The sequence below is a fragment of the Malania oleifera genome, chromosome 4, assembly GCF_029873635.1.
Source record: "Malania oleifera isolate guangnan ecotype guangnan chromosome 4, ASM2987363v1, whole genome shotgun sequence".
Classification (NCBI taxonomy): Eukaryota; Viridiplantae; Streptophyta; class Magnoliopsida; order Santalales; family Ximeniaceae; genus Malania; species Malania oleifera.
In genome coordinates, this window is record NC_080420.1 from 45,757,033 (window position 1) to 45,829,121 (window position 72,089).

The window sequence follows — 72,089 nt, forward strand, 5'->3', positions numbered from 1 at the left end:
CACGAAAGTCATCAATGGTCTGCTGTGCTTTTACTGAAATTGTCATTCCAAGAAAAAAAAGAAATACTGCCGACAAATCCCAGTATAGCAATAGAACAACCCTTAACCAACACTACCCACATCCAAAATCCTATACCCTGGTATGTACTTACCACTAAGCCTAACCAAGTCTACAAGACCTAACAACCTGGTTAGCTCTGATACCAACTTGTCACGCCCCAAACTCGGAAATGGGACCTAGGGGTGAGAATGTAACCTAACCTGTCCCTCTATCTAATAAAACATCCAAAGATACAGTACAAAGGATGAGGGTCCGACCACGTGGGGTTCCTAAGCACCCTTTACACATCCAAACATAACAGAATATACGCAGCGAAAAAAGGTCATTCTATACACATACAGTACCATACCAGAGTCTATACAATAGTAGAACAAGGCTCTACCATACAACGTACATCCGAGTGCCCAACATATCTCAAAATGGTAACCCAAAAAACACAAGTCCTAGCACTTACCCAAGCGCTACCCACAGTATCGACCACTATGCTCCTGACATAAGGACACTAGTTCTGGTTACTTGAAGGACCTGAAAAATATGTATGTACAGTAGGGGTGAGACATCTCTCAGTAACGAAGAATGTACGTTATATCGGTGTGTGGCATTTGAGTATTATCATGATGCAACATACATGCAGTTAAATGCAATTCTAGTACTAATTTCACAACAGTGCATACACGCACATACACATGATCAGCAATCCCAGTGTCATCACACCCTTCGGTCTGAAGTCGGCTTGGGACACACGGCGTTAGCCCGTAGCCAACCCGCGAAACATGGTGCCATTGGCACATGGCTAGTCCTAGACTCCCATGTCATCGTACCAGCGATAAACTGGTGGATCCACACCCTTCGGTGATCAATCGGTAAGACTCACGCCCTCAGATATAGAGCCTGACACTCTTGCCAAGCATGGCCAGTGATTTCATATGCCCTCAGATATAGAGCTAGACACTCTCAGTACCTGGAACAAATTCAGAACCCCGTTCCTACTCGCATGTCAACCAAACACAACATAAACATGCATGCTCATATAACCAAACAAACCACACCCATTTGGTAGTCTAAAATCATGGTTTTCCAGATATATACAATTTAAAAAAAGTCAAGGCACGGTCATCCCTATAACACAGTATAAATCAACATATACATTTGGTTTTTAACAAAACTAGGGATGCAGCCCATCGCCCCCTTTTCCCAAAATTGTAATCTTGAAAAACCCATAATTTTTCCCTTTAGATCCCCCCAAATGAGTAGTCAAAACACACATAGGACCGTGAACCACAGTTCCACTGAGTCCGATTTAAAAAATAACTGATATAAACATAATTCCCCTTACCTTTACCAAAATGACAAATCTCGAACTCTAAGGCTCCTAAACAGCGAACCGAGTTCCAAAACCTACAATCAAAAGTACAGAAGATACTCACAAGACTGTTTCCTACAAAACTACCGAATCAAAACTGGAGACCGAACCTCACCTTGATTTTACGCCAAAACTCGAAAATGGCCGAACCAAAAATTCGATTTGTAGAACTTGTAGAGAATCCTTCCACGATCCTCGTGGTAACTTCGGATCAACGATTCTCATGATGAACGGTGAAGAAATCTAAAGAGATGGAGAGTAGGGAGAGTTTCTAGAGAGATAGAGAGGATTTTTAGTTTTCTTAGTTGAGAAGAAATGAGAAAAAGATATTTATAGTTCCTTTAACGCCGTCCTCGTCGAAGAATGGTGTCCTTATCGACGAGGCCACATAGTCAGCTCGTTGAAGAGACGATGGATTTGTTTACGAATCCGGATATTACTGGTTTTTCAGAAATCTCTAAGCTTCTGCTCGTCGACGAGCCTCTGAATTTCATTGACGAGACTTACACGGACTTCATCGACGAACTTTGGCTTCGTCGACAAAACTTGCTAAATTCCTAATTTGGAATAAACCTACCTATCACGGTTCAGGTTCTTTCACTATACATCCTGGGTAAATTTCTATATTATTAGTTATATAAGACATTTCATGATCAATATGAATTATTAGAAATTATGAAAGTATATGATTATTCAGTATGTTATGATGAATGTTTTCCGGCATATGAATGTACTATATATGTATGATAGCACCAAATATTCGTGTTTCCACACAGCTATATCTAGTTTATTTTCCTTTACTGAGTGGTGTCTCACCCCCAACATTAAATAATTTTCAAGAAACCCAGAAAGATCGGTGGATCGAGGCCGCCGTTGAGATAGTATATTACTACCCCTCTAGGAGGGTAAGTTTTGGTTCTAGGGACAGAAGATTTATATTATGGGTTCCTAGATATGTATATATTTTATATTTTTGGGAGATTGTATATAAACACAATATTTTGGGATTTAGTTGACTCTAGTGTTATGTATTCTATGGTTATGAGAATGTGATTTATATTTACTGTTGCTTAGGTTTCCGCTGTGAATGTCAGGTGTGTCCTTGTTACCCACGGGTTCGGGTTGACTTTATTATTGATTATGTTTTAATATATGATAAGATAAGCAGGTCGCTACATAGATGGTGCACAAACACTTAGCACTTAGCACTTTGTAGGCTTGCATCGTTGCAAGATCGTGATCGTTGATCATGATCAGATGACTTAAAATTAATCTTATATTTTTTTATAAGATTAAGTGGTGTGATCTGAACCGTATAAATAATATAACGGTCATATTTTTAAATTTGAACATATATAACTATTAGGGTTAAGCATAATTCTATCTATTTAAAGAAAGAATTAACTCTAAGAATCCTACAAAAATATTCAATCATTCTCTAATTCTCTTTCCCTCATAAGGCTTTCACAAATTATATCTTCTTCAATTATGAAATCTATTTTCTGTAGAAATAGAATTCCAAAAATTTGTTTAGATTATTCTAAGGGTGTTTGTGATCAGTTTTTTATTTGTTTATAACGCAAACAAATATCATATTATATTCTGGGCTTCATTGTATCCAGGAAACATATTTGTTGACTCAATACACACGGATTTGGTGGGGGCAAATAATGTTTTAAGGAAAACGACATTGTAACATGCCTTGAAGTGTTTTCTATTTTGTAGTATTTTCTTTATTTCATTTTACATTCTTAAAAACGTTATTTACAAAATGGCTGGTTCTTCAACCTGGAGGAAGTTCGCTGTGGATTTTGTCAAACAAGTTGAGGAAGTGTTCAGGTAGAACCAGAAAGGTGCAGAAGAGCATACTTCCAAAGTGCATATGATGGAAGAAGAAGGCATTTCTAAACAGCCCCAACATCCCAAAAAAGGGAATCTGAAAAAGAAGTTCAATTTTGTCAAGAATCAAAATCAGAAAAATAAAGGTTCAAGCTTCCATTGTGGAAAACCTGGACACTACAAAAATGAGTGTTGTCTTCTCAAGAAAAGCAAGATGGAATAAACTCTAGTAAGTTTGTGGCTATGATTTCTGAAATCAATGTTGTTGAAGATGAATGTGCATGGTGGATTGACTCAAGTGCAACAAGGCATGTTTGCAAAGACAAGAGTTCATTCTCAAAGTATGAACCGATGGAAGATGGCAATGTTCTCTACATGGGAAATTCGTCCACTGTTGTAGTCAAAGGCAAAGGAGATGTCACTTTTGAATTTACTTCTAGAAAAAGTTTAGCTCTCACTGATGTATACCATGTATTAGAAATTAGGAAACTTAGTTTTTGGAAGCCCACTTAATAAGTTTAGCTTTAAGTTAGTGTTTGAATCTGACAAATTTGTACTCTCCAAGGGTGAAGTCTTTGTCGAAAAGGGCTATATGTATGAGGGTATGTTTAAGCTTAATATCAATAAAGTGAATGTTTCTGTTTATATTGTTGATTCACTTTCTTTATGACATAATCGTTTAGGACATGTTAATACTACAAAATTGCATGATATGGCTAATATAGAATTAATTTCTAGATAGTAAATGACATGGATGATAAGTGCAATGTATGTATTAAAACCAAAATAGCCAGAAAACCTTTTCATAACAAAACTACTAGAATTTCTTCTTTACTTCAATTAGTGCACAGTGATGTATGTGATTTGCATGGTATACCTACCACAGGAGGCAAAAAATATTTTGTAACATTTATAGATGATTTTTCTAGATTCTGTTATGTTTATCTTATGCATACTAAAGATGAAGTAATTGATAAATTTAAGGTTTATATGGCAGAAGTTGAAAACCAATGTGACACTAAGATAAAGTGTTTTAGATCGGATAAAGGAGGTGAATATCACTTCCCCACCTATTGTGAATGTGTAGGTGTGATACATGAAACTTCTACAACATATACTCCACAACAAAATGGAGTGGCAAAAAGGAAAAATCACACATTGGTTGAAATGGTCAATGTCGTGATGTCAAATTTAGGACTAAGTAGTGGTCATTGGGGTGAAGCCTTACTAACTGCTCGTCATATAATAAACAGAGTTCCTTTTAAGAGGACTAAGACTTCTCCATATGAGTTGTGGAAGAAAAGAAAACCTAATTTTAAGTATTTTAAGATTTGGGGCTGTAAAGCAATTGTAAGGCTTCCTAAACCTAAGATAAGGGAATTAGGTGAGCAAGGAATAGAATGTGTATTCCTTGGCTATGTTGAACATAGCAAAGCTTACAGATTCTTAGTAATTAAACCAAATGATTCTATAAGAGTTAATTCAGTGATAGAATCTAGAGATGCAGAATTCTATGAAAATAAGTTCACTTCGATACAAAATGATTAGTGATCAAAATAAATCAGTGGAGACTTTGAAACCACTTCGTACTAGTGGTGAACCTTCTGAACCTAATGAAACTAGGAGTAAGAGGAGGAGGACAACAAAGTCTTTTATACCAGACTTCATAATCTACCTAGTAGAAGGTACTAGAGAATCACACTCTAGGCAAACTATAATTTCACCAAGTGTGGAATCAAATCCTCTTACTTATGGAGAAGCAATGAAGTCTCAAGATTCTACATTTTGGAAAGAAGCTATACACAATTATATGGATTCTATCATGGGTAATAAAACCTGAAAATTGTTTGATTTACCTCCTGGTTCAAAACCAATAGGTTGTAAATGGATCTTCAAGAAAAAAAAAATGAAGGTAGATGGAACAATTGATAAGTTCAAAGCAAGGTTAGTAGCTAAAGGCTTTACACAAAAGGAAGGCATAGACTACTTTGATACTTATGCTCCAGTTACTAGGATTGCAACTATAAGATCATGTTTACCTTAGCTTCCATCTACCAGTTCCAAATCCATCAAATGGATATAAAAACTGCATCCTTGAATGGAGAATTGGATGAAGAAATTTACATGGAACAACTTGAAGGCTTTATTATGCCTAGAAATGAATCTAAATTATGTAAGTTGGTTAAGTCTCTTTATGGATTTAAACAAGCCCCAAAACAGTGGCACGAAAAATTTGACCAAGTTATTCTTTCTAATGGTTTTAGGATACATGAATCTAATGAATGTGTATATAGTAAGTTCAATAGAAATATAGGTGTAATTATTTGCTTATATGTTAATGATATGTTAAATTTTGGTACTGATATTGAAATTGTTGAAAGTGCTAAGAAACTTTTGTCATCTAGTTTTGATATGAAAGATATGGGTAATGCAAATGTGATTCTGGGTGTTAGAATAATTAGAAACAATGACAAATTGATTCTCACCCAATCACACTATATTATAAGAATATTAAAAAAGTTTAATCACTATGACTGCAAACTAGTTAGCACACTTTTTGATGCAAATTTGAAATTATATCCTAACATTGGTAGAGCAGTAAATCAGTTAGAATATGCTAGAGTTATTGGTTGCTTGATGTATGCTATGACTTCTGCTAGACCTGATATTGCATTTGTTGTAGGTAAACTTAGTAGATATACTAGTAATCCTAGTGATATTCATTGGCATGCTATATATAGAGTGTTAAAGTATTTGAAAAATACTGTAGATTATGACGTACATTATGAAGGATATCCTACTATTTTAGAAGGATTCACATATGCCAGTTGGATCATTGATCGTAATGATCATATATCAACCAGTGGGTGGATATTCACCCTTGGTGAAGGAGCTATCTCCTAGGGTTCAAAGAAGCAAAGCCTTATAATAGATTCCACTATGGCAGCAGAATTTGTGGCTTTAGCTTCTTGTAGCAAAAAGTCTTGTAGCAAAAAGGTAGAATGACTTAGGAATTTGCTATTAGAAATTCCATTTTGGCCATAGCCTATGCAACCTATATCTTTGCATTGTGATAGTGAGTCAACTTTGTCACGGGCACATAGTTATATATATAATGCTAAATCTAGACATATTGGCCTAAGACATAGTTATGTGAGGCAGTTAATTACTGATGGTATAATTACCATAGATTTTATGAGATCAAGCCAAAATTTGGTTGATCTATTAACAAAAGGACTTGCAAGAGACATGGTCTAGAAATCGTCAAAAAGGATGAGACTTAAATCCACAACTCATAGTCACCAATGATGGAAACTTGACTCAACACTTGAAATTTTCAAGCTCTTAAGTTTAATGAGCAAAGTACATCATATGTAGTGACTAGAAGCACTAAAATGTATATGTGTCACATAATCCATCCCAAGGAAAATAGTGCTTTATACCTGTAATGTGAAAAAGGTGAAGGTTAAGCTTAAACTTTTAATAGGATTATAATAGGTTCTATGAGTTACTTTAATTACACGGGTACCTTTGATAAACCTACCTATATGAGTGTCAGAAGTGGTGCCACTTCCAATGAGAAATGGATTTATCTCTAGAGCACTTATTAAACTGGGATATAGATGCAAAGCCAATCCACGTGTCGACTTTTGGTAACACCTAAAGATTTGATCATTTGTGTGTGATATGTATCCGGTTAATCAAAAGAGGATTGCTAGTTCAAAGTTCGTTTACTATGTAATCTGATTAACTTTATGTATTCACTAAGTAAAGGTTCAAGTTCTAAAAACACCTTCATTTATGCATAAATTTTCTCTTATCTGAATAAATTGTTTTTCATCTATATTTTGAAAATGGTGGGGGAATGTTAAAATATTTTCTAAAATAATCAATTTTATGGGTTTTCAAAGTCTTCCATTTTTGTATTTTCTAAAGCATTTATGAGGAACATTTAATGTTATGTAAGTTTGTCCCACATTAGAAAGAGTGAAAAAGGAAATGTCATTAATAAATGATAAGGTGGAATATTATCTTAAAGTTGGTTAAGAGATAGTGCTAGTGTGTACTCTAGTACACCCTAAGGCAGTGCTTCGCACTGCCCGCACACCACACACGCGCGGTGTGGGCTGTAAAATGCTAGTAGTGCATTTAGATGATGCACAAGCACTTAACACTTTGCACGCTTGCATCGTTGCGAGATCATGATCGTTGATCATGATCGGATGATTTAAAATTAATCTTATATTTTTTATAAGATCAAGTAGTGCGATCTGAACAATGTATATAATCTAGCGGTCAGATTTTAAATTTGAACATATATAATTATTGGGAATAGGCATAATTCTATCTATTTAAAGACAAAATTAACTCCAAGAATCGTACAGAAATATTCAATCATTCTCTCCTTCTCTTTCTCTCATAAGGCTTTCACAAATTATATCTTCTTCAATTTTAGGTTCTGTTTTATGCAAAAATAGAATTCCAGAAATTTTTTTAGATTCTTCTAAGGATGTTTGTGATTAGTTTTTGGCTTGTGTATAACACAAATTGATATCAGATTATATTTTGGGCTTCATTGTATCTTGAAAACGTATTTGCTGACTCAATGCATACCGATCTGGTGTAGGAAAATAACGTTTTAAGGAAAACGACATTGTAATGTACCTTGAAGCGTTTTCTGTTTTGCAGCATTTTCTCTATTTCATTTTACATGGTGTAAGTGCATTTATCACGTAAAAGGGAAGGTTGAACTTTTAAGACTCTTAATGATATTTTGTATCTTTTATGAGTTGGGTGTTGAGTTATAGGAACACCCTTGATAGATTTCACCTATAGAAGCATGAGAGTGGAGAGAGAATTAGGTTTATTCTCAAATATGCTCATGAAACTGGGATTAGCACAAGATAGAAATGTGCTACGTGTTAAAAGTCATGTCAGCGTTTGGATCATTATTTGTGAGCAGTAATACTTTATTTTCCTTAAGCAGTCATAGTCCAAGTCTGAGACAACTATCGACTTTGGAGTAAAGATTATTATTCACTAAGTGAAGGTTAAAAGCAGAGCATACCTTCATTATGCATAATTATCCCTCTTTGGTTGTTAAACTCTCTACATAAATGTTGCATCTATAATATTAAAATGAGGGAGGGAGTTGTTAGTTTATTTTCATATTATGTTATCAAAGAAGATTAATCATCTTGAAACTAGACTTTATTCAATTGAGTCCTTGGAAAGGATATGTATTTTGGAGTTAAAATTTTAATTAATTGAGTCTTTGGAAAGGACATGTAGCCTTAAGTAAGACTCACATTTATTTGAGTCTTTAGAAAGAACATACATTTGAGTTAGATATCTATTATAAGATCTTGTATGCTTGGCTCTAAGATATATCTCTACATACAATTCCCTTTATATCACTTTTATCATATTATTCTATCATCTAATAGAGAGTTTGACAACTTAAGAAAGGTGTTTTTTGTGGAGTTTTGGATTATTCCATTTGTGTAGAATTGGATAGAGTCGTATGATTCAAATCAGACTGTTGTATATTGAGAAAGACAAGTCAAAGTGAAGTTTTGTTGTACCGGTTCGTGGGTTAAGCAAAAAAAAAAAAAATCACAGATGACTTGAATTTCCTTAAAAAGAGAGCGAGATATCCGTGACTCAGCCTTATTGTGAGTTTGACAACTTAAGAAAGGTGTTCTTCGAGGAGTTTTGGACTATTCCATTTGTGTAGAATTGGATAGAGTCATAGGATTCAAATCAGACTGTTGTATATTGAGAAAGACAAGTCAAAGTGAAGTTTTGTTGTACCGGTTCGTGGGTTAAGCAAAAAAAAAAAAAAATCACAGATGACTTGAATTTCCTTAAAAAGAGAGCGAGATATCCGTGACTCAGCCTTATTGTGAGTTTGACAACTTAAGAAAGGTGTTCTTCGTGGAGTTTTGGACTATTCCATTTGTGTAGAATTGGATAGAGTCGTATGATTCAAATCAGACTGTTGTATATTGAGAAAGACAAGTCAAAGTGAAGTTCTATTGTACTGGTTTGTGGGTTAAGTGAAAAAAAATCGCAGATGACTTGAATTTCCTTAAAAAGAGAGCGAGATATCTGTGACTCAGCCTTATTGTGAATTGCTTATATATTCGTGTGTTGTGTTTGATTTGTATTTAAGTTTTTTATATATTTGTACTATATTTTCCTAACATTTTTTTTTTTTTGGAAGTCTTCAATTTTGTATGCTTTAGTTGGCTCAAACGCCATCCGTAGGAAACGAAGATTGATGTTAATATTTATTTCCATTCGAGTCAACCCAAGGCAACAACTAGCAGGCTGATATGTTTCTTTCGGAGAAACTTTGCAGCTCGAATAGATCAAATTGTCCCGAGATGGATTTTCCATGTGGCACAAAACTTGATTCTTGATTCAGATTTATATCTTCTTCATGTGGAGATATCTACTCCTTCGGTTTATTAGATATTTAGGTTTAATTGTTGCTACCAGTTGTAACAAGTATTTTTGCCTTACCTCACCATGTATCAGCGGGTTTATCATGCTACACCACACATCTATACATTGAAATTCTATTTTTTTGGTTCTTTGCCAAAGAGATTGCATAGAAAAGCTATAACTATAATCTGGCAAAATATCAAAACAAGATGCCCTTGCAGTTGGCCATAACCAAACATCTGCATTTTAAAAATAAAAAAGAAAATGTCACTTCTCTCCCTCAGATGTGGCACTTGGAATCATTATCTACTGTTGAAGGGAGTCAATTACTAATCAACAGCCAAATCCAGGCATAGCTGCTGATCTCATTGGGATGCATTTTCATGACCAGCATCCTCTGAATCTAAATTTATTTAAATTTAGAGGATAAAGCTGCAGCCTGCAAAGCTAGCAATTCCAAAATCTATGGCCAGAGCGGCTAAGGATTCTCTCCTTGATGAGGGGTGCAGATGATCGCGCTCTCTGCTTACATTTCCACATGACAAGTGTCTAGCAAGAGTGTCAACAAACAATACTAAACTATGATCCTCCGCACCCTTGCCAAGGAGAGAATCGTTCACAGATGCCACAGATCAATTAACACAAATGAAACAGAATGTGCAAAAGTCGCTTTCTATTTAATCAATCAACAAACTATGATCCTGTGCATTCAGAATCAAGTCTTTACAAATGTCCCGGCGGCCATTAAATTGAAGGCATAAAAAAGAATGAACACAGAATTAAAAAAGAAGGCGCACTGCTTATTTTATTTAGGTGAATGGAATAGTCAGTGTCATTTGTACACAAATGCAGGGCCAGAATACGCAGTAATCCTGCACGTTATGAAGAAGCCAAGCCAACACATCTTCAACGAAAGGGTTGGAAGAAGAAATGGCTGGCAAATGTTGTCGACATTTACATCAATGAATGAGTTGTCTTCTGCCAATGGAATACCCATTATTCCTATCCTCATCTAGCCACCTAAATTCATATATACCAACACTGCAATTACAGAACCTTCAGAAAATGACCACCGCCCGTGAAGTTACATATCAATTTCTAATGGCAATGTCTTCCTTGAGATTTCACTCCGATTCTTTCGCCAGAGGCTGGATGATCTTTTAGGAGCATTGGGAGGTTGAATCTCCTCATCCAAATTGCTTGTCTCTTTAAAATCCGTTCGGGGAGCACGAATCTTTGGAGGAGGCGTGCTGTATGCAAAATGCAGTCTTTTTGCAATCAGAGTCTGTAAATTGAAAACACAAAATAAAAATCAGATCGTACGCATCAAACATGAAACAACCAGCTCTAAATAAAATGAACTAGAGAAAAAAAGAGAGAGACCACTTACAGCTTCTCTTATTGCTTTGGAAACGTGGAAAAGCTGCTCCAGATCATCATGGCTCGTCCAACATAATATCCTAACCTGCCAAACAAAAACGAAAACCATAATCACTAGTCCATGAACTGTATTCCCAAACAAGAAATTTAAAATATAAAGTAGTGTAAAATGAAATCAGCAAAGGCGAAGAATTTTGACACTAACTAGAATGTCCTGAGGCAGGCCCTCAAGAACAGATTTTTCCGATTCTGCGACTTGGGTTGGATTCGAGTTCTCCTCCAGCGGAGCCTCACTCTCAGCTGTAGAATAAAGAACAGGCCAGACCTCCACAATATGCAATATGACCGGAAGCAACTGCATCCACAGTGCTCTCATATACCCAAAAAACCCTTCTCCTCCAGAATTCCCCTTCGAGCTGCAGCGCTCATTCACCACCACCATTTCTCTTCTACATGGAGGCCGAATCATCACTTCTACAACGAGCTCTACAGCATACGAAAATTTACCAAAAGCTCGCAAAAGAAGGAAAATCTGAAAATTAACAAAAAAAAATAGAGGGGAAAAACGTACCAATCACAGTGAAAACAAACAGTAGTATCACAATCACACACATAATTTCATTTCTTCGAAACAAAATCAAAAATTTGGGCGTCTGAGAAAGAGAGATGGAAAATATAAAACATTTCAATTTCTCCTTCGAGCTGCGGCGCTCATTCACCACCACCATTTCTCTTCTACATGGAGGCCGAATCATCATTTCTATAGCGAGCTCTACAGCATACGAAAATTTACCCAAAGATCACAAAGGAAGGAAAATCTGAAAAATAAACAACAAATAGAGAGAGGGAAAACGCACCGATCACAGTGAAAACAAACAGTAGTATCACAATCACACACATAATTCCAGTTCTTCGAAACAAAATCGAAAATTTGGGCGGCTGAGAAAGAGAGACGGAAAATATAACACATTTCAAATTCAATAAGAAAAAAAAAAGCCCTAATTTCGGGCCAATAAACGCATGGAACAAGAATGGAAAGTAAAACTGAAACCCTGACACTGGGCCGGTGCAAATTTTGCCAACCTTCCTCTTTTATAGTGAAACGCAATGGGAGTTGCGAACTAATGTGGAGGATCTGTGTCAGTTGTCACAAACCAATCATAATTTGCCACTTGCCACTAACACGTTATTAAACACTATCTAATCATCATCATGGTGACTATGATCGTAAACTAACTATTTTTTTTTTAAATTTAAATGTTGTCATTCAAATTTCAAATTGTCTTTTTAATTTCAAATTCAAACAAATTATGTTATGCTTAGTTTTTATTTTTCTCACCTTAATTACAAAAAATCTTTTATCGACTCCACTAATTCTTTAATTTAGATATTATAAAAATAAAAAATAAATTATATTGTCATGTACCTTAGATTAGATTTTAAACAGTTACATGTATGTTTTTTGTTAAGTTGTATTTTAATACTATTTTATTGATACTTAGAAATCCAACTCATGAAAATTAGGGATCGGTGAATCTGACATCACTAATTTGAATTTTTTCAAATTTAAATTTTGTTCTTATTATTTAGCTTTAAAGTTTTTAGGTTTTTACAATTTTTACATTTATTTTTGAAATTTAATTAAAAGAAAGCTGTAGTTTTTATCGATTTGATCTATAAGTATTTTCTAACTTTATATGTTTTCATTTAAAACTAAAAAATATTGATGTTATGCTCATTTTTTTATTTTTCTAATCTTAACAATAGGAAATCTTATCCAGTAATTGATTCTATTAAATATATTTTTTATTTTCTAAAAAGACAAAAGTTGGTTCCATTGCCATGTTGTACTTTAGATAAGGTCATTTTGAATTATTATGTTCGTGACATTAACATGTGGTAGCTTAACAATTTTATTCTATTGGCGCACAAAAAATAGACTCATAACAATAAGGGATTGGTGAATCAGATAACTAAGATTTGAATTTGTTCAAATTTGAATTTTGTATTCATTGTTGATTTTTAAATTTTTAGTTTTTTTTCTTAAAATTTCATTTATATTTTTGAAATAAAATATTAAATTTTGAAAGAAAGCTACATTGCATTGTGCATAGATTCTGCATCCATTTTATATATTGTATGTCGTGATGGTCATGTTGTAGATATTTTTTAAAATTTAAATATTTTCATTTTAATTCAAATCATTCTTTTTAATTTGAAAATTAAAAAAAAAAAATTGACCTTATGCTCCTTTCTTATATTTTCATCTTAGCAATAAAAATTCTTTTATTATTCTACAAGTTCTTTAATGTAGATAATCTCAATAAAAAAATATAGCTATTCATGAACATACTGATTAACATACCAAGATACTCTATACATTTTGACTGAATTAGACTTTTAATATCCATTTGTATTATTTTTTTTATGATCCAAAATTCTAACCTAAGCAAACCACTCAGATTCCCAATAGGTGGGGCATCAAACAGAGGGAGGACATGACCAGCCACACAACTCTCTCTTAAGAAATAAAAAATTATCCTTTGTTTTGTTTTGTTTTTTTTTTTTTTTTTTTTGATAATTCGGTGCCTCGAACCACCATTGTGCCACTTTGAATACTATGGTACGGCACCACGCCCGGGAGATGAAAGTCACTCGCCCATTGATGTACCCCTACTGATTCACTGGAATAAACTCTCAAGGAGAAATCGAACTTATGACATTGGGGTCATCAAAGTTACACGTCACCCTTACCACTTGAGCCAACCCGGTTGGACAAAAATTATCCTTTGTTCTTGATCGAATCCAACATATCCATTCATATTTTGACATGCCGAGCATGAGGCAACATACTATTAGTAATAGTTTATCAATCAACCAGATATATAACCAGGTATATATCAGTTCACAATTAGACTAATTCAATCAAAATATGGAATCAAATGAGGGGTAGCTATGGATTGCCTCCTAATTAACACATAAAAATATAACTAGTCCCTATATATTAGCCATTGGGTATATCAACAAGGAATCCGCCGCCTTTGACTATTGCATCTACAGGGAATCTTATCCTGCAGACAGATGTCAGTGACCTTTATTGGGGAGCATTATTACTTGAAGAAAAAGATAAAAAGAGGTCTTATTGTGAACATGTCAGCGGAGAATTCAAAGAATCTCAAAAGCATTATTACACTGTTTATAAAGAAATTCTTGCGGTAAAAAATGGGATTAAAAAATTTGGCTTTTATGTCAGGACGAAGCACTTTATAGTCGAAATGGACAGTTCATCTTTCCCCAGAATGCTTGAATTCAAAAATAAGATCCTTCCTGATCCACAAATTCTCAGATTAAAGGATTGATTTTGCAGATATGATTTCTTTGTGAAACATATAAAAGACATCCATAATGTTCTATCTTACATGCTCTCTCGCCCCCCGAAAACTTCTTTTGTAATCTCAAGCCACAAAGCCATCCCTTTAATCTTCATGACCTCCTCCTCCTATATATCAGCCATTGGGCATATCAAATATTTTTTTGTAAAGCTAATGTACTTTTGTCATGTTGTATCTTAATGGCACACAAATATTCAACTCATGAAAGTAAGGAATAGGTGAATCTCACATCTATGATTTGAATTTTTTCAAATTTAAATTTCTCAGTTATTATTTAATTTAAAATTTTTTTAGCTTGTTTATTATTTTTATTTTTATTTTTTAAAAGTGAAATATTAATTTTTGATTGGAAGAAAGTTATTGTGCATAGACTCCTCATCCATTTTGTGTGTACCACATGGTCCGCAACGGTCACAACTCGTGAATAGAAGTATTTTTCTAAATTTAAATGAAATTTAAATATTTTCATTTAAATTTTAAATCATTCTTTTTAATTTCAAAAGCAATAAATTATTATTATTATTATTATTATTATTATTATTATTATTATTATTATTATTATTATTATTATTATTTTTGTTTTTCTCCTCTTAGCAACAAAAAATATTTTTTGATTTCACTACTTCCTTAATTTAGTTGCTATCAATAAAAAAATTATATATATATATATATATATTAAATATATTAAATTTATATATACTAGTCATGGGCATTATGTGCATGTTTGTTTAAAAATTTTATAATTATTTTGAGTAAATAATTATAAAATAATAATTAAGACTTGAAAGGTATATAAATTTATTTAAAAGTGTAATTATGATAAATTATAAAGGGATTTTAGCATAGTTATTGGTGGTTAAAGGGATAATTTAGGGAGAGATTTGAAATTTAAATCGTCTTACATTTTTAGAAGACGGGTTTTTTCTTTTTTATATTTATACCCACAATTATTAATTTCTTTCTAAAAAATAAAAAATATATATTTTTTATAGGAATAAATTTGAAATTTTTGAAAAATGACACATACTATTAGTCCATGTTTACCAATCAACCTATGATAGTTTACATATAGACTAGTTCAATCAAAATAAATTGGTTTTCATTTTCCAATTTAACATACCTACATGAAGTAGAATAAGATTACTCCAAATGTGCCAATATTGAGTGTATCAAATATTTTCTCTAAAAATAAAAAGTTAGTTCCATTACCATATGGTACTTTATATTAGAACATTTTAAATTGTTATGTTAATGTCCTTTTACTTTAAAAATATTACATTGTGGCATTAAAACATGTTGTATCTCAAAACAACTTTGCTCCATTGGCACACAAAAATCCTAACTCATGAAAAAAAGTGATTGGTGAATCTGTATTTGATTTTTTTTTCAAATTTGAATTTATATTTTTTGTTTAATTTCAAACTTTTTATTTTTTATTTTTACAAATTTCATTTATATTTTTAAAATAAAATGTTAAATTTTGATCGAAAAAAACCTCACCTATTGCATGGTGGTCCATGATCCGACCCCGTAACTACAAGCATTTTTCATTTAAATTTCAAATCGTTCTTTTTTAATTTCAAAGTCAAGAAAACGGTGATATGCTTAATTCTTATTTTTCTCATCTTAGGAACAAAAAGATTTCCTAATTCACTAGTTCCTCAGATCTAGGTGTGATCAATAACCAAACCAAAATAAAAATAAAAATGCATGATATATGTCAACACATGGGAACTCGGCCAGGGTCCCTGCCTTGATGAGGTACGGTGACCTTAAAATGATTATGGGTGTTTAATGATGTTTAGGGTCCTCCAGAGTTGCCACTAATCTTTTTCGTTTTCATGTGTTGTTGAATTTATCTAATTACTACCAATTAGTTAATTTGTAAGCAATAAACCTAAGTTCAAGAAACTAGTATTGAATGGTTTGTGATACTCAAAAATTCAGTTTGAAACTATGATTGCATGAGGAGAAAGTACTACCACTCCTTACATAAACGTTCTCTCTAATGGTATTATGATGATTTAGAGGGCTTCCCTAAGTATTGGAGTTTCAATGAGTTGCACATTTTATCTATATTTATTAGCTTATCCATTCAATTTTAATTCATTTTTGGGAAAGGTGCTCTCGTCTCACCTCGATCTTGTGGTATATTGTTCAAAATAGACCTCAATCTTCTCTTTCCAAATCCAACTTTTCATCAAATGTGTGTACATGCAGTAGCCTTAATTAATTAAGTTGCGAAAATTGATGGTTAATTAAGTTGCACAAACTTTTGATCTAGCGAATTGCATTTAACAAATAGACATAGACTTGGTAAAGCGAATCGAGTCGGATAATTCATGGCAAACTAGGTGGATTATCAGGTAAAAATATAACAATTCATATCTTACTCATTTAAGTTTCGAATTTATAGTGGTTCGAATCGGATAATCCGTAGCGAATGGCAGATAATTTGTCATTATCATCCCTAATATAATTTTTTTTGCCATCCAATGAACATTTTATATAGTAACACAATAATTGAAATCATTTTAAAATTATAATTTTTTTTTCAAAGCATAAATGTTGTGCAAAGATACCAATGCACAGCGAAAACTCAAATCGATCGGATCATACAATTCAACAACCAATAATGAATGATACGGAAAACAATCAATCATATAGTTAATAAAGGAAAGCAAATAAAACACATGATACAAGAGATTACGTGGTTCAATAATATGCCTACGTCCATGGGAGCAAGCGGTTGAATATCACTTTCAATCATCAAACAAGGATTACAATAGTGTTTATATGCTAGCCCTACACATACAAAAGACTTAGGGGGTTCCCAAAGTACCCTTGTAGCAATCTCCAAAGAAAAATCCTCCGAAATCCCAAACCTACTGATCTTTCTGATTCAAAATTCAAAATCAGTACCAAGTAAGACTGTCGACGATTTAATACTGAAACTAAAATGTACAAACTGAAATCGTTGACAATTTTCTCCTAAGAGTAAACTGTCGATGTAACCGTGAACCAAACCATCGATAGTGTCTTCTTGCAGTCCACCTTCTTCGTTCTTGGTCACCATGCTTTCCACGTGCATGCAATCCACTCAATATGAGCCACAATGCAATGATCCGGAGAAATTATGATATTTAAATAATAAAGAGGGAGGGAAATGGAAATAGAAACATAAGGAGGTAGCAAACTTCATTGATGAACGCTTTGCATTCGTCGACGAGGGTACAAGAGGGCCTCGTCGACGAAGCAAAGTTTCGTCGATGAGAAAATACCGAGAAAGGATTTCGGGAAAGTCTAAAATTCGTTAACAAAGGTGCAGGTTCGTCGACGAACTTTTTACAGGACTCGTCGACGAGGTGATGTGTCTCGTCGATGAATCCAGACCTATAAATAGTGCAAAAACTTGGATTTAAGTAGAAAATAAGAAACCTTCACACTCTCTCTCTCCCCTTTCGGTTTCTCACTCCTCTTTCTTCCATTCTGGCTCCGTCGCTCACCAGATCGACGATTTGAGGCCACCATGACGCTCCTGAGGAAGTTCTCTCCAAATCTACTAGAGCGGATAGTTGGTGGGAGCAAGTTGAAATTCATCCCCGAATCAAGGTAAGACTTTTTTTGCCGAATTTGGTCTTTTCATAATTATAGGAAATGATATTTACGTGAAAATACTGAAGTTTAGTACTGACAGTTTTCATTTTCAGGGTATTGATCAGGAAATCCTACTGGTGTGAGTCTAGGAATTCATAGGGGCTTTTTGGTTGCTAGGTAAGGGAATATACTAAAACAATTATTTTCCACACGTATTATTATTATTATTATTTATCGATAAATTAATTTTCAGAAAAGCATGCATGATATTTGAATATTATTGAGAAAATGTATGTTATTGGGAAAATACTACTATTATATGGAAAATGTGAATTTAGAATGAAATGTACGAAATTATTCAACTTTGCGTGGCATGAATGTTATTTTTCATAAAAAGTAATGATATGATAAATTTTACAAATAATGCATGTTTTCAGGAGTTATGAAAAGATACAGAATATTGTGATGATTTTTATAAGTAAATGATAATTGATTATTTTCCATATAATATGTTTGAAATGATTTCGGCGCGAGGCCGTATATATGTATGAAATATTTTGGCACGAGGCCGTATATATATATGAAATGATTTCAGCGCGACGCCGTATTTATGAAATGATGTTCGGTGCGAGGCCGTATTTATGAAATGATTTTCGGCGCAAGGCCATAATTATGAAAAATGCTATAATATCATGTATTATATGTTATCAGAACCCGGATGCTAGTTTAGTTCACTTTTAGGAACTCGGTATCGTAACTATATAGATCAGATATCTATGTTCAGACTTGTGCTAACCACCCCCACGAGGGGGTGAGAGATGGATAGTCGATGCGGCTTTCAGTGTAGAGTTGTAGACGTCCACCTGGCAGTCCGGACCAAGGTATGGCGGACCCATCGTACGTACAAACATTATTATATGTGTATATAAGTGGGTCGTTACACACAAACTCCAATAATCTCCACCTTGGTGAATATTCACCCCTTAGGAGAAATATGAAAAGCATAACCCGTAGCTTCACCTAAAAGCATAACCCGTAGCTCCACTTAGGACAGTAGGTTGGCACGCCTCCCATCTGGCTACTATAGATGTTGATCAAGTCCAAACAATCTGTTGTTACATGCTTTGTCAACATATCTATTGCATTCTCAGACGTGTGAACTTTCTCAAGTAGAAGTTCATTAGAAGCAACTAGTTCCCTGATTCAGTGAAACCACACATCTATGTGCTTGGTCCTCGCATGACACATCTGGTTTTTTGCCAAATATATGACACTCTCACTATCACAGTGCAGCTAAATTCCACCTTGCTTACCCAGCTCCTTGACTAATCCTATAAGTCAATACGCTTCATTGGCAGCTGACTCACTCTAAAAATGAGAAGCGCAAAGGCTATCCCAAGTATAGAAGTTTTATCACGTAATAATTAGCCAAAAAGGTCAGATCATCTCCTTAGAGAATGTAGATTAATTTCAAACTAGCGTTAAAATAACAAGGAGAAAATAAAAAATAAAAAAACATTTACTGAACACAGTTTAGATTTATATTCGTGGGTTTTTGAGATTAAAACAACGCGAAACCTAAACTAAGAACATAGCATGCAAGAAATGGATAACGGTAAATAAATGATGGAAGGTAAACGAAAAAAAAATGAGGCAATAAATTAAACAATGATGAAATTAAATGAACCAAACGACTCAATGTTTAAACATTCAACTATGAACTTAAACATGAGTATTCTATTCATTTAATAAACATTCAACCATGAAATTTCCACTCCAACATTAACTTAAATAAAAATAAATCCAACAAACTCAATCCCATAATTAACCAAAATAATATAGCTATTGGTTCATTCAAACAATAAAACAACTATAAAGAAATTAAATAAACCAAACAACTAAATACTTAAGCATTCAAATAATAAATCAAAAGCAAAAATTTCATTAATCGAATAACAATCGTTCAACAATAAAATAAGATACAATATATTGAAATAATAAAGCATTAAAGAATTATTCTAAAATATGAAAATAATGACTAAAAAATAAAGCTTGAATTCAATCCAATAATAACCTCAATGAACGTATTGAAATAATAATAAAGTAAAAAAAAAAAAAGCAGTTAAACAAAGGAGAGCGAAGGAGAGAGAGAGAGAGAGAGAGAGTGTGTGTGTGAAAGAGATGAGGTCGAGAGCCCTCAAGTTGCTTGCACGAACTCCCTTTTTCCAAGCTGCTCACCTTTTTTCTTTGATAATGGCTACTCCCCCCCACCCCCCTCTTCTGCTGCTACAACGCAGCTCCCCCTTTAATTTGGAACCCTACTCCCCCTTTCTATCTAGCACATGTGCCTTTTATTGTATTGCATAGGCCATGCAATTGAAAATGCTGTGCTTAGCTTTTATTTCCAGCACATCGCCCATTCTCCACCTAATGTCGGCGCATGACAGGCCTCCTCTTCAGCCCTCCGACCTCTTTTAAAATTTACCATTGCCTTAGCCGTGTGGTCCTTGAGTTGGGCGCATGGGCCTCATTTTTGTAGGCCCAAAACTCTCCTTGTCTTTGAATTTTGATTTCATTTTAATTCCCAAAAATTACCCTACAATAATAAAAACATGAGTGCTCATAAATTTAAGGGTGAAAGTGGAATAAAAACTCAAATATTATAAATTGAGCACAATATTAAAATACTGGACATAATTAAGCATTTAATTAAAATTGTAACACTTAATTAATGCATTTAAATACTTAATTACACAACTTTGACACATAATCACCCTCCCCCTCCCCCTCCCCCCCTCCTTCCCAAACTAACGTTTGGCTAGTTTCTAGCAAATGACATGAATGCAATCGTACTAGAGGAGTAGAAACCATAATTCCAGTACTTTTGAAAATCACATGCCATGAAATATGTTTAATGAGTTTAGGAACATATGATGCAGATTAATCTAAGTTAAGTATCAACTAAGGGATTTATACATCATTTAGTAAATCAGCCAAGGTAATGACATGTAACAAAGCTCGCGTGCATGGAAATAAGGCTAGAATTCCAAGATTGACTACTAATAGACATTAATAGTTCCAATCACAACAGTTAATCTGAGACAACCGCACGGTCTTACTTTAATTCAAAATCATTATAGTGGCTTCTTTTACACTATTACACTTTAAAAGACACCCACTTTCTTACTTAGTTGGGACCCCAATAGTAGGTAGTCGTTTTCAATACATGAATGTACAATGGTGGCTCTTACGCTATTATTGTAGAGACCCGAATAATTATCTTAATTTAATAATAGGAGGATGAGAGAAAAGGAATAAAATTTTAACTAAAACAGGGATTTCGTCGACGAATGCAACATGTGTGACAACCCGAATAAAAATGGAATTTAAATAATAAAGAGGAAAGGAAATGGAGACGGTAACAGAAGGAGGAAGTCGACTTCGTCGAAGACGACTTTTAGAACTAGGTATGGGCATTATGAGTTTCTCGTTATGTCATTTGGTCTGACGAATGCTCCTGCGCAATATTTATGGACTTAATGAATCAGATCTTCCACCCATATTTAGATCAGTTTGTGGTTGTCTTTATTGATGATGTACTGGTCTATTCGAGGAGCTATGAGGAGCACGAAATACATTTGAGGCAGGTTTTGCAGATGCTCGGGAAGAAGAAGTTGTATGCCAAGTTCAGTAAATGTGACTTCTAGCTTGAGAAAGTTGTGTTTTTGGGGCATTTTATCTCAGGAGGTGGAATTTCTGTAGATCCCAGCAAGATTGAGGCGGTAGTGAATTGGACTAGACCGAGGAATATCCAAAAGATTAGGAGTTTCTTGGGGTTAGTTGGTTATTATCGTCGTTTTGTCGAGGGGTTCTCAGCTTTGTCAGGACCTTTGACATGACTGACAAAGAAGAATGCTAGATTTGAATAGGACAACAATTGTGAGCAGAGTTTTCAGGAGCTGAAGCAGAGGTTAGTCACAGCACCAGTATTGATCATCTTGTCTGGGGATGAGGATCATCTTGAAGGGACTTGACTGTGTGTTAATGCAGCATGGCAGGGTAGTGACGTATGTGTCTAGAAAGTTGAAAGAATATGAAAAGAACTACCCTACCCATGATCTTGAGTTGGCTGTAGTGGTACGCGCATTGAAAATTTGGAGGCATTACCTGTATGGCGAACAGTGTGAGATTTTCTCTGACCACAAGAATTTAAAATATTTATTCACCCAGAAGGAATTGAATATGAGACAGAGAAGGTGGTTATAGTTGATTAAAGATTTTGATTGTACTATCAATTACCACCCAGGGAAAGCAAATGTGGTAGTTGATGCACTGAGTAGGAAGACTGGAGTATCAGCGTTGGCAACTATGGAGATCCAGCGTCCGATCATGATGGATCTAGAGAGACTCAGCATTGAATTGATAGAGAGTAATACTCCAGTATGTATCGCCAGCCTAGTGGTACAGCCTACTCTGCAAGAAAGAATTAAAGTCGCCCAGAAAGGAGATCCAGAATTAGTAGAGGTGATGGATAGAGTGCAGAGTGGTCAAGGAGAGGAATTCTGCATTTCAAATGACAGAACTTTGCGGTTTCGTTCTAGACTATGTGTTCCTGTTGATACTGACATTAGGGGAACTATTTTAGATGAGGCTCACAGATTTTTGTATACGGTTCATCCCGGTAATACGTAAATGTACAAGGATCTGTGAGAATTTTACTGGTGGAGTGACATGAAGAGGGAGATTGCCAAGTACGTAGCCCAATGTTTGACGTGCCAGCAGGTAAAAGCTGAGCACCAAAGGCTAGCAGGTTAGTTGCAGCCGCTATTTATCCCAGAGTGTAAGTGGGATCATATACCCATGGATTTTATTTCAGGGCTTCCGTCCATATCGCATGGCCAGAATGCGATTTGTGTGATAGTAGACCGGTTGACTAAGTCTGCCTATTTTCTCCCCATCAAGATTAGCTATTCCCTCAATCGATTGGTAAAGATTTACGTCTAGGAGATAGTTCGTTCTCATAGGGTGCCTGTATCTATTGTGTTAGATCGAGACCCGCGATTCACGTCACGATTTTGGAAGAGCTTGCAAGAGGCTCTGTGGTCTTAGTTATCGTTTAGCACGACATTCCATCGTTAGTCAGACGGACAAATTGAGAGGACGATACAGATACGAAAGGATATGTTCCGTGCATGTGTATTAGATTTTGGGGATAGTTGGACTCAGTTCATGCCGCTGGTAGAGTTCGCATATAATAACAGTTACTAGTCCAGTATTGGCATGGCCCCATTTGAGGCCTTGTACGGTAGGATATGTCGATCTCCTTTGTATTGGGATGAGATGGGTGAGTGGCGAGTTGTAGGACCAAAGCTGGTACAGTAAGCGTACAATAAGGTTTGGCTTATCAAGGAAATAATTAGTGCAGTTCAAAGCCGACAAAAGAGTTATGCCGACCATCGCCGCAGGAATTTGGAGTTTGATGTGGGTGGTCACGTATTTTTGAAGATAGTTCCATTAAAAGAAGTTATAAGATTTGGTAGAAAGGATAAACTTAGCCCTAGGTTTATCGGTCCATTTGAGATTTTAGAGAAAGTGGGGTCGATGGCTTTCAGGCTAGCTTTACCACCTACACTATCCAGATTACACGACGTATTCTATGTATCTATGTTGAGGAAATATGTCCTAGGTCCTTCTCATATTATCAGTTATGGTGAGTTAGAGCTCAGTAACTCGCTAGTCTATGAGAAGGTACCAGTATAGATTCTAGACAAAAAGGAATAGGAATTATATAGTAAAAAGATTCCTTTGGTAAAAGTTCTATGGAGGAATCATGTGATAAAAGAGGCTTCTTGGAAGCTCGAGGAACAGATCAAACAGAAATACCCACAACTATTCCAAGGAGTTTAATGTAAATAAGAAATGTGAGTAAATAGGTAATGTTTCTTGTGCAGGTACGTGTAATGTTATAGGTAGTATGAGATATTTAGTTTTGGAAGAATTTTCTTTTAGTATATGTAATCTCCTAGAACTTGAGTTGTAACCACGGTATTCCTCCGCCATAAGTGAGGGTAAGTAACAAAATAAGTAGACCATTTTGCTTAAGGGATGATAAACTACGTGGATAGTAAATTTCGAGGACGAAATTTTATAAGGAGGGGAGAATGTGACAACCTGAATAAAAATGGAATTTAAATAATAAAAAGGAAAGGGAATTGAGGCAGTAATAGAAGGAGGAAGTCGACTTCGTCAACGAACGCGACATTGCACTTTGGAAGGAATAATCGAGGGAAATCATCAGGGCTTCGTCGACGAAGACAGGATTCGTCGACGAATACAGAGGATTAGTCGACAAAGGTATAAGTGGATTCGTCGACGAGGAAATATAGAGAGAGGTTTTAATCTGACTGAATTTCGTCAACGAGGACTGAATTTCGTCGACGAAAATATTAAAGGATTCATCGATGAATGATGTGGCTCGTCGACGAATCCAATTTTATAAATATAAAAATCCGAATTTTTGTTACTTCACAACTAAGCAAACTCATTCTATCTCTCTTCCCTTCGTCTCTCTCTCTCTCTCTCTCTCTCATCGATTTTGGGCCGGATTTATGCCGGTTCAACAATCTGAAGTCACCATGATGCTCTTGGGAAAGTTCTCTCCGAATCTGTCGGAGCAGATCGCTGGTGAAAGCAAGTTGGAAATTATCCCTAAATTGAGGTAAGGCTTTTTAAGCCAAATTTGACCTTACGGTAGTTATAGGAAATGATGTACACGTAGAAATACTGAAGTTTAGTACTGTGATTTTTCATTTTCAGGGTCTTGATCAAGAAATCCTATGGGTGTCAGGTTAGGATATTTTAGGGTCTTTCTCAGTAGTCAGGTAAAGGAATAAACTAAAGTAGTCATTTTCACGCAAATTATTATTATTTATGAGAAAAATTATCTTCTAAAAAGCATGTATTACATCTATAGATTACAAAGAAAATGTATGTTTGAGAAAAATACTGCTAATATGTTGAAATGTATATATATGTATGAGATGCGAGAAAGCATGATTTTAAAATGCAATGTATGGTTTCATACAACAAATGTGTGGCATGAATATTATTTTACGTGGAAAATATTATGATATGATAATGATATGAATGCAGTATGATTTGAGAAGCTATGGAAGTATACAGTACATTATGATTTTGACAAATACATGATTAAATGATTATTTTCAGAATGACGTATTTATGTATGATTTCGGTGCAAGGCCGTATTTATGTATGATTTCAACGCAAGACCGTATTTATGAAATGTTCGGCACAAGGCCATATTTATGAAATGTTCGGAGCAAGGCCGTAATTACAAAATGTTCAGCACAAGGTCGTAATTATGAAATATGTTATAATATCACATATTATATGTATCATAACCCAAATGTTAGTTTAGTTCTGTTTCAGGTGCGCGGTACCGTAGCTATATAGATCAGATATCTATGTTCAAACTTGTGCTAACCACCCCACAAGGGGGTGGGAGATGGATAGTCAATGTGGCTTTCAGTATAGAGTTGTTGACGTCCACCTTGCAGTCTGGATTAGAGTGTGGCGGGCCCATCATACTTACAGACATATTTTTGACTCGGCAGTGGTCAACCAGCCATTGTCGGGTCCCGCCTTCGGGCCGCACAACCTGTCATTGGGGGTAATACATGGCATTAACTAGCTATTCATCCTGGGTATGTTTTCAGTATTATCAGTTATAACAGTTGTTTTGTGTATGATATGACTTATTAGAGAATATGAAAGCATGTGATTATTCAGTATGATATGATGAACGCTTACGAAAATATGAATTGTACTATATATGTATAATTACATTAAATATTCATGTTACCACGCAACTGTATTTAGTTTATTTTCCCTTATGAAGATGTGTCTCACCCCTAATATTAATTAATTTTTCAGGAGACCCTGAGTGACCAGCGGGTCGTGGCTGCCGTTGGGTTAGTGATATTATCCCGTTAGGAGGGTAAGATTTTTTACTAAGGTCAGAATTATTTTGTGTTTGATCCTAGAGTTATTTTGATATTTATGAGGATGTGTATAAATACAGTTTATTGATGTTGTAGTAAACTCTAGTATTATGTTTTATGGATGAATGATTAAGATTTTTAAACCTATTGCTGCCTAGGTTTCCGCTGTGATTGACAGGCGTCCCCATTACCCATGGGTTCGGGTCAACTTTTTCCATTTAATATATTACATTTATGTTAAGGAATTTAAGGTTATTACAGCATGCTTGTCGATGAACACACTTAAGGGGATCGTCAACGAGGACATGTGTTTCGTCGACGAGAAGATACTGAGAGGCTATTTTTCAGCTCTAAATTTCATCGACGAGAAATATCCATTTGTTAGTGAACTTTCTTCGTGGCCTCGTTGACAAAGTGACGTGGCTCATCGACGAGTGCAAGTGTATAAATAGCCTAAACTTGATTTTTCTGCAAAAATTTTTTTGAAAACCTCTCTCTCTCTCTCTCTCTTTCTCTCTCTCTCTCTCTCCTGTTCGTCCCTTCCCCCTACTCTATAAGATTCTGGGCCGGATTCTTGTCGATTCAACGATCCGAGGCCACCACGACACTCCTGGGAAGTTCTCTTTAAGTCTACAGGAGTGGATCGTTGGTAGGACTAACTTGAACTTCATCCTAAATTCAGGATAAGACTTTTTATTTAGTATTTGTCTTTACCACAGTTGTATAAAATGTAGTACTCGAATAAATATTGAAGTTTTGTTCAGGGAGATGTTGTTTTCATGGTGTTGAACGAGGAACCCTACGGGTGTAGGACGAGACACTGTAAGGGCTTTTCAGTAGTCAGGTAAGGGAGTAAACTAAAGTAGTAATTTTCCATGAAAATTACTATTGTTTAGTAGCAGCTTAATTTTTAGAAAGCATGTATTATATATAAGCATATTTGTGAATATATATATATATATATATATATATATATATGGGAAAATACCGTTGTTACACAAAAATATGTATTTTTAGTATGAAATGTCAGAAAATGTGATTTCAGAACAGAATTCATGATTTTATTCAGTTTGTGGCATGAATATTATCTTACGCAAATTGTATTATGTTAAGTCAATTTTATGGGAAAAACATATTTGCAGTTATTTCAGAAATAACATGATAATATGATTTCAGAATACATGATAAACAGTATATTTATTTAGATCAGTATGTATGATATGTTCGGCGCAAGGCTGTGATTGATAGACAGCGCAAGGCCGTAGTTATGCATGTTTTATGCGCAAGGCTGTAGGTATGATTGTATTCGACGCAAGGCCGTAATTATTCATGTTATTATAGAATTCAGAAATGCTATCAATCTATTACGTTAAATAGTATATTATCATGTACTATATATTATCAGAACTCATATGATAGTTCATGTCAGTTTCAGGAGCACAGTACTGTAGCTATACAATTCAGTTCAGTTCAGACTTGTGCTAACTACCCCTGCTAGTAGAGGGGTGGGAGATGGATAGTCGATGTGGCTTTCAGTATACAGTTGTAGACGTCCACCTGGCAGTCCAGACCAGGGTGCGGTGGGCCCATCGTACTTACAGACATTTTTGACTCGGCAGTGGTCAGCTAGCCATTGTCGGGTCCCGCCTTCAGGCTGCACAACCCGTCATGGGGGGTAATACCTGACATCAGCTAGCTATTCATCCTGGGTAAATTTCAAAATTACTAGTTATATCAGATGATTTTATGAACAGTCAGATACATTATGATTTAGTAAAGTTATGAAATTATATACTTACTCAGTTATCTTATTATCAAGTGTTTTTCAAGCATGTGATATCTACAACATAGTTATTATAGCACGTAAATATTCATGTTGTTACACAAATGTATTTAGTTTATTTCCCTTACTAAGAGGTGTCTCACCCTAGTTTAAACCATTTTAGGGAACCCATAAAGACAGGTGGACTGAGCCCCGCGCCATTGAGGCGGCTGTGCTACCCCGCTAGGAGGGTGAGTCATTTGAACTAGAGTCAGAGGGTTTTGATGTAGATCCTAATACTTATATTTTGATGATTTTGAGGATTGTATATGTAGTGACCCAGAGGAATTAAAATATTTAAATAATAAAAGGAAGGGAGAAATGGAAATTAAAAGTGGCAAAAGCAAGTCGTCGCATTCATTGATGACGTTGCATATTGTGCTCGTCGACGAGGATATGATTCGTTGACGAGAAAATACCGAGAAAGGTTTTGGATGATTCTGAATTTCGTCGACGAGGAGAGAGTTCATCGACGAGTTGTCTTCATGACCTCGTCGACGAGGTGACGTGGCTCGTCGATGAGGGTCACAATTTAAATAGTTCTAAACGTGAATTTTTGGTAGATTTCACGCAAACAGATTCTCTCTCTCTCCTCCCTTTGGTTTCCCTCTCTTCTCTCTCAATTTATGGGTCGAATTTCTGTCGGTTCGATGATTTGAAGCCACCACGACACTCCTGGGAGAGTTCTCTTCAAATCTGCTGGAGTGGATCGTCGATGAGGTTGAATTGGAAACCATCCCAAATTTAGGGTAAGACTTTCTACTTAATATTTGACTTCCTGACAGTTGTAGAAAGGTACGCGTAGAAATACTGAAGTTTAGTTCTTGGGAATGTCATTTTCAGGATGTTGAAAAGGAAACCCTGCGGGTGCAAGAGTGTTTTCTTAGGGGGCCTTTTTCAGAAATCGGGTAAGGGGATAAACTAAACTACTTATTTTAGGAAAATGTATGTATTTTATTACAGCATCTGATTTTGGGAAAATAAATATAATTATATATGTTTTATATTTTGGAAATACTGCTGAAAATGATGGTATGTTAAATATACGAAAAACTTATTTCGTGTGGCATGAGTAGAATATATAATGAAATACTGTTTTCTTTGAATATGATAAAGATAAGAATTTTATATGATTTTCCGGCATATGGGCCAAGCTATGGATATGTTTGCCAGCATACAGGCCGAGCTATGGATATATTTACCGACATATGGGCCGAGCTATGGATATGTTTGCCGGCGTACGGGCCGAGCTATGGATATGTTTTCCAGCGTATGGGCTGAGTTATGAATATGATTTGCGAGCGTACGGGCTGAGCTATGGATATGTTTTGCCGGCGTACAGGCCGAGCTATGGTAAAATGTGAAATACCGGCGTACGGGCCGATGATTTTCATTATATACGTATATATGCAAAACAATATGATGATATTGATTTTGTAATTAATGGTATGAAATATCCATGTATCACAGTTTCAGTATATACTATATGTTATCAGAACCTGGTTGGGTTGGTTTAGGTTAGCACTTGCACGGTACTGATGTTATGTGTTCATGATTAATCATGATATTTGTGTTAACGCTGCTGTATAGAGTGGCGTGAGGTTAGATGGTCGATGTGGTTTTAAGAAGTGTAAGCACCCCTGGTGTATAGACCAAGTCTGGCAGACCCATCGGACTTATAGACTGTACTTTTGACTTGGCAGTGGTCGATCAACCATTATCAAGTCCCTCATTCAGGTCATACAAGCCAGTCATATGGGGGTAATATGTAACAACAGTCAGCTAACCTACCAGGGTTGTTTTCGTATTATATTATATAAGATGAATTATGTTTAAAAAAATCATGTTCTGTCATGATATGAGAATATATGTTTCCAAGATATGATACAGATAGTTATATTGATATGTTTATGTATGATTTATATAGAATACGGAAATACTCATGTTGCCACACACTAGTATTAGTTTATTTCCCTTACTAAGAGGTGTCTCACCCCAAAATTTCATAAACATTTCAGGAGCCCCAGATAGGAGAGGGGATAAAGCTCCGCTGAGGTAGTTATTGTTGATCTGCCCTTCCTAAAGGGTAAGTACTTTGATAAGGTTGGATGGACTTTTGAGAAGTGACCCTAGGGCATCTTTTGGGTTGTGTATTGTGTATATACTTAAATACAATGGATGTAGTAACTTTAGTAATCAGATGGATGATCTTGTGATTATGATATTATGATTTTATATTTCCTGCTGCTTAGGCTTTCGTTATATGTTTCAGTTTTATCCTTGGTACCCACGGATTCAGGTTGATCATAATCTGCTGGATTTATTATACTGATTTGTATTATTTAAGGAAAAAAATATGTGAAAATTAAGCAAGTCATTATGGTTTGTTATTAGAGCCTAGGTTGTTTGTAGACTTTAGAGTGCAGCAGAAATAATATCATAGTATAGGAAATGATTTAAGGTTTTGTTCTATAGACTAGAGGCAGGACTTTCGTGGTAGTTTATGTGTTTTTCCTGGGGTGACGATTTCAGGAAAATCATAGTAAACTATTGTCGGGTTATGTTCCTAGAATATAGGACTAAGGTTAGAAATAAGCTGAGAGTGTTGAGATAAGAGGTTAAGTTAAGTGGATAAATTATAAGGATAGGATTATTGAGTTGCGTTTTTTGTTTTTCAGGATGGATTCAAAAGTAGGTAGTGCCCATATGAGTGGCAGTGAGGGGGCAGGGCCCTCAGGTGCAGGTGGGACAGACTTGAACGCAGTATTACGTAGCGTGGCTCAACAGGTTATGACTGAGATCGCTAGGAGCTCTAGAGAGCAGGGTGGTCCATCTGCAGGCCATGGATGCACTATCGAGAAGTTTACAAAGATGAATCCTCCGGAAATTTCACGAGGGGCCGATATTGCAGCCGCCAAGAACTGGATGTAGGAGATTAAGAAAGTTTTGGTTGTGTTGCAGTGTACTGAAGAATAAAGGGTCCTCTTTGCCACTTATAAACGGATAGGAGAGGCCGAGAGGTGGTGGACTGCTGTGAGGCTTCTAGAGCAGCAGAGGACTACACCGATAGCCATAACTGTTTAAGGAATTGTTCTTCGATATATATTTTCCAGCTACTATTATGGAAGTTAAAGTGGAGGAGTTCTTGAGTCTGAAGCAGGGACAGTTATCAGTTTAGTAGTATGCGGCGCGATTTATAGAGCTTTCTCGTTTCGCTCCGTACATTGTCCCTAATAAGGTGAAGAAATTGAGGCAGTTTGAGAGAGGCTTGAAGCGGAATATATTCAAGCATGTGGTAGTACTACAGATCCAGGATTTTTCTAAGTTAGTCGACAGAGCAGCCTTGGCAGAGGTTGGAGAGTGTTTAGACGCAGAGAAGCAAGGACATAGGAAGAGATATGCATCTTCGGGCTACCAGCAGGGTCCTAGACAGAATCAGTGGAGAAGAGGTAACCATGGCAGAGGACGTAGGCAGAAGACCGAAGGACACGAGGTTTAGGCAGTGCAGGGTCCTCCTATTTGTCAAACTTGTGGTAGGAGACACTGGGGAGAGTGTTGAGCAGGTGGGATTGTCCGCTATCGTTGCGGTAGATCGGGGCACATGGTGCGAAACTGCCCTACACCACCAGATGCAGCTCCTGCTCCCAGACCATACCAAGGAGGTTATCAAGCACCACGAAGGGGGCAACAAAGGAATATGGCTCCAACTAGAGTATTCGCTCTAACGCCAGGTGATGCTGAGACAACCGGTGACGTGGTAACAGGTATGGTTAGTATGCTTTCTTTTAAAGTCATTGCATTATTTAATTCAGGAGTTACACACTCGTTTGTGTCCTTGGGGTGTGCTAGACTTTGTGGGGCAAAAATACGGTTGCTAGATACTGAGTTGTTGGTATCTACACCGACGGGATCAGCAGTGAGATGTAGTAGGATACTCTAGGGTTGTTTGGTTGATATTCAAGGGGAAATTCTATCTACCGATCTGATAGTGCTAAATATGCATGGATTCGATGTAATTTTTGGCATGGATTGACCAGCAGCTAATTTTGCCAATATAGACTGTCATGCATAGGAAGTGATATTCAGACCTCCAGGAAGAACGGAATTCAGGTTTGTAGGGTCGCGAGTACAATCCCTGCCTTAACTAGTTTCAGCTATTTAGGCGAGGAGACTATTGATGAATGGTTGCCAGGGGTTTGTGGCGATTGTAAAGGAGGTGTCATAGAATGAATCGAAACTTACTAGCATGCTTGTGGTAAAGGAGTTTACAGATGTTTTTCCAGACGAATAACCAAGCTTGCCACCTGATTGCGAGGTAGATTTTCCTATTGATCTACTTCCAGGTACAGCGCGGATTTATAAAGTACCTTACCGAATGGCGGCAGCAGAATTGGCAGAATGAAGAATCAGTTACAACATTTGCTTGATAAGGGCTTTATAAGACCTAGTGTATCTCCATGGGGAGCTCAGTTCTATTTGTGAAGAAGAAAGACGGGTCTATGAGGATGTGTATAGATTATAGAGAGATGAATAAAGTGGCGATCAAGAACAAATATCCTCTATCCCGTATAGATGATTTGTTTGATCAGCTCTAGGGTACACGGGTGTATTCGAAGATTGACCTCAGATCCGATTATCATCAAGTGAAAGTGAAAGCAGAAGACATCTCGAAGACGGCCTTCAGGACTAGGTGCGGGCATTATGAATTTCTTGTTATGTCGTTTGGTTAGACGAATGCTCCTACTATATTTATGGATTTTATGAATAGGATCTTTCATCTATATTTAGATCAGTTTGTTGTTGTTTTTATTGATGATGTACTGGTCTATTCGAGGAGCTATGAGGAGCATGAGACACACTTGAGGCAAGTTCTGCAAACACTACAGGAAAAGAAGTTGTATGCTAAGTTCAGTAAATGTGACTTCTGACTTGAGAAGGTCGTATTCTTGGGGCATGTTATGTCTGGAGATGGTATTTCCTTGGATCCTAGTAAGATCGAGGTGGAAGTGAATTGGGCTAGATCGAGGAACGTCAAGGAGATCAGGAGTTTCTTGGGGTTAGATGAGTATTACCATCGTTTCGTAGAGGGATTCTCAGCACTATCAAGGCCTTTGACACGACTGACTAAGAAAAATGTTAGATTTGAGTGGGATGACAGCTGTGAACAGAGTTTCCAAGAATTGAAGCAAAGATTAGTCATAGCACCAATATTGGTCATTTCGTTAGGGGGTGAGGGTTATGTCATTTACAATGATACGTCCTTGAAAGGATTGGGTTGTATATTGATGCAACATGGCAGGGTGGTGGCGTATGCTTCCAGACAGTTGAAAGAATATGAAAAGAACTACCCTACCCTTGATCTTGAATTGGCTGCAGTAGTACACGCATTGAAGATTTTGAGGCATTACCTGTATGGCGAGCGGTGTGAGATCTTTTCCGACCACAAGAGTTTGAAGTACTTTTTCACGCAGAAGGAATTGAATATGAGGCAGAAAAGGTGGTTGGAGCTAATTAAGGATTTCGATTGTACCATTAGTTATCACCCAAGGAAAGCAAATGTGGTAGTTGATGCATTAAGCAGGAAATCTAGGGAATCAGTGTTGACAGCAATGGAGATCCAGTATTGAATCATGATGGATCTGGAGAGATTCGGTATAGAGTTGGTCGAGAGTGGTTCGCAGGCTCGTATTGCTAGTTTAGTGGTGCACCCTACTCTACAGGAGAGGATTAAAGCTGCTTAGAGAGAAGACCCAGAATTAGCAGAGGTGAGGGACAGAGTGCAGAGTGGTTAGGGGAAGGAATTCAGTGTTACAGATGACGGAGCTTTGCTATTCCGTTCTAGATTATGTGTTCCTGCTGATGTGGATATTAGAAAGACTATTTTAGAGGAGGCTCACAGATCTTTATATACAGTTCATCTTGGCATTATGAAGATGTATAAGGATCTGCGAGAGTCATTCTAGTGGAGTGGTATAAAGAAAGAGATTGTTGAGTATATAGCTCAGTGTTTGACGTGCCAGCAGGTAAAAGCTGAGCACCACAGGCCGGCAGGGCGGTTGCAGCCATTATTTATCCTAGAGTGGAAGTGGGATCATATATCTATTGATTTTGTGTCAGAACTGCCAACGGCGTTACACGGTCAGAATGTCATTTGGGTGATTGTTAACCATTTGACTAAGACTGCCCACTTTTTACCTATCAAGATCAGCTATTCCCTTAATAGGTTAATGGAGATTTACATTCATGAGATGGTTCGTTCACATGGGGTGCCAGTATCTATTATGTCACCTGTGTTTCATGTCACGTTTTTGGAAGAGTTTGTAGGAAGCACTAGGGTCTCAGTTATCGTGTAGCACGACATTCCATCCTCAATCAGATGGGAAGACTGAGAGGACGATACAGATATTAGAAGATATGCTCCGAGCATGCATATTAGATTTTGGAGGTAGTTTGACTCAGTTCATGCCACTGGTGGAATTCGCATATAATAACAGTTATCAGACCAGCATTGACATAACACTGTTTGAAGCACTGTATGTTAGGAGATGTCGTTCTCCTTTATTCTGGGATGAGATGGGTGAGCGGCGTGTTGTGGGGCTAGAGCTGGTACAACAAGCGTGTGATAAAGTTCGACTTATCAGAGATAGAATCAATACAACTCAATGCCGAAAGAAGAGTTATGCTGATAATCACCGCAGGAATCTAGAATTTGATGTGGGCAATCATGTATTTTTGAAAATAGCTCCGTTGAAAGGGGTTATGCGATTTGGAAAGAAGGGTAAACTTAGCCCTAGGTTTATCGGTCCATTTGAGATTTTAGAGAAAGTGGGGCTGGTGGCCTGTAGGCTAGCTTTGCCACCTACAATATCTAGGATGCACGACATATTCCATGTTTCTATGTTGATAAAATACGTCTCAGATCCTTCTCATATTATCAGTTATGGTGAATTAGAGTTCAGTGATTCACTGGTGTATGAGGAGGTACCAGTACAGATTTTGGATAAGAAAGTGCAGGAGTTACGTAATAAGAAGATTCCTATGGTAAAATTTTTGTGGAGGAATCACACAGTGGAAGAGGCTTCTTGGGAGTCTGGGGAACAGATGAAACAAAAGTACCCACAATTATTCCGAGAAATTTCACCCGGTAAAATGTAAGTAGTTAGGTAGTATTTTTTTTTGCAGGTACATGTAATAGTTTAATTAGTGTGGTATTTTAGTTTTGAGGAAATTTTCTTTTGTTTATGTAATCTCCCAGTACTCGGAATCTAACCATGGTATTCCTCCGTCATAAGTAAGGATAAGCAATAAAATAAGTAGACCATTTTTCTTTTAAGGGATGATGAGTTACATGAACAGTAAATTTCGATGATGAAATTTTTTTAAGGAGGGGAGAATGTAGTGACCTAAAGGAATTATAATATTTAAATAATAAAAGGACGGGAGAAAAGGAAATTAAAAGGGGCAAAAGCAGGTCTTCACGTTTGTCGACGATGTTGCATATTGGGCTCGTCGATGAGGGTATGATTCGTCAATGAGAAAATACTGAGAGAGGTTTTGGGTGATTCTGAATTTCGTCGACGAGGAGAGAGTTCGTCAACGAGTTGTCTTCATGACCTCGTTGACGAGGTGATGTGGCTCGTCAACTAAGGCCACAGTTTAAATAGTTCTAAACATGAATTTTCGGCAGATTTCACGCAATCAGATTCTCTCTCTCCTCTCCCTTCGATTTCCCTCTTTTCTTTCTCAATTTATGGGTCGGATTTCTTCAGGTTCGATGATCTGAAGCCACCACGACACTCCTGGGAGAGTTCTCTTCAAATTTATTGGAGTGGATCGTCAGTGGGGCTAAGTTGGAAACCATCCCAAATCCAGGATAAGGCTTTTTACTTAATATTTGACTTCCTGATAGTTGTAGAAAGCGTAGTACGCATAGAAATACTGAAGTTTAGTTCTAGGGAATGTCATTTTCAGGGTGTTGAATGGGAAACCCTGCGGGTGCATAACTATTTTCTTAAGGGGTCTTTTTCAAGAATCAGGTAAAGGGATAAACTAAACTAGTTATTTTATGAAAATATATGTATGTTATTACAACATATAAATTCAGGAAAATAAATATATTTATATATATTTTATATTTGAGAAATACTGCTGAAAATGATGGTATGTCAAATATACGAAAAACTTGTTTCGTGTGGCATGAGTAGAATGTATAATGAAATAATGTTTTCTGTGAATATGATAAAAATAAGAATTTTATATGATTTGCCTGCGTACGAACCGAGCTATGGATATTTTTTTCGGCGTACGGGCTGATCTATGGATATGTTTGCCGACGTACAGGCCGAGCTATAGATATGATTTGCCAGCGTAAGGGCTAAACTATGTATATGTTTTGCCGGCGTACGGGCCGAGTTACGGGCTAAACTATGTAAAATGTGAAATACTGGCGTACGGGCCGATGATTTTCATGATATACGTATATATGCAAAATGATATGATGATATTGATTTGGTAATTAATGGTATGAAATATCCATGTATCACAATTTCAGTATATGTTATATGTTATCAGAACCTGGTTGGCTTGGTTTAGGCTAGCACTTGCACGGTACCGATGCTATGTGTTCATGAATCATCATGATATTTGTGTTAACGCTGCTGTACGGAGTGGCGTGAGGTTAGATGGTCGATGTGATTTTAAGAAGTGTAAGCGCCCCTAGTGTACAGACCAGGTCTGACAGACCCATCGGACTTACAGACTGTACTTTTGACTTGACAGTGGTTGGCCAACCATTGTCAGGTCTCTCATTCGGGCCACATAACCCAGTCATGTGGAGGTAATACGTGACAACAACCAGTTAACCTACCATAGTTGTTTTCGTATTATATTATATAAGATGAATTATGTTTATGAAAATCATGTATGTTCTGTCATGATATGAGAATATATGTTTCTCAGATATGATACAGACTGTTATACCGATATGTTTATGTATGATTTATATAGAACACGGAAATACTCATGTTGCCACACACTAGTATTAGTTTATTTCCCTTGCTGAGAGGTGTCTCACTCCAAAATTTCATAAACATTTCAGAAGCCTCAGATAGGAGAGCGGATAAAGCTCTGCTGAGGTAGTTATTGCCGATCTGCCCTTCCTAAAGGGTAGTACTTTGATAAGGTCCGATGGACTTTTGAGAAGTGACCCTAGGGCATCTTTTGGGCTGTGTATTGTATATATACTTAAATACAGTGGATGTAGTAACTCTGGTAATGAGATGGATGATCTTGTGATTATGATATTATGATTTTATGTTTCCTGTTGCTTAGGCGTCCGTTATATGTTTTTGTTTTATCCCTGGTACCCACGGGTTCAGGTTGATCATGATCTGCTGGATTTATTATACTGATTTGTATTATTTAAGGAAAAAAAATGTGTGAAAATTAAGCAGGTCGTTACAGTATATTTAAACAGCAGTGTGAGTATACCCATGGTTCAACATAAAAAAGTAAAATTCTTGATATCGTTGTCAAGATGCTTGCTTGAGGTCATACAAGTTTTTCTGCAATCTGCACACAAGATGTTATTTAACTTTTACTTTGAATCCCTCAAGTTGTTCCATATAAATTGTTTCATCAAAGTCACCATGAAGGAACGCAATCTTTACATCAAGTTGCTCAATTTCTAGATTCATGCTTATTCCAAATCCAATAACAATCCAAGATTCCAAATAAAAGACATATTGACCATAAATGAGAATATTTCATCAAAGTCAATTCCTTTCTTTTACCCAAAACCTTTCAAAACCAATCTACCTTTGTACATTGGATGTGAGTTGTCCTTTATGGTCTTCAAATTGTAAACCCATTTATATTCAAGTGCTCTCTTGCCCTTAGGCAAACTCACCAACTCAAAGGAGTGATTCTAATGCAAGGATTTCATCTCTTCTTGCATGAATTTCATCCACTTTTATTTGAACTCTCGTAAGATGTTTTACTAATAGTATTCAAGTTCTCCTACATCTATAAGTAACAAATATTCTTGAGAAGAATAATATCTCTTGGAAGGTTGTCTTTATCTAGAGGATCTCCTCAACTAAGGTTGTATAAGTAATCTTCATACCACCTTCATACCACCGTGAGCAATATACTGAAATTTCGTAAAATTAAGCTTCAAATGATCATTCAATCTTGGCTGCAAAGATGTAGAAGATGTGAAGAAAAAAGTTTTAGGACCTATTTGGTATCATTGTTATTTATAGTTTTCTATTTTTGTTTCAGCACAGTGAAGAAACAAATTACAAAATCACATTTGTTTATGTTGTCAATTTTCTGAATCTGTTGTCAATTTTCAGCTGCTTGCAAAAAAACTAAAAATCACATTTTATCATTTTTCAGTTGTTTTGACAACCTGTTGTCAAAAATTTTAATATCCTGAGTTAATTCTTTTAGATTAAATCATTAAATTTGTACACTTAAAATAAAATTAAAATTAAAATTAAATGATAATATGAATTTAAATATAATTCATATATAAATATAAATAAATTTGAAAAACTAATAATAAAGTTAGTTACAAAATATTTTACTATTTTTCTATTATCATGTCCAATAAATTTTTTATACAAATATGAGCAGTTTTTCTTTTCTTTTCTTACTCCCAAGTTAGTGTCACCCTCAATTGTAGGCACACAAAAAAATGACCTTTGATTCCTCACACGAGAAAATGCGCCCAACTACCAACAATACATATATGGCAAATTCCCATACATTCTCACAAATCGAGTTTTGACTTTTCTTACTCTTCTTTATTTCTTTATTTTTTTGCTTTTTTAAATTTGTTGCAAGAGGACTTGGACTGGATCCCACCACAAAGATGGGACACCATCCAACAAAGGTGACCCTTGATTTCCCTGCTAAACTTCAAAAAACACTTTAAATTAACGAATACTTGTCTTTCACATTACTTTTTGTTTAGTGACACAGTCCCATATTAAATGTGTACTTAGAAAATATTGAGCTTATAAAAAAAATTTAGAGTCCTATTATGTGAGACATTTTTTATAAGACAAATTTGTGAGACCAATAGATCAAAGTAGATAATACCTTACTAGAGTTAGGTCTAAGACTGTTACATTTAGTATCAGAGCTACCCTGAGAGTACTATCATGTAAATGGATCCTACACAAAGGTGTAAGTCACTCTGACGAAGGCATCAAAGATCAACGAAAAAGCCTATCACGATCCTATATCAAATGTGTACTTGAGAGATCTTAGGCTTATAAAGATTGTTTAACTCCAACTATGCAAAGCGTTTTTATAAAACAAATCTGTGAGGCCTATTGGACAATACCTTACCAGAGTTAGGTCCAAGACTGTTACATTCAACTATTGATTATGAATAAAGTTTATCTATTACTTATCAATGTAGTTCATATGTTACAAGCAGAGCTCATCTCTCAAATCCAAGTAAAACATAATTATCTATTATAAGTGGAGTCCATCTACCAATATAAGTGAAGCTCATCTGTTATTAATAAACAAAACTCATTTGTCGAATCCAAGCAAAGTGAGACCGTCTATTATAAGCAAAACTCATCTATCAATTGACAATTGATTGATAAGTTTCCTAGGAACATCTTAATGATAAAACTTAAAGACTTTTAGGTTGAGAGCCATATGTTTAAATTCTACGAGTGAAAAACCATAAGGGATACGACATAAACTATCTTTCATAGTAGAGCGTATTCCTCCATTGGCTTGGAGATATTCCTTCCAATGAGATGGTTGACCCATTTCCATTGTTGGTTGAACTATGCATAGGAATGACTGATGCAGTATTTTCTAAAAGGTTGATGTTGTTACCTACTCCATCGTCCGTAGAGCTGTCATATTCAATTCCTACATCATCAGATGATTTATAGAATTCAAAATCATTCCCTTAATCTAGTTTCCCCTTGGAAAAATCAAGATGATCGCCTTGTTAATTATGATACTAATCTGGGTGAAGAGCTAAGAGAAGGAGATGGAGTTAACATGACTCGAGAAGACATGACTTCTTAATTGATAAGATCAGAACATCTCACAACTAGACTTAGTTTGTGCTTCCAATCAATGAAAAAAAGTTCATATACCATGATCTAGATATAGATAGTTTAACGCACTCAACAAGTTAAGGCTTGCAAGCTAGGAGATGTCAAGAAAAAATAAAGCTATAAATCACATAATACTTTTTTTTTTTTTTTTAATACCACAATATAAACCCCAGTGGTTAAAATGTGGTCTTTTGTGTTGAAAAACTTACATTCAAGGGGGATAAAAAAAGTATAAAAGAGTTGTTGAGCCACCTCAAAAATGTAGCTCAAACTCAATGTACACCTCCAATGGAATAACACAAAATAGGAAGTTTTTAATCTAGTTATATATATATATATATATATATATATATATATATATATATATATTTTTTTTTTTCGTGCTTCAATTTTCGACTATTATCCATGAATATTGTACAAAATTTGTGTCTAAAATTTTGACAAAAGGAAATTAAACCAACCCTTACACCAACCCCCCTCCCCCTCCCCACATTTTGTTATAAAAAAAGGGAGGGAGTGGAGTGGGGAAGGAATAAGTCATCTTCACACAATTCTTCTGAGGATAATTTTTTTTATCAGGTCCAATAGAGCAATCTGTCAAATAATCTATCTAATAAACCCTGGATGAGCTTGTAAGCAGTGGGAAGATCAATGGGCAAAAAATCCGAAAAACTTAACATGAGACTCTTGGGAAAATGCATATGCATCCCCTCAACGCTGGCCAACCTCACGAAACATGTAGAAAACCTACCGAAGTTAGAACCCAAATGTCCGTCTGAAGCAACAAAATACATCTAAATAGAAGGATAGAACTGCACCTACTAATAGCCTGAACTGCCTTCAGTTTGTCAACATACAGGGCAGTATGTGAACTAGGTTACCTACCATATCCTTTACACAGCAATGGTAGTGGTATACACAAACAGGTGGGGAAAGGGAAAAGCGGGGGCTACAGACTACACAGGCCTCCAGGGAACAAGATGTTCCTTCTAGCAGATCTCGAGAATAATATTAACATCTATTAACAGCAATTCATGCTCACATATCCATGTCATCAAATATGTCCCCGTCTTCCTCATTACTTAAATCGTCTGTAAGAAAACCCTCAGCCACCAAGTTGCTGCCACAATGGAAATCAATAAAACCAGAAGGCAAATAGCAGTTAGCGTGTAAAAGTCCCAGATACTAAAAAATACGAGTAGTTGTATAAGTAATAGTAGTGGTGGTGGTACGAAAGGCATACCTTAAGCAGCAGAAACGAAAACTCACGACACGCTTTAGCTTTCTACTATAGAAGAATATATTGAATGACCATCTGAAGATTTAAAAAGGGCAAGTCATAATTGAAACAACATGATCGGCAATCTATAATGGGTACTAATATATAATGCAAGTGTCTCACATTGCTCCTCCTTCCAGAAACGGGTCTGAATCAGAGTCTGGATTGTAGCTGTAAATTTCACATTCTGATATTTTCACAACCTGCATCACTGGCATATTAACAACTGCATCTTGATACCACTTGCATCGACTTTCTCAAACCAAGCTCACCTCATCCAAAGCCTTGTACAAGCTTTCTAGTAGCGTACAGCCCCCATTTGCCTCAGCCCATTCCTGGAAGTGGGTAATTTCAAAAGCTCCAAAGCGTAAGCATTAAGCAGTAAAGGCACCCATTATATTAAACCAAGATAAATCCATAAAAAGGAATTGGGGTTTAAAACTACGCCATTCTTAAAACTACATCAATTTTTCTGTGCAATTTCTGCAATGTTCACTAAAGCAGAACAATTTTCTCTGGGGTTTCACTGATTTTGCTAAGGAGATGTCTCGTCTCCTGATTGTACATCCTTAATCTATGTAATGAATTACTTTAGCTATAAAAATAAAAAAATAATAAATAAATAAACACTATCCATCAGACAAGATAGTTAGCATTCTAATTTGGAAGAAAGAGGTAATAGCCTTAAAAAGTATAATGCCGAGATGAGAATTTCTGAGTTCTGGAATTGGTGACAACAGGAGTTTTCTTTTTAACAATTAAATTTGAGAAATGAAAAGATGCAGAAAGCCTGCAGCAACAGGGGATGCAAACTGGTGTATCTACCTGGATTAGAATTTCAGAGTAAAACATCTAATGCAAAAGCCTACGAACCAATTCCCAACACCGCAACCCCACCCCCCAAAAAACCCAACCAAAAAAAAGCAGAGAGAGAGATGCATGCATGAGAAGAGATGAGTATGGCAATACCTTTGATGCTTCGAGCATGTATGTATCAAAAATCTGCTTAAAACTGTCCCAGTCTACCTCTGTAAAAAACTGGTGTGCTTTCACGGCACTGGTAAATTGCAAAGTCATAAGCATAAAACAGTAAATCAACAATCCATATACATTAGTCGCATTGGAAGTAATATATATATAGATATATATATATATATGAACCAAATCAGACATTATCCAACGGAATAATCAAAATTAGATTTGGGAAATGGAGAGACTTGAACTCTCAGCTCCTCCTAGAGCAACAGTTTGCTGAACTGTTTGTCAAACCTTTTGACACCACTCCCACAGCTGTTGATGGAAAATTATATAGCGGGTTGCCATGTCGCCAAACAAGCTGACAATAGCATTACCCATAATCCTCCTTTCCAGCTTTTGAAAATTAATAATGTACCAGATGCAACATAAGATACAGAGATACCTGAAGTCATAATCTGGATACATGTGATAGAGTGTAAGAATCAAGTAAATCAACGTCTTTCGGCTGGCATAACATAAGGGGAAAATGGTTAAAGAACAATGAAAAAGAACCATTTTCAAAACCTATCTAGGTATCATTAAACACCTGGATCTGGTAGACAAATATTCAACCGGTGACGAAGATTCACAGTCAAAAGATTTTCCAAGACAATCGAGAATCTGGGTTAAAAGATAATAGTACCTAAAGTCAGTCAATAATAATGGCAAAAGGATGAGAAAACACTAAATACTTCAATATGCTGCACAGCGTTGCTAACATCTTACATAATGTATTTCATGAGATACAAACTGCTGATTTTTTTCCTTTTCAAAAATACCTTGCAACAAATAATGCATGATACACAGTATGCACAATATTTTGATATTTTTTTAAGTATTGATAGGTGCTTCAAGGTTAAACGAAAACATTTATGGACTTTCTTCTGCTTTCTTTTGCATCCACAAAAACAAAAAAAAATGAAATTTCATTTATGCCAACAACATTTAATTCTCTCCAAGATCAAATAAAACAGGCAGAAGTTTTGAAATGGGTCAAAAACCGATTAAAGGGTTTTGGGAAATTTCTAGGAGTCACAATGGCAAAGCACAAAAAGGAAGTAATCGGGTTGCTTCCAAGCTTCAGACAAAAATGGAGACAGCGGTAGCAATAAGAAGAATCTACACAGAAGTCCCTAAATGAGGACATTAAAAGACTGGCATGGTCTGTTAACTATGAAGGAAGAAGTGGTGACCAAAATGGATTTGTTTTTTCTTTTTCTTCTAATTTAAGTGTGGAATGATTTCAGGAGACTAAAAATGAGCATGTTCAAGTTCAAATGCGCACTCCCTATACAGAAGCAGATCAGTTGGATGAATGTGTTACCTGCAGCAGGAATCTCAGGGTATTCTTCTCTTGTGGGACAGAATCTGCTGCTGCTAGCATGAAATATCTCCAGTGTATTTGAATTTCAGTATTAAAAGACAAGGTGGTACTTTTTAAGGGTGTATGGCCCAGCGGATGACAGGACTACGGGGAGCTGGGGAAGGAAGTGGTTCAAATAGCTGAAGCGAGATTCAAGTGGAGGGACCATGGTGCATGGGGATACATTTTGACATCATACATCAACAACATGAAAGAACAGGTTGCAGAACATCCACGGCTGGCTGGCTGCAATGATAGTCTTAAAAATTCATTGCGTGGGGCTTCAATGATCTCCACCCACCACCCTTGTTGCCAGGAGGACTATTAACTGAAAAATAGCAGGGAGGTTGCTGCTCAATCAGAGATGGATAGGTTATTATTTTCAGTGGAATGGAAAGAACTCTTTCCAGACTTACTGCAGGCTTGCCAACCTAGGGTGGTCTCTAACCATGCCCCTGTTCTCCATTTTGGGGGTGTGGCCATGGCTAAATTCCCCCCTTCGGCAATTCCTACTTCCTGCTCTATTGGGAGGGATCAGCCCTAGACAGTCTTACCACAAAATTGAAGCTCTGGAAAGCTGATTTGAATAAATCAACAACAAAGACCTGTGAAAGAGTTGGAAGTTAAGATTGCCCATCAGCTGAGTGAAACTTGCAAAACTACTGATCTAGGAGGAGATTTAGCTAAAACAGAAGCCCCAAGCATTTCGGCATTCTGAGTGACAGCAACATCAAGTTCTATAAAACAGCTAATGTCTATAGAAGGTCAAGTTATATTGGCAATATTTGTGTTGAAAGGGCTTTCTATTTAGTGGAGAAGGAGATTTAAGATTTGAGTAATCAAAACTTTTACAATGATATTTACACAAAAAGTTCTTAAAGTGCCTCAGATGTACTTGATTTTAATGACTGGTGAAAAGGATAGAAACTAGCTTTAAAGACCTTTTACAGTTGAAGAAGCCGCCTTCAGAAGTCAGAGCTCGTCAGGGTGACAAGGCCCTTGGGCCTGATTGAATGACTATGAAGTTTTTAAAATTTTGCAGGAACAGTGCAAAGAAAGACTACATTTCAGCAATTTTTTAATCAAGGTTGGTTTGCAAGAAGTCTAGATGCTACTTTCAATACACTGATCCCAAAGAAAGGGGTGGCACAAACATCAAGGACTACGCACAGATCAGTTTGGTGAGTGGAGTTTACCAGCATATTGCCAGAGTGCTGGCCAATAGGCTGGGGGGAATGATTGACAAGACTGTTCCCCAGGCTCAAAATGCTGTTGTCCTAGGCAGGAAATTGTTGGATGCAGCTTTGTCACAAATGAAAGTGGATCCAAGAATTAGGAGAGGTGAGCCTGGTTTGATTCGTAAAACAATATTGAGAAAGCATATGACCATGTCTACTTGGACTTCTTAGATTAACATTTTTGGAAGTATGGGCTTTGGTGACAAATGGTGCCTGTGGATTAGCTTCTGTGCATCCTCAAATTCTTAGTCAACATAAGTGGAATTTCCAAAGGGTTTTTCTTTGTTCAAGAGGGTTCAAGCAAGGTGATACAATCTATCTCTTCATTCTTGTCAAGGAAGTCCTTTCCAGCATCATGAGGAAGCCTGTTGAAGAAAACTCCATAAGTGGCTTCCAGGTGGACCTAAAAGGCAACTCAACCTTGGAAATTACACTCTGCTGTTTGCAGATGACACTGTTATATTTGTCAAATGAGGATCAACCATGGTTTTAAATAACGGCCATTACGTAACAGAATTTCAAGGCCCCGATACTGATATGGGCCGCTATAGAGGTGAGGAAAAAAAACCATGGCTATAATGGCCATTACACTTCTGTTACAGGCCGTTACACCCCGTTACACCACCGTTCTCCGTCAACAGCCCTATATACTGAAAAATACCTCATTTGTTCCTTCTTTGTCTGAGTTTTACTGCAATTTTCCCTCTCCCCAAGGTTGCCCAGCTTAGATCCAGTGATCTATGGCTGCCAAAACAGAAATTTTTGCTTGAAATCGCCATATGGAGGTGATCTACTGCATCCCCTTCCCTCTGAAATTTTATCCATTTGGGAAGAAATCTGTTGCTGTTTGGAAGTGATTTGGGTAGATTTTAGTAAGCATTCGAGCTAGGATTTGAGTAGACCTGAAGAGGATTTGAGACTTTGAAGTTTGGGCACAGAAGAGGGTTCGGGAATGGGAGAAACTTCGTGTTTGTGAGTTCCTGAGTCCTTACTTCCTTTTCGTGTGTCTGCCTACCACCAGCATGTACAATTTATTCCACCCCACTTTTTTTTAGCTAAAGCAAGTTAGGCAACTTGTTAGCTTAACTAATTAATTTGCTACTTATGACTTAATCTTAAGCAATGCTTATAGCTCAAGTGCTTAATTAATTAATTTGCTACTTATAGTTTAAGCTTATGCAATGTTTACAACTTAACTATTTCCAATTACTACTTAGTTACTTATACTTTTAATTGCTAATTTACAATTTATTCCACCCCACTTTTTTTTAGCTAAAGCAAGTTAGGCAGCTTGTTAGCTTAACTAATTAATTTGCTACTTATGACTTAATCTTAAGCAATGCTTATAGCTCAAGTGCTTAATTAATTAATTTCCTACTTATAGTTTAAGCTTATGCAACGTTTACAACTTAACTATTTCCAATTACTACTTAGTTACTTATACTTTTAATTGCTAATTTGCTATGATTATAGCTTAACTAATTATTTTTTTTTTACGGACCTAAATTGCCCAATCCCTAATGACCTAAATTGCTATGCTTAGTTATTGATATTTTGAATATTAGAATTTAAAAATTAAAATTGCTAGAAAATACAAAAGAATATGTAACTACTATCTATTTAGTCTTAAATTGCTTAATAAGCCTAAATCGCCTAACCCCTAATGTCCCAAATTTTTATATTTGCTTCGTTATTGACTTATTGTTATTTTGAATGTAAAATTTTAAAATTAATTTTCTGCAAAATTATAAAATTATATGGAACTAGTAAATGTAACTATTTCACATACCATCGTATGCATAATTTTATATTGACTCATTTTATGTCTCTAATTAATTGGTTCTCATTTTCAATTACATCTCTAAATTTTTTTTAATCATTAAAGTAGTGGAAAGTATTAAAAAATGACTTTACTTTCAATTACATCTCTAAATTTTTTTAATCATCAAAGTAGTGGAACGTATAAAAAAATGACTTTTCTTGTAAACAGTGCAGTAAAATTAGTATAAAAATCATGTTGCATATTAAGAAGTGCTTGTTTGTTGAATAAAAGTGGTCAAAATTCATTAAAAATTTTTTTTTAAAAGATTCCATGCTTATCATTCAATTTTGGCATCATTGCGCATGCATGAAAAAAATTCACGACTGCTACAACCACTTTCTGTTATGTAATGCCTGCTTCTCCGGCATCCCGCAACACCTGCAACCGTTATGTGACATTACCCGTGACCGCAATTTAAAACCATGGAATCAACTTTGACATGAAAGCAGTATCTTCCTTTGGTTTGACACCATCTCAAGTTTGACTGTTCATTTATCAAAATGTGAGATCATTTCTGTGGTGAAAAACTTGGAGCAGGTCTAAGGTAGCAAAACTCCGCACTAAATATCTGGATCTCTTTTGGAGGCAGCTTGCAAATCCATATCAGTTTGGGATAGTGCAGTTAAAAGGTTTGAAAGGAAACTTTCAAGATGGAAGAAACACTACCTAGAGAGGCAAGGTCACCATAACCAGCAGCAATGTTGTTAAGATCCGGGTCTATATGGTAGAATCTTATGCTTCTTTGATCCAAAAATCACAAAACAATCTGACCCCTATTCAAAATCTTTTCGCATTGGGATCTGAAAGGGATCATAATCCAAGTCTTAGGACCACGGGATCTTTGCAACCCTACAATCCCACACATGTAGAATTTTAGGTCTAATTTAAATAATTTTAATATTTTTCAATTTTCTCTTGTTTTTATAACTTTTATTTAGCTTGACACCAGATAATCAAACAAAAAAGACAATTTCCAAGCATACGCCCCAAAAGGCAAGGAAAAAAATCTATCTAATTAAAGCTTGAGCTTTGACGACACATAGTGAGAAACCCCTATAGCCCCACCCTAGTCTAAGTTCACTTTTCCCATGTTCACCTATTCCCTATTTCATGAATTTTTGTCCTTAGTTCTCAAAGTTGGCAATTTAATCTCCTCATGGATCAAAGCTTGCTACATAATTTATTTTCCAACAATTTGGAAATTTCATCTCCTTATGGATCAAAGCTTTCCATACAATTTACTTCCAAACTCCTTTCACTAGTTTTCTTATATCTAAATCTTTCTTTTGTCCATTCATTTAAATTTTATCTAGCTTCATTCTTTACAACGACGACAATAACCAAGCCTTAATTCCCACTAGGTGGAGTCGGCTACATGAATCCCTTTCCACCATGCCATACGATCTAGATATCCTCTAGAAGTTGGAGTGCTATCAAATCCTCACTAGCACAGTCCAACTTATTCTAGGTCTACCCCTCCACCTCTCACTGTCACTGTCAACAACTCACTCACTCCTCACTAGTACACTATTTTGCCTACATTGCAACTATCCACACCATCTTAACACTCTCCCCTATTTTTCACTGGTGCCACCCCTGGCTTACCATGGATGCATTCATTTCATAATTCCACCTTTGCATTCTCATCTCTGCAACATTTATTCTTGATATGCAGCTTCTTAGTTGCCTATCATTCTAACCCATGTAGTATAACTGGTCTAATAAGTATCATATAGAATTTTCCTTATGAGTTCACGGGTGTTCTATGATCACATAACATGCTAAAGCACTTCTCAATTTTAACCCAATTTCTCTGACATTATGCATTACATTTTCTTCAATTTCTCCATCAACTCTATGCATAATAGATCCAATGTACCAAAATCTAGTAGTGCTAAAAATTTCTTGACTATCAAGTTTAACATTTTCTCCAATTCTAAAATGACTAAAACTACATTTCATGAATTATGTTTTGCTTTGAGTTATCTTTAAGCTTCTCCCCACAAGTCCCACTTAGATTCTACTTCATCTCAAATTTCATCAATCAAGATAATCTCAACTGCAACAGACATACACCACTGAACCTCATTTTGGGCATTCCCTAGCAAGTTTCATCCATAATTAAAACAAAAAGACAAAAGACTCACAGCAATTTCTCTATGTATACAAATTTTAATTGGAAATTATTTAAACTCTCCATGAGTAATCCTAACACCATCCCATTGTACATACCCTTAATGACATGTATATACCTCCACTATACTGTTCTTTTTTCCTAGAATCCACCTTTAAATTTCCCCCTTATGATAATATCATACACTCTCTGCGCAAGTCCTCTCCTTTTTCCTAATTTTTTTCAATAGATATATATATTCTATGGTCAATTTCCCAAGCATAAAACCAAATTGATTTTGAACCCCTATTTCTAACCTCAGTCCTTGTTCAATAACCTTGCCCAAAGTTATATTGTAAGACTCATAAGTTTATTTCCATAATAGTTATCACAATTTTGAATCTCTCCTTTATTTTTATACATAGATATTAAGTATTTTCTTAGGCCTTATAATTTTATTAAAAAAACTAGTAGCTATATCACCAAATCATTTCCAAACTTCAATTGAGATGCTATATAATTAAACAATTTTAATATTTTCATCTACTTTAATACAAACTTAACTTGACTAACCCTAATTTTGCAATTAAATCTCAAAGTTTTAGCCTTTTCCTCATAAGTCAATTCTAAGTTCAACTTTAAGCTTTCTATATGGTTTTCATTAGTTACCTTACAAAATAAGTTTGTCATCATTCAGTTATATTTCTTCTTTAACCAAGACACTATCATCTTCATGTTTTATACATTAGATATTTCTTAGGTCTCTGCTCTTTCTTTCTTTAGGTCTAGCAAGCTTAACTATGTCTTCTCCACTTCTTTAGCTCCAGGTCCAATATATAAATACTTATATGCTCTCAAGTTTAGCTTTTTATTTCTTTTCCTTTTAATAGGAAAATAAATTCTTTACAAACTGTGGCGAATAAGATATCCTACAAAGATCGTCTAAAAGAAATTACAGAAGTACAGGTCTTCAATCTGGGGATCAGACGAAGGAATCTCACAAAAAATCCTCAAAAGTGCAAAAAAAAAAAAAAAAAAAAAAAAACCCAGAAAAATGGTGAGGAAAACAACTGCCCAAAAACAATTGGGAATACATTGTTTCCACATTAAAAATCCAGCATGTCTCTCAAGCCACAATGTCCAATGAATAGTATGCATAATTCCAGAAACCATCCATTTTTACTTCTTGTAAAACTCCGAGCATGCACAAGCATAAAGTCATCAATGTTTTGGTGTTACCCCTACTTCACCAAGTACAAAGAAAAAGGCAGCCGAAGCTGTCTAACCTTCCAATAATGTATAGAGATGTCTGTTGATCTCAATAGACTAGATATATAACACAAATATCTGTCCAATGGCCTTAGACAGCCTCTTTGTCTATAAGAAGTCATTCATATTAACTTGTTAGGAGTAAAAGTCCAAATGATTGCCCAGGAACCTTCACCTTCCAGCATTCAAAGGAAAAGGATGACAGGTAGGAGATTTCAATAAATTAAGTAGAAATGGTTTTGAAGAAAAAAAAAACTAGATGCATCCCTAGCCAAATCCTCCAAATACACCTTGTGTACTGAACAAAAGAATCCAAGACCCTCAACAAAGTTAAGGTCATCAACTTCTATTTCATTAAGACTCCTGAAGAAATGAAAAATCTCAAGATGGAGTCTCCCTTCAAAGAAAAAAAGGAATGCGATTGGCAATTTTGGGATTAAGGACAAAGTAAAAAGACAAGGCACCAAAACCTCCACTGAAACCTCTCCCACCAAAAGATCCTCTCAAGACCAAATTTTATTGGCACCATCAACTTTGAACCAGCTGTGAGGAAAGAACAACTGAGAAACCTAGAAAACAAACTTCCTCAGGTACGCATGAGAAACATTGCCACAACCTCTAGTATCCATCCATTCTAATGAACTCCGTTCACTTGAAAAAAAAAATTTCTTTTTGTAGGTGCTTGGATAATGCCATCAAAGAAACAATTTTGTGAACTTGGCAATCATATAATTTTAACCCAAATCATAGAAAGCAAGAACAATGTTGAAATTACAAAAAAATATAATTTTTATATTTATTTTCAAGTAGAATAATAGAACTCATTTGTAATACAATTGAATATTACTTATTATGCAATTATTGCCAGCTATTACATAGTTTTGTTTGCATATATAAATAGTTTTTTTTTTAATTATTTTTTGCAAAAATCAAGTGTTTTCTTAAGTACAGATGATACATAATTGATACTTGTTTCAATACATAATATTAAAATCAAATGGTTGCCCAGAAAATTATAGGAAGTCAATCACAAACAGTAGAAATAAAAAATGAAAATATATATATGTATGTAGTGAGACCCAGGGCACATGGCACACACATTATGAGAGGTTTGGGCATGACGTAGGCCATCTTACCTCCACACTTGGAGAGATGGTTTCTACTGCTTGAACCTTAACCTGGTTTGGATGTCACACCCTTACCATTGGGTCAAGGCTCACCCAAAAAAAATGGCAACAACAATGACACAGTAACCCAAAAAAAAAAGGCACACAAATATTTGTGGGTAATCATAATGAGCAACAAAATTTTGTATGTTTGTATATTTGCACATGCATAGCTCACGTTTTTTTAAAAAGAACTTTTCCAGTTCCTTATGTAGGGGTTGATGAAAATTCTAGATTCTCATCTACACTAACAAATTGTTGATAAAACTCCAAAATAGCGTTCTCTTTTTGACCCAATTATTTTTTTCTCCTCCTCATTCATGATAGATGAGTAATTACACAAGTGACATACATTCTCTATAATTTCTCTCTAATTCGAACCAATAGATGATGAAATAACTAGAATAAATATATTTTCTGTTAGTTGATGTTGACATAGTTGTCAAATCAAGATTTGAATCATGAATTGAAATTCCAATTTTGGGAATTGAGAATCGAGAATTAAATTGAATCATAAGATTTAGTACAATTTCCAAAATCAAGTCTAAATGGCATGCATACATTAATATACAAACAACAAGCAAAATGGTAAAGTACATTTAAATTAAAAAAAAAAAAAACCATATTTTATGTGTATGCTTTCCCTAAGCAAATGAAAACTAAGAGAATGAGTCTAAGATATATTAATAAAAAATGAATTTTATGCTATTTATGGGAAGGAAACAAGAAAAAATAATAAATAAAATAAATGAACTTTTGGAGTTTATCATAATATATATATAGGGCATCCCTGGGCCATAAGGCTCCCCGCTTCGCGAGGGTAAGGGGAGGGTCGTCACAATGTATGCAACCTTATCCCTACTTTTATGTAGAGAGATTGTTTCCTTCAACTCGAACCCATGACCAACCAATCACAAAGGAGCAATCTTACCGTTGAACTAAACAAACTACTATAAAAACCAACTCTTGAATCTTAACAACACAATGAAACATGTGTACTACCTTAGCTGGTGTGTGTTCAACCCCTTCTTAATGGCAAAACAGTATACTCCTAGACTGAAGAATGGTTTTGTGAAGACAACATAAGACATAAAGTTCTATTTTCTTCTTATTTTCAGCACAAAATTAACATAATCAAGGAATGGAGGGTAATTGTGTTCTTTTTTTGAAAAAAAAAGAAATGTTGTTTTGGGGGTTATAATTTGGGTTTGTCAGGATATGATAGGTCTAGAATGGTGTGAATAGATACATTCAGATCGATTCAACAAACTCGCGAGGTGAATCCATAGATTTGGAAAAGATTTAGTAGTTCTTAGATTCGCTAGTAAGATTCAAATCGATTTGGTGTAAGGTTGATACAAATCATATGATTGGAATCGAGAATTGTAAGATTCTAACAACTATGGATGTTGAATTGAAAATCTAACATTCTCAAACTCAGGCCTCAAGCCCATCAAAAACTTAGACAGCCCCATTCTATGCTACTAACTATTATACGTTTTATGAAGTTCTTACTTAGATGAGCCTTTACATTAGGACCCTTGTATAAGTGAATGAGCAAGTGTGTTGTGTGTGGGGGGTGGGGGATGCGTGCATGTGCTCGCATGTGACTGCGCCAAGAGACAATAGCTTCCCATTCTTATTTTCCTTTGGTCCATTAGAGGTCCACAGGCATAAGCTACACAACAAAAGGAAGCTCATCTCTCATCCCATAGCCCATTCCACACCACCCAAGATTTGAACTTGAGACCTCCAACATAAGAGTCTCAAGCATTAACCGTTGGGATGTCCCTTAAGGGACATACCTATTCTTATTTTTCTTACCTTAAAAAAAATAAATAATAAAAAACAAGATAAAAGACTCTTGGAATATGTACCAGAAAGAAAATTTTAAATTAAAAATTATTCAAGACAAAGAATCAAACAGAAATAGTTCCAAAGATTTATGACCAACAAGTACTGTGGATCCAGAAAAAATAAAAAATAAAAATAAAAATAAAAATAAAGGTAAAATAAATGCAGTGATATATGTTTGCACAAAGTTAGGCATAGGGAACTACAATGACAAACTAAACATGCAATAAATTGTATGCACTTGAATTACCTCGTGCTCTAAACTGAGAGACAATTTTTTATCAGTTCCCGTATGTTTGCCTGGAAAAACACAAAGAAAACTTATTCCATTCCACGTTCTTTAAATTTTTACAGCAATAAGCAAAGCATATATAAACTTACAAGAGTAAGCTTCAAGGCACCCTTTGATTGTCCGCTCACCAAGATTCAGATGCCTCAAGAAGTCATTTAAACTGGAACAACAAAGCAAAAAACCAAATTTTGAAGGAGCGGGCAGTAAGGACAAGTCATTGCTTCTGAACCCACTAAGGAGTGACCACGGGCTTAACCACAAAATGAGACAATTACCGATCCAAAGGAGTGTACTCCAAAAACTTCATGTCGGATAATTTCAAACAAATTCAACGGTTACAACGGGCTGGTAATTATATGCACTAACTATCCTCACGGAGGTCCTGAAAATTGAAGGAATTTAAAATATATCCTGAGATTACAATTCAAAAGAACAACCATATGTTATATCTAATTGGCCAAACTTATAAAAAAACTCAATTGCATTAGTCGAATCAGGAATGAATTCCCATTTTTCGTTTAAGAATTCACATTGATCCCAATCTAATTATACTGTCAGTTAAACATTCTTTTTTTTTTCTTTTTTTATAAATAAAGCCCACATTCTTCACCTCAACTGACTCCTAGGAGTCCTAGCAGAAATAGCAGACATGGAAATAGCAGTCACATAACTATTTTCAACAAATAATACAGTGTTCAGAAAAAGTATCAAAATTGAGTACTCTATATTAAAATCAAATACAAACAAAAATAATGCATTTGAAAATTTATATAGATAACTATAAGTGCCTATTTGTGAAGCACGCACACGAGAACTGGAACAGAGAAAGATATCATCTTCATCAAATTTCTTCTATTTCATTTTTTTTCCTAGGGGTTGATAGTAGCACATGATGAGCACTTCCCACTTAACTAGGTTTTATTTTACTTCTCACTTTTAAAAGCCTTGGCAACAAATATGTCGGCTATAAATGTAGGCAAAATAATGCAAAACTCATTCACGTTGGAAGATATCTGCAGATTCAAAACTGCTCATGCAACACATGGAGATATAATAGACAACATATCCTCAAGTAGATCAAAACAAGAATTCCAGGAAACCAAGTAACTGGAAAAGCACTAAACCCTTAAACCAAAATACCTTAACCAAGGTGCCTCCAGCAAATCCCTTCAAGTAAATTGAGCCCTTTCCTAAGGAACAAAGAAATTTCTTCTCCACAAGAACCTTTTTAATACATTCACGCCAAAATGAAATAAAGACAATTTGTGCTCCCAAAAAAGCATATGATTAATATAAACAAAGCTTCTAAATTAATATTAACAAAGCTTCTAAATTTGTACCATTATCTAGCAAACAGTTTAGCAAACATACAAAAGAATATGCCAGCATTTATCCAGAAAACTGTACAATTAAAATTAAAAAAAAAAATTGAGAACTTTTAGAAAATGGCAAATTTGAGAATACAGAAACAACATTGGAAGAAAGCACACATAAAAAATAAAAATAACGACAATAAGAGAACCAAAAACAACAATTGGCAAAAGGCTATGTAATTTTCCGTGCTACAACTGTTCGAAACAGCGCAATGAATGTTTTCCCCGCCAAATATAAAGCAAATTAAAGAGCTTGATGCACAAAAGAACTGAAATTTCATAAAATTTTCTGCAATGTCCATAAATTTGCATTAGAAATCCATGAGCGGAACAGAAATAATACCTTTTAGAAGATTTGATTGCTCGAATTGTGCTTTCTCTAGGAAGGATCAAAAGGCCTTCTGCTTTAAATTTGAGAATTTGGGGATACACGAAGAGCCCTAAATGGCATATTCTTCCGCTCACGGAATTTGTACCCGTCGTTGGGGAAAGGTTCCGTGTACTCGCTGACCAAATGACCCAGATTTAAAATGCAATTGCCGATGGGCAGTCGTTTTCGGCTGCCAACAGCCACGTGACAATTGGGGATTGCTGACCAGTGATGTGCCGATGTTCGGTAGGCCTGCATGTACTGTATCATTCCCAGTGTGGCATGAGCTTCGCTGGACAAGGTTGCTTCAGGTGTACAAAAATCAAATGAGATCGGAAAAATCGAAAAAATAAAGTGGCACTTTAGTAATTATATAGAAATCTAAAAATAAAAAATAAAAACTATTTTTTACAACTAATCAAACCCTTTATTTTCTTTTACATGTTAATGCAATGGGTACAAAACTAAAAGAATAAGCTGATTTTTTTATAATTCTTTGAAAAATAAAAAAATTTATTTTACACAACTAAATAAGTTCAAACTATTTTTTTTTCAATTTTTGTTCTAAACTTTATATCAAAAAACTCAAAACCCAAAAAATCAATAGATAGAATATATATTTTGAATTATTTAATAATAAAATGGTTTTACTACGCCTTTTAATTTCTATTTTTGAATTTAATTTAGTTTTAATTGTTCATTTTTTATTGTTATAAACTCTTATTTATTATTTATTATTTATTAATTTTTGTGTAAAAAGTTAGAAAGGAAAATATGTTTTTTATAGAGGGAATCCTCACCTTCCTAATGAAGGGAGAATCAAAGTGCAATAAAAGAGGAAAGTTTTAGTGGTATGGTTCTAACTCAAGCTTGTTGCGCTTAGACTTGTTGTTCATTCAAAATTAGGATATTATAAATTTTAATTTTTAAAAATTTGTAATTCTAAATATAAATGCAAATCTAACCAAAAACTCATAATTTGAAATGGATATTTTGAATTATTCAATAATAAAATAATTTTATTTATGCCTTTTAATTTTTATTATTGAATTTAGTTCAATTTTCATGGTTACAAATACATATTTATTTATTATATTTATTATTTCCAAAAAAAAAAAATAGGAGGTGTTATCTATAGAGGTAGCAATGACTCCTAAATATTTCAACCATCATAAATAAAAAAGATTCGATCTCTAATAATATAATTAACCAAAATAATGGTGGTAATGTGTTGTCGAAATTTCAGCCATAATGTTAGGCATGTTATTATATATAGCATGCGAATAATGTTACTTATATTTTTAACTAATTTCTAGTCTCATTGCTACCATAAATTATTATTAATATAATAATAGCATTCGATAGAACCATAGTGTGGGCATTAATCTCCGATCAATCAAAATAGGGGGCAATTTGGTCTCAAAAATATGATCTCAAAGAAATGAAATTCTTATGTTTTATAGCCAATCAATCAAAATAGGAGCAATTTGGTCTCAAAAATATGATTATCAAAGAAATGAAATTCTCATGTTTTATAGGAATTACTTATTTCCAAAAACAAAAAAAGTGATATTATTAACATTTCAAATTTTTATCTCAAAATCAAGTAAGAATACAATGTCGAACATCACATTCTTAAGAAATTACAAAATGTCACGAACTAAATGCCCCTTAAAGCTACATAGGTGGGTTTAGTCCTTTCTCCTTCTCACAACTAGACATGAAGCTGCGGCATTACTTTATCGTGTCCGAACTACATAGGCCTTACATATGTGATTTGTATTAATTTGGATCTTAAATGTAATTTTATATATATATATATATATAAGATTAGATGTTCACCAATGAAGTCAATGGCGAGGAGTGTTTGAATTTTGTCTTAATAGGTACTAGAAGGGTCTCAACCGCTTAAGATGTTTCTTTTGAGAAAGCTTGCAGCTAGGCCAAAGGAGTCTCCTCCCAGCTTGCCAATACGCCTCTCAAATACATTTTCAAGGTTTACCCAATTCCATGAAGAGTTTGACTATGAAAACCATGTGATGCTGCAACTGGAAAAACCATATTCTGAAAACTAGTGGGATGTTACAACCTATAAAGTGATAATGAGATTTGAAGGCTAAACATCTGATTGTACTAGTTTATTTGTGGATAATTTTCCGCGTTTTAAGTTCATGAACTAATTCATTAGATTTTGGTTTTGTTTGGTATCCAATTACTGATTTTTTTTGGGTTTATTTGTAGAGAAACTTCCCCATTTTAAGTTCATTAACTGATTCATTAGATTTTGCTTTTGTTTGGTATACGATTTCGTAGTATTTTCTTGATTTCTGATTTCAAAATGCTTGAAATAGTAGAATTTTCAGAGCACAAAAACCAGCTGCAGCGACAACAAATGCTTTCTCTCTCGGCCATCACTAGTCCATGCATTAGAAGGGACTTGGTTACATAGTAGCAGCAGCATCTTCTCCAGTGCTTGGGCTGATGCATTGAACCTTCGTCCTAGAGGAAAAATGATAATGATGAGCAGTTAAGTGTCTGATGGTTGGCCTCTGTATGTCCTCTTGTGCTTCACGGAACAACATTTTGTTTCTCTGACTCATGAATAATGTGGGTACAAATTGTTTGACAAAATGCCCAACTTAACGATTGTCCTATTCTTAACATTTTCTTTTCTAATTATGTTTGGATGTTTATCTCCATATGAATTCTGTGGCTACTTTGGCAGGCATGAAACCTAATGTCCACTGTGCTGTGCTTATACATCTTGGAAATAATTTAGCATTTTGAATATGCTTTTGTCCCAAGTATGTGCATCTTTTCTGTTAGTTCTGTTTCAATTTCTAAATGCATGCTTTTGACATATGGGAACAGAGCAACTATATGATTCAATTCTTAGATGAAGTGATTTCTCATGCAAAATGTAATTGTTTACAATACCAACTGTTGCTGCTGAAAATCGAACGACCTTCGGAGACGCTCCGTGATCACGATCACGTGAAAGGTATAAAATAAGAATGGCTTGGAGGACCCGGGATGTACCTCGGGGGATCACTTTGATGCCTAAGTAAGGGACTAATGAAAGGCTTTAAATTGCAACGGTAGAAAGAGTGAGTATGAGTGAGATCCTAACCTCTTCTCTAAGCCCCTTTTATAGTGGTTAGAGTTGACCCTTCATTGGTATGGTATTAATGGAGCATTATTGCTCTTACAGGTTACACAAGTTTTTATGAGTATTTATATGAGATTTTTGTTGTAGTCTTATAACCATGAATGTAGATGTTTTAAAGCTGCCCATCAATAACATAGAGATATTTTTATGGTTGATTCGCAACTCTTTTCCTTTTTATGAGTATTAATTTGGGGTATATCAATTGTCCCCCCTCAAAATTTAAATTTTGGGATATAATTACCAAAGTTTGGATGTTTTAATAAATTGCAAGTTGGCTTTTCTATTGCCGAGCTGCCTTGCCAACATCCTTATTCTTCTTCTGATCCATTTTGATATGTCCACAACAACTCACAACTTCTATTCGAGCCATTTCTAGCTCACACTAGCTAGTTGTCTTCGGCTAAACGAGCTATTTGTTACCTTGCTTGAACTTCGACCGAGCAGCTTAGATCAGTCCCACCGAACCTTTTCAGCTCCATACAAGTCGCTTAGATCTGACCCTGTCTATTTATGGCTTCTGTCCGAGCTATGTTTGGCTCATCCAAGTCGATTTGATCTGTTTTCGCCAATTCCTGGCTTCTTTCCAAGTCTTGTTTCGCTCATCCAAGACGTTTCATTTTATCTGAGCAGCTATCAATTGATCCAAGCAGTTGCTTGACTACATTTTTCGGTTGTTTTTTTTTTTTAAACATCTGAGCAGTTGTTCGGGCCTTATGAGTTGTGCTCATCAACTAGGCCACTCTGTTCAGCAGTGTTTGATCCTTATTTTGCCTCATGAGCTGCGCTTATCAAATGGTTGATCTTTGGGTCTCATAAGCAGTGCTCATCTGTTAGACTGGTCTTCGGGCCTCATGAGTGGTGCTCATCAAATGGTTGATTTTTGGGCTTCATGAGCAGTACTCATCAGTTGGGTCATTTTGCTTAGCAATGCTCAGTCTTTGTTTTACCTCATGAGTTGTGCTCATCAAGTGGGCTGGTCTTCAGAGCTTATGAGCAGTGCTCATCACCAGCATATGATAATACATGTTCTAAATGTGAGTTTAGGTGTAAATACATACTAGGAAGAATATTAACCATTTGTACATTTCATCAATCATAAAATCCCAAGTCAAATACAAATGTGATAAAGAGAGAGGGGGAGTGGAGCCAAAAATTACAACTAAACCACCACTATATTGCACATTCAAATTAGGAGCGACAAAACAAGGTAGCGGGGTGGGTTTGGTAGGGTCGTAAATAGGTAAGGATTAAACAGGTTCAGGTGTGGGTTTGGGTTCGAGTTCGGGTTTGGATTGACTCATTTACTAACAGGTGACTAACATGTAAACACAAACTCGTCCATTTAATAAACGAGTTATAAACGAGTACCTGTTAAGAACCCAATTAAAAATATAATTTATTTATTTTTAATTTTTTAAAACATTTCGTATGAAGTCATATATTTTTTTAATAAAAAAAGATAGCACTCTTTTATTTTATTTTATTTATATCTAAACAAAAAAATATAAAATGTAGAAAATAGTTCATCTCTTTTATTTGAATTTTTTTTTAATGTAATACACGCGCACACGCGCGCCCACACACACACACACACACACACACACATATATATATATATATATGAAATTAAGCGGCTCACCTGGCTGGTACCCACCCAAACCAGCCTAACCTATTTATTAAACAAGTTGGGTCTGGGTTGACCTATTTATAAATGGGTCACCTTCTACTAAATTTGAATCCGATTTAAACGGATGGGTTATGGGCCATTCGTTAGATTTTGACCTGTTTTGCCACCCCTAATTCAAATAACTTTAGGGGGCATTCAAAGTAGACACAGATCCCATTGTCAAATAAATCTACATTTTTTTTTTGGAAAGGAAAAATCTTCATGAATGAGGAACAACAATACATCTAGAATTGACATCATGGAAACATCCTACAACCGTTTTTGGAAAGGAGAAATCTTCAAGAATGAGGAACAACAATACATCTAGAATTGACACCATAGAAACATCCTACAACCAAAAACTACATTGACAGTAAAGTCGCCAAGGGAGCATCCAGATATACACTGCAAGAAGTAGCGAATCTATACACCCATCAAGACCAAGAACATGGACCCAACAAACTTCATATTAGCTTCAAAACATAATGTAGGCATTTAAAATTTATAATGCCTAAAAATTAAATTAATTGATAAAAAGATATAATATATCTTTTAAATCAATTGTTTTAATGGGCCTAAATAAATGAAGATGATTGGAAGGTGCTTTTAATCTATTAAACATGATTGGATATCTTATGATTCATGTCTCAAATGCATGAACACGTGTCAAGAGATAAACAGGGTTGGGGGTTTTATCCAACCCTATTTCATACCTATAAAAAGGCTCATTTTAGCTTCTTTATAAACAAAAAAAAAAAAAAAACAAAGAAGAAAAGGAAAAAAAAAAGAAGAAGAAAAATGGGACTTGATTTGGGAGGAAAAAAAAAAAAAAAGGATCAACCTTCACTCTTAGGTAATCCCGGCACTTGAAGAATGCTCGAAGTCCCAACCAATAGTGGGCGATCGAGTTTTCTTTAGATATCCATTGTTGTGATCAAACTCATGCCAACGAAGATCAGATCTGGATCCATTTTCCAACAAATTGTTAATTTCATGAAATCAACAGATCTTATTAAATTAATCCAAAATCAGGTTAATCCAATTTTCGTAGATCGTGAAATTGATCATCGAAAAGATTTACCATCAATTCTTTCAAAAACATTTTTAAACCCTCAAATTGGCATATTTCATCCATATAGATAAAAAATTGAACTAATTCATCTTTTGTAGATCATCAAATTGATCAATCAAAAGATTCATCACCCATTTCTTCAAATCAATAGATTTGGTCAAACTCATTTTAGATCAAGCAAAATCAACCATTTGTAGATCGTTAAATTGACCTTTCAGCAAATCCATCATTGCCTTTTGGAACACAATCTTGGAGGCTTCAAATCAATGGATACACTTTTAAGGAGATTGAATTAAAGGGCGTTTTAATTTATTGTAAAATATATAGAGATTGTACTCATTCCTTTATTCATTATAAAAATTAATATTTGTTCTAACTTTCTAGTCTTAATTTTCAAGGCAAGAAATTTGTTATTACAAATTTTTGGCACGCCTGGTGGGACAACTCTTGTAATGCCCTAACTTTAGAACCATTTTTTTTTTACATAAAATATTATTACTCTGATATCATAATACACAGTCAAAGTCAACTCGGACTCATAGGTACCGAGAATTTACCTGTTTATACATACATATTACCTAAGCAGCGGAACCAAAATACACTTTACATATGTATAATACCAGAGTTTCACTGTTACTACCTATACATATATATATCCCAAAAAATCTATCATGAGTCTGACCTGACTACTTACCCTAAAACTAGGTAGTACCTACGAACTCCTCTATCACGGAGCTCGCTCCACTCGTCTGTCGGGTTTTCCTGAAATATTTGTAATGCTAGGGTGAGACACCTCTCCATAAGGGAAATAGACTAATATCAGTGTGTGGCAACGAGAGTTTTTCATATTATAAACATATATTGCAAATAATATAATTGTAATATAACTTAAGATGTAACTGATATTATATGAAAATCTATTCATTTAAACATAATCTTACTATATCATAATGAATTTCCATAACATTTAAATCATCTGCTAAATCTAGATAATACTTAATTTATACCCTGGATGTCTGTGCATCATGACTCCACCCCTCATGATCTGGGTTGTGCGACCCAAAGGTTGGACTTAAAGCTGACTGGCCTACCAAGTTAAGTCAAACATAACATAACTATGCACAATTGCCCATCCAACCTGGCCTACCTAGCCTATTACACTAACAACCTCTAGGGATCAATAACACAATGGGTATCTTACTATATCGCCTACACTTCTGGGCCCACCAACCCACACTTTTTGAATAGTGTGGTTGCATTGTCAGGTATACCCAATCTAGTCCGTCTAGCCTACTCACCGACAACCTCTAGGAATTGGCACTCAGTGGGTATCCTACTACACCGATCTGAATAACTAGCTACGGTACCGTGCTCTTAACATAAGTAATCATCCGGGTTTAGTACATTTCACATAATATATATTTCTATTCATAGATAACATTTTCATATTCCTAAAATAGAATCTGACTTTTACATATTTCTGAATAAAACTGTTATTTCATAATTTCGAAATCATAACTTCACAATAATACTGTTCACAACATCTGCGTCGGTTATCATATCTCGACATCTGCACCGGCTATACTATCACAACATCTGCGCCGGCTATCATATCATAATATACTGAAAAATATCTTAATTTGTGTACTGATTATCATCTTTCTAAAATCACTGTAATATCATGCTTATTCCATGAAATAAAAACATATTCTAATATACGGTTAACACATTCAATTTGTATTCATGCCACATGAGTGAGTAATTCTATATAATATTATTTGGCGTAGAAAACATAATTTACTGATAAAATATTATCAAATATAAAATCATGATTTACTTAGTTCGACATCAGTATTTCCAAAACTAATTATATCATACAAATAATTTCTGAAACATTTACTGTATAATAAACATTAAATTTCTTGAAAAACCTTGACTTAATTTATTCCCTTACTTGGTTTCTTAAACTGCACCTATAGGGATCCTGAAATTATACCCACGGCGCTCACCCAAACATTGAACTCAATGACCCTAGTTCATTCAATTTAATCTCAAATAAAATACTATTTTAAAATTTCCTAGGTCCATAAACTCCAAATAAATAATTAAACTCCCAAAAATAACCAATTTGCTTAATTTTCTAAATCTCACTCTCGCTTTGGAGTAGTGCTTAGAACCCCCAAATTGAAAATTTGCTTCGGCCAAAATGTAGACGATCGAGACTAGGACCCCATAGTGGTGCCCAATCGTCGATTTAACTGAAGATTTAAGGAAAAATTGAAGAAAAAGGGAGAGGTTACCTATAATGGCCCGAAGAATAATGATATTTAAATAATAAAGAGAGAGGAAAATGGAAACAGAAATAGAAAGAGGCAACAGATTTCATTGACAAACGCGATTAACTTAGAAGATTTACACAGGGCCTCGTCGACGAACACAGGGAGTTTGTCGACGAACACATAAGGAGACCTCATCGATGAAACCATGTCTCATCGACGAGAAAATATCAAGAGGGGTTTTGGGCAGTCTGAAATTCATCGACGAGGAAGTAAGGTTCATCGACGAAATCATTTAAGAACTCGTTGACGAGATGACATGTCTCGTCGACGAATCCATGCCTATAAATAGTGAAAACCCGAGTTAATTTGCAAAAAAATGGCTTAAATCTTCCTCTCTCTCTCTCTCTCTCTCTCTAAACGCCTCTCCCTCCTTCTCTCTTCGATTTCGGCCCCGTTTCTCGCCGGATCAAAAATCCAAGGCCACCACGATGCTCCTGGTAAAGTTCTTTACAGGACTGCTGGAACTGATCATTGGTGGAATTGGTTTGGAATTCATCCCAAATTCAGGGTAAGGTGTTTTATTCAGAATTTGTTTTCCTTGCAATTATAGGAAATGTTGTATGTAGGAAAATATTGATGTTTTGTTATGGGGGATGTCGTTGTTATGGGGGATGTCGTTTTTAGGGTGCTGAGTGGAGAACCCTGCGGGTGTAGGGCTAGAGTTCAATGAGGGATTTTTAGAAACTAGGTAACAAAAATATGCTATGCTAGGAAATTTGATTATATTAACAGGAATTTTACATATGTGCATGTATACCAGTTATTATGTGGGTTTTACAGAATATGAGATTCTAAAGTATGTGTGGCCTAAGTAGATATTATTTAATGTAGAATTTTATACAGTTTTTCTAGTATATGATATTATACAGACATATATAAGTACATATACAGTTTTTATTCTAATAGTTTCATAGATAAAAAAGAATATATATATATATGTATATATATATATATATGTATATATATATATATATATATACACACACATACGTACACAGCTATTTATTTAGATCAGTATACATAGTATTTACAGAATGTTATGTTTTCGTAAATGTCATAACACTCAAAGTATATAGACAGATTACACATATAGAAAGTACAGACAGATTATACAGTTATAGCATCAAGATGCTACAGATATTACAGTATTTACAGTTCAGATTAATTGTGTTATGGTTATTTTGGAAACATAATGAAAACAGTAAAAATAGTATAATATATATGTATATAGTATCAGATCCCTGTGGAAAGATTATAGATAGATACAGTTATAAAGCACAGTACCGTTGTTATATACAGAATAGAATGCAACCACATATCTCAGATAGTGTGTGGGTACCGTCAAACTGTGCTCAGAGAGGATGCAACTCCCTAGTTCACTGGGTTGAGAGGTCCAGTTTAACGAGGTAGCAGCCAATCTCGAGTTTAGGAGTGGATCCAGTTTAGCTGGGTTGAGATAGTGTAAAGTATGATGACTTACCTAGAGGGCCGACTAGAGTTAAGCCCCGCCTACGGGAGGGTCAAATCATGATATACAGAGTCCCAGGGAAAGAGCATAGTTATGTATATGTATATGTATACAGTTTTACAACTTTTGTCGTATGTAGTATGATATAGTAGTATGAATAATGGAAATCTCAGATGATACAAATAATTTAAGCTACTATACATGTGTTTTACAAATTTGCCAGATCATGCAGTTTTTAAATACTATTGTTATATGAAATTAGGAATAGCTTCCCAAGAGGGGGGGTGAATTTGAATCTTTTTATATTTTGATGATTTTTAATCTTTTTCTTAAGATACTAAAGAAAGCACGACAGATAATTTATAAGCACACTTTAGAATACTTGTAATTTAAATGAACAAGATCAATAAAGCTAAAATAATTCAATCACTCAATCAAGGATAATTTTACTTTTGTTGATTTCCCTGTGAATATTTATCACCTTCTTTGAATTAACTTTTAGTATGCACTTCTCTTGATTAAGATTTTCGCAGATTAACCAACATACTCCCTTTTGGGTTTCCGCAAACGGTTAATTAAAACGTACTTTCTAAATACCAAGAGTCTTTGTTTCTTTCTCTTTGAAACTTGTTACCTGCACTTTGAAATCATAAAACACAGCAAGTATAGTATATAAAATAGAGAGAAAGACACAAGATTTTTTATGAGGTTCGGCTTCAACATAGCCTATGTCCTCGCCCTTAACAAAATATCAAAGGTTTCCACTATAGTAGTTCCGTTACCGGGTGGAACAACGCCTATTTACAACCACTCATTTGGTCAAGGCTAGAGTCCACCTTCTCCAAACAATATGCCCTTGTTTGGTCAACGTTCCACCAGCCTGGAATCGTCCAAAATCTACAAGAGAAATATCAAAATCTGGTGTACAAGAGAAGCTCACACAAATAGCAGATTAGTACAAATCAAAACTATGTACTTCAAAAGATAAAATATCGAGAATGAAATAAACTTTTGAAGCTTTTCAAAGAATTCACCAAAATCCTTTTCTCCATATGAGAAATCAGTAATTCTTCAGGATTGGATGAACAAAAGATCAGAACAACAATACTTTCAGCTTTGCAAGAGATTGAGTAAAAGAGATTTTGAGAGCAAGAGAGCTTTGAGAGAATTTCAATGCTTGGGATAAATTTTTGATTCACAAGAACCATGTATTTATAGGCTTCCAAGTAGGTTTCCTTGTTGCAAGAGTTTCCTTAAAGAGTTTCTTAAGTTGTTAGAAAATTTGGGTTTCAAATGGCTACAAAAAATAAGAGTTTTAAAATTTTTTCCCGTTGAACGGTGTTCAAACATCTGAAGAGTCGAGGTCAGACGCTTGAAGTTCCTGAAACCTTTTAAAAGTAGAATTGGATATAGGGTCAAACACCTGAAGTCAGGGTTCAGATGTCTTATATCGCAGGTTCAGATGTTTGAAGTCGCAAGTTCAGACATCTGAACTGCTACTGCAACTTTCTGTCTTGTTCTATAAATTCTTCAGACGTCTGAACTTAAAGTTCAGTCATCTGAAGTCTCTGCTTCAGTCATCTGTACAAAAAAGTACAGTCATCTGAGCTTGTTAAAATCTGTTTTATAAAAACATTCTTTAAAACTGTTTTACTCTCCCATGATCTTTATAAAAACTTAATTCAATATATTTAAATAGGTCTTTAAATCTTTATAATCTCTTAGAAAAAGCTTCAAAATATATTTCAAATGATATTTTGCCTTTTGAAATACTTACAAATATGTTTCCTAAGCCTTCATACTTGAGTTCTCTTTGCTCTTGAGATTCTTTGAATAATTTACTTGAACTTCAAATATGTTAGACCCTCTTTGTATCATTGAGAAGTTATCTTCATACTTGACTTATACTAATTCTTCTCTTAAATCATACTTGAGCTATATTTGAGCTTTGCTTTGAACCATACTTGATCCATATTTCCTGAAACACCAAAATTCAACCTTTTTTAAGTTAAATCATCCTTTGTTTGTTATCACCAAAACCAATTGAAAGACCTTGTTAGACCAACATTATAGTTTTATGACTCGGTCGCCACACACTAGTAATAGCATATTTTCACTTACTGAGTATCGTCTCACCCCATTACCACTTTTTAGGTGAGCTAGCTAGCCGAGCAGATCAGGCTCGCGGATAGAGAGTTGACTTAGTTACCCTAGTTGTAGGGTAAGTTTGTGATAGGGTTTTGTATTTTTGGGGTAGATGATACTGGAGGGAGTTATTGTATATAGCTATGGTCTGAATGTACTGAATTCTAATATTGTTTAGTATATTTGGTTGTATGACTTATGTTTCCACTACATAGGTATGGTTATATATATTTATTAAAAAAAAAAAAAGAGAAGAAAATGGTGTAAATTTTGAGGATGTTACATTACTTTACCCCTGGAGTGGTGTTTACTTCGCTCCTACAATAAATCCACTCCAGTAGGAATGTCGGTGGCGAAGATAGGAACCCAATGGTATCTTTCGTTTTCCAATTGGCCGAATATTGGAGAAAAAATTGAGGAGAGAGCGAAGGAGGAATGGAGGAGTGAGACGAGAGCAGGAGAGAGAGAGAGAGAGAGAGAGAGAGAGAGAGAGAGAGAGAGAGAGAGAGAGAGAGAGAGATGACTTTCAATTCAAATTCAATTTGAATCTTCTTCCTTAAGATTCATATACACATATGATATATTATTATATTATATACATATATATATATATACCTATCATATTATTTATTTAATTAATTCAATTTAATGATAATTAATTAATTAATTATATTTTTTAATTTTATTTATTTATTTATTATTATTATTATTATTATTATTATTTTTATTATTTTTTGAATCACTACATCATCTTGTAATAATTATTTTTTAGGCATTACAACTCTACCTCTTATCTCTTCCTACTTTCAACTTCACATCATTATATCTAATGGCTCCTGCGAATAACTAGGCCAATAGGATTGTCAACATGCCCTTTGTGGCTTCCGAATCTACAAGCAATGATATCAATATCAATTTTGCAGGTCCGCTCACTCATAGTAAATCTAGAGCCCTTGCCTTACAAGGTTCTCAATGCATCTGATTGGTATTCAGATTTAGAGTCTAAATCCATTGATAGTTGGGAGAAACTTGAGAAAAAATTCATAAATCAGTTCTATGGCACTTGTCATAATTAAAGTTAGTTTAATGGAATTAACAAACGTCACAATGGAAAAAGATGAGGTTGTTGTAGATTACATTAACATAAAGATCATTCATCATCACCCAAAGGAGGAGTAAAACCAAGAAAAAAAGTGGTTAAGGCACTTGGAGTTTGATCTTTTAACATGTTTGTTTATTTTATTCTTTATTTCAGCATTCTTTCTTGTTTTTCTTTGATTTGCGATGTTCCTAGTGATGTGTATGTGAGTTTAGGGTATGGTAAGCTCGGCAAAAAAGTGTGTGCATAAGGTTGTGAAGATGGTTAGTTGTGTGAGTGTGGCAGTAGGGTAGGGGTGGCACCTATTGGAGGAGTTTGCTTACCAGGCTTGGCAGCAAAGGAAAATTATAATAGCAAGCATACTTATTAGCTATGGTAGTAGTAGGTGGTGAAGATGATTGCAGGCAGCCATGCAGCTACTGCATGCGGCTGCAACAATGGCAATAAGGGTTGTAGGGGCCTTCTTCCTTCTTGTCGTTAAGGATAGTGAACATAACTATTGCCTATGGCAACAATAGGTAAGGTAGGAGGCAACAACAGTAGTTTTGTGGGGAAGGGCTACAATGTTGCAGGATAAGGCTTTCTATTTAGTATTTGTCTTTCATACAGTTAAAGAAAATGCAGTACTTGAAGAAATACTGAAATTTTGTTCAGGGAGATATTGTTTTCAGGATGTTAAATGGGGAAACCCTACGGATGTAGGACTAAACACTGTAGAGGCTTTACAATAGTCAGGTAAGGGAGTAAACTAAAGTAACATTTTTTCATGAAAATTATTATTATTTATTAGCAAATTAATTTTCGGAAGGCATGTATTACATATGAGTATATTTGTAAAAATGTATATTTGGGAAAATACTGCTGTTACATAGGAATATGTATTTTTAGTATAAAATGTCGGGAAATATGATTTCAGAACAGAATTCATGATTTTATTCAGTTTGTGAGGCATGAATATTATTTTACGCAAATTGTATTATGTTAAATCAAATTTATAGGAAGAGCAGATTTGTAGTTATTTCAGGAATAACATGATAATATGGTAAACTATGATTTCAGAATATATGATAAACAGTATCTTTATTCAGATCAATATGTATGTTATGTTTAACGCAAGGCCATGATTGATAGTCGGCGCAAGGCCACAGTTATGCATGTTTTCGGCGCAAGGTCGCAATTATGAAAGTATTTGGCACAAGGCCGTAATTATTTGTGTTATTACAGAAATTAAAAAATGCTATCAATCTATTTATGTTCAAACAGTATATTACCATGTACTATATGTTATAAGAACCTAAATGATAGTTCAAATCACTTTCAAGAACACGGTATCGTAGCTATACAGTTTAGTTTAGTTCAGACTTTTGCTAACTGCCCCTTCTAGTAGAGAGGTGGGAGATGGATAATCGATGTGGCTTTCAGTGTCGAGTTGTAGACATCTACCTGGTAGTCTGGACCAGGGTGCGGCAGGCCCATCGTACTTACTGACATTTTTTACTCGACAGTGATTAGTTAGCCATTATCGGGTCCCGCCTTCGGCCTGCACAACCTGTCATGGGGGTAATACATGACATCAGCTAGCTATTCATCTTAGGTAAATTTCAGAATTACTAGTTATATCAGATGATTTTATGAACAGTTAGATATAGTATGATTTAGCAAAATTATGAAATTATATGCTTACTCAGTTATGATATTATCAGTGTTTTCAAACATGTGACAAGTATTGTATATTTATTATAGCACGCAGATATTCATGTTGTCACACAATTGTATTTAGTTTATTTCCCTTACTAAAAGGTGTCTCACCCCAGCTTAAACCATTTCAGGGAACCCCGAATGACAGGTGGACCGAGCCCGCCATTAAGGCAGTATTACTACCCCGCTAGGAGGGTGAGTTTTTGAACTAGGGTTCGTAGGTTTTATATGTAAGATCCTAGTTTTATCTTTTTATGTTTTGAGGATTGTACAAATACAGTATTATGGTGCAATATAGGTAACTCTGGTATAATGTATTTTATGGTTTGGTGAATGAAATTTATATTTATTGCTGCTTAAGTTTCCATTGTGTATGATAGGTGTGTCCCCGTTACCCATGTGTTCAAGTTGACTTTATTATGTTTTAAGTTAATGATAATTAATATGGTTGATTATGTAGTAAATTAAGCAGGTCGTTACACATGCAATATATGAAAGCAAGTGAAGGTTTGAGTATATGATTGGTCTAACTAGTTCACATGCATTTCATGTGTAACAACATGCTAGTTATTCAACATTTTTTTTTTCTAAATATAATAAATGTCACCTGTCTAAATACTGATAATAACATCTCAGGCCCAAAGAGCACTGAGAAAACTCTGTCTGTCATATATAACTAAGCAGTGATACATAAAACTACAAACTGCTAAATACAATACAATATACCAGAAAACTATATTGCTCTGCAATATATTTACAATACAAAATACCCAATGACGTCATTACAATTTGAAGACTATCCCAAAAATACTATTATCTAAAAAATACCTATGCTTTCCACAAGGGCAACTCAAGTCAATCTTTACTTGCGAGCCTAATCTGCTCGCCTAGCTGGATCTCTTGAAAAATGGTAAGTCACTGGGATGAGACAATACTCAGTAAGTAGAAATATGCTATTACTAGTGTGTGGAAGCTGAGTTAAATAGTTAAAATACTAAAATATTGCTGTAATCTGAGAAAATTGATAAATTGTACAGAATATATCAATCTATCATGAAATCTTTAAAATATGACTATGTATCTGAGTTTACTATTTGAAGGTACTGCAAATATAATAATATAAATTGTTGCTGTGTGATGTGTATATACATAGGAACTTCTGCTATACCCTGGGATCTGTATATCATGATATATCCCCTCATGATAGGGTTGTGCAGCCCGTAGGCTGGACTTACTCTGGTCGGCGCTCCAGGTAAGTCAATCTTTATCATCCACCAATTTGTAATGATCAATGTAGATCCTAGCCCACTGCAATCACTACGGGCTATCTCAAACCTCTGTCATTGTCTAATCGGCTACCTTAACCCAGCATCCTAGGGAGATTGTAAAATTCTGCTAGCACAGTTAGATGGAATCCACATGCTATCTGAGTCATGTGGTTGCACGTGTCTGAAACTAGCAACGGTACCGTACTCTGCCGTAAATATATCTATCTGTAATTTCCACAGAGATTTGATATCATGTAATACTGTATACATATACAAATATATATACTCGTCTTGCTGCTTTTAACATGATTTCAAAAACAACCATAACACTATAATTCTGAGCTGTATTATCTAATAAATCTGATTAAAATATATATATTATCTGTCTGTAACATCTATGTTTTCTGTCTGTACTATTTATAGTATATGTATAAAATCTCTGTATATAATATCTATATACTCTATATATAATATATGTATACTCTGTTTATAATAACTGTGTGCTCTGTATATACTATCTGCATACTCTGTATATCTGTTGTAGCATCTTGATGCTGTAACTGTATAATCTATCTGAATAAACTGTCTGAGTGTTATGGTTTAGAAATCATATTTTTCTTTAGGAAATACTGTAAGTCTCATTCATTGCTAATAATGTGAAATATCTGAATATCTGTATATCTGTAATATTGTAAAATCTATATATATTGTACTGTAATAAACTCATGCCACACATTTGAATAAACACAATCTCATGCTCAATTTCTATATTATGCTATCAAAATAATATTCATAATTCTCTGGAAAAATAATCTGATTTGCATGCTTGTAAATACATATTCATAATATTCTGTATACATATTAAAACTGCTAGCATAACATATTTCCTTTACCTTAACTCTGAAAAACCCCTATTAAATTCTGGCCCTATACCCGCTGGGTTCCTAACTCAACATCCTGAAAACAATATCCCCCGGAACAAAATATCA

The 72,089-nt window shown here is 35.1% G+C and overlaps 2 protein-coding genes across 3 annotated transcripts; both read right to left on the reverse strand.

Moving 5' to 3' along the window:
* Positions 1 to 10,492: 10,492 nt before the first annotated feature.
* On the reverse strand, positions 10,493 to 12,180 carry LOC131154310 (uncharacterized). Its single transcript, XM_058106996.1, has 5 exons — positions 11,951 to 12,180; positions 11,665 to 11,865; positions 11,299 to 11,579; positions 11,104 to 11,178; positions 10,493 to 10,998 (listed from the first exon to the last, which is right to left on the reverse strand). Exons 1-5 carry the CDS (start codon positions 11,991 to 11,993, stop codon positions 10,798 to 10,800), a joined length of 801 nt encoding a protein of 266 aa, XP_057962979.1. The 5' UTR covers positions 11,994 to 12,180; the 3' UTR covers positions 10,493 to 10,797.
* Positions 12,181 to 40,672: 28,492 nt separating this feature from the next.
* LOC131154196 (uncharacterized) lies at positions 40,673 to 55,479 on the reverse strand. Of its 2 annotated transcripts, XM_058106802.1 has the most exons (12): positions 55,150 to 55,473; positions 54,574 to 54,657; positions 53,709 to 53,815; positions 53,523 to 53,593; positions 53,392 to 53,441; positions 42,864 to 42,937; positions 42,720 to 42,782; positions 42,269 to 42,356; positions 41,572 to 41,634; positions 41,423 to 41,502; positions 41,264 to 41,335; positions 40,673 to 41,140 (listed from the first exon to the last, which is right to left on the reverse strand). In XM_058106802.1, the coding sequence occupies exons 3-12, from the start codon at positions 53,738 to 53,740 to the stop codon at positions 41,059 to 41,061; spliced, it is 675 nt and encodes a 224-aa protein (XP_057962785.1). In that variant the 5' UTR covers positions 53,741 to 53,815; positions 54,574 to 54,657; positions 55,150 to 55,473; the 3' UTR covers positions 40,673 to 41,058. The 2 variants fall into 2 exon arrangements, with proteins under 2 accessions (XP_057962785.1, XP_057962784.1); XM_058106801.1 differs by lacking the exon at positions 54,574 to 54,657 and having other exon boundaries at positions 55,150 to 55,479.
* Positions 55,480 to 72,089: the final 16,610 nt, after the last annotated feature.

What these genes read in the sequence shown, in the direction of transcription:
- LOC131154310 (XM_058106996.1), bottom strand. Translation starts at nt 11,993, where the DNA reads ATGTGTGTGATTGTGATACTACTGTTTGTTTTCACTGTGATCG. An exon ending in GTTTGTTTTCACTGTGATTG is followed by an intron (nt 11,580 to 11,664) that starts GTACGTTTTTCC and finishes CGTATGCTGTAG; the next exon opens with AGCTCGTTGTAGAAGTGATG. An exon ending in CCAAAGCAATAAGAGAAGCT is followed by an intron (nt 10,999 to 11,103) that starts GTAAGTGGTCTC and finishes TTCAATTTACAG; the next exon opens with ACTCTGATTGCAAAAAGACT.
- LOC131154196 (XM_058106801.1), bottom strand. Translation starts at nt 53,740, where the DNA reads ATGAAGTTTTTGGAGTACACTCCTTTGGATCG. An exon ending in CTCTCAGTTTAGAGCACGAG is followed by an intron (nt 42,938 to 53,391) that starts GTAATTCAAGTG and finishes CTTTTAACCCAG; the next exon opens with ATTCTCGATTGTCTTGGAAA. An exon ending in TTTCGTTTCTGCTGCTTAAG is followed by an intron (nt 41,141 to 41,263) that starts GTATGCCTTTCG and finishes CCATTGTGGCAG; the next exon opens with CAACTTGGTGGCTGAGGGTT.